The 59,946-nt window shown below is 39.5% G+C and overlaps 4 protein-coding genes across 6 annotated transcripts; 1 reads left to right on the top strand and 3 right to left on the bottom strand.

Moving 5' to 3' along the window:
- The first annotated feature begins 5,875 nt into the window (after window positions 1–5,875).
- LOC121944646 (purpurin-like) lies at window positions 5,876–7,956 on the top strand. The gene is made up of 6 exons (XM_088077096.1): window positions 5,876–6,010; window positions 6,133–6,247; window positions 6,614–6,750; window positions 6,859–6,971; window positions 7,057–7,269; window positions 7,594–7,956. The coding sequence occupies exons 2-6, from the start codon at window positions 6,134–6,136 to the stop codon at window positions 7,602–7,604; spliced, it is 588 nt and encodes a 195-aa protein (XP_087933222.1). The 5' UTR covers window positions 5,876–6,010; window position 6,133; the 3' UTR covers window positions 7,605–7,956.
- idua (alpha-L-iduronidase) lies at window positions 7,489–14,808 on the bottom strand. The gene is made up of 14 exons (XM_042488507.2): window positions 14,465–14,808; window positions 13,952–14,092; window positions 13,750–13,832; window positions 13,255–13,362; window positions 12,711–12,806; window positions 12,047–12,249; window positions 11,427–11,606; window positions 10,810–11,026; window positions 10,387–10,596; window positions 10,153–10,274; window positions 9,428–9,553; window positions 9,106–9,182; window positions 8,766–8,866; window positions 7,489–8,648 (listed from the first exon to the last, which is right to left on the bottom strand). The coding sequence occupies exons 1-14, from the start codon at window positions 14,599–14,601 to the stop codon at window positions 8,548–8,550; spliced, it is 1,902 nt and encodes a 633-aa protein (XP_042344441.2). The 5' UTR covers window positions 14,602–14,808; the 3' UTR covers window positions 7,489–8,547.
- Window positions 14,809–15,942: 1,134 nt separating this feature from the next.
- Window positions 15,943–32,443, bottom strand: LOC121944643 (poly [ADP-ribose] polymerase tankyrase-1-like). Of its 2 annotated transcripts, XM_042488505.2 has the most exons (28): window positions 31,954–32,443; window positions 30,968–31,192; window positions 30,611–30,706; window positions 30,014–30,050; window positions 29,643–29,718; window positions 27,592–27,612; window positions 25,836–25,930; window positions 25,685–25,751; window positions 25,041–25,227; window positions 24,734–24,855; window positions 24,369–24,460; window positions 24,030–24,108; window positions 23,755–23,926; window positions 23,429–23,508; window positions 22,935–23,080; window positions 22,366–22,531; window positions 21,985–22,204; window positions 21,594–21,703; window positions 21,175–21,363; window positions 20,646–20,892; window positions 20,417–20,499; window positions 19,974–20,094; window positions 19,654–19,751; window positions 19,267–19,341; window positions 18,975–19,080; window positions 18,615–18,801; window positions 17,711–17,867; window positions 15,943–17,276 (listed from the first exon to the last, which is right to left on the bottom strand). In XM_042488505.2, exons 1-28 carry the CDS (start codon window positions 32,402–32,404, stop codon window positions 17,190–17,192), a joined length of 3,792 nt encoding a protein of 1,263 aa, XP_042344439.1. In that variant the 5' UTR covers window positions 32,405–32,443; the 3' UTR covers window positions 15,943–17,189. The 2 variants fall into 2 exon arrangements, with proteins under 2 accessions (XP_042344439.1, XP_042344440.1); XM_042488506.2 differs by lacking the exon at window positions 27,592–27,612.
- Window positions 32,444–32,983: 540 nt separating this feature from the next.
- On the bottom strand, window positions 32,984–51,529 carry piwil2 (piwi-like RNA-mediated gene silencing 2). Of its 2 annotated transcripts, none has more exons than XM_042488142.2 (24): window positions 51,381–51,529; window positions 49,508–49,975; window positions 49,309–49,405; window positions 47,373–47,475; window positions 46,711–46,889; window positions 46,457–46,547; window positions 45,801–45,911; window positions 45,330–45,447; window positions 44,931–45,055; window positions 44,470–44,550; window positions 44,266–44,379; window positions 43,469–43,657; window positions 42,364–42,448; window positions 41,839–41,931; window positions 41,040–41,180; window positions 40,183–40,296; window positions 39,681–39,869; window positions 38,710–38,811; window positions 38,418–38,534; window positions 38,054–38,142; window positions 37,561–37,666; window positions 35,983–36,236; window positions 35,397–35,504; window positions 32,984–33,765 (listed from the first exon to the last, which is right to left on the bottom strand). In XM_042488142.2, the coding sequence occupies exons 2-24, from the start codon at window positions 49,931–49,933 to the stop codon at window positions 33,609–33,611; spliced, it is 3,189 nt and encodes a 1,062-aa protein (XP_042344076.2). In that variant the 5' UTR covers window positions 49,934–49,975; window positions 51,381–51,529; the 3' UTR covers window positions 32,984–33,608. The 2 variants fall into 2 exon arrangements, with proteins under 2 accessions (XP_042344076.2, XP_087933223.1); XM_088077097.1 differs by lacking the exon at window positions 51,381–51,529 and adding an exon at window positions 51,009–51,351.
- Between the last annotated feature and the right edge of the window lie 8,417 nt (window positions 51,530–59,946).

Below are 59,946 nucleotides of genomic sequence, written 5' to 3' on the forward strand. Positions count from 1 at the left end.
TTATTTATTTTTCATATTATACGACAAATTACCTTAACAATCGTATTTCAGGTTCATTGATATATGGAGCATGCTAACCTGCTAACTGTTGGCTAGGAAGCACGTTAGCACACCGCTAACGTTAGCTGTAGTTTTGCAGTGTTACTTCAACTTGTAACATTAGTCGGTCAACCCAAGCCCAAAGTGAACAGTTGTATTTGTGCCGCATTATTGCTGTGTATTAACAGTGCATTTGTTGAATGTTATTGTGTGGTACATTGTGTACTGACAGGATAGCACCCTTGACATTGTTAGCTAGCAGCTAGTGTCGCACCAAGTTTCCATTGAATCGACGTAGCTTGTGTTGTTATAAATAGAAATGCCCTTGATGTAATCGACATTCATCCAAAAGGAGGTGTTTTAAAAGTAATATCGCATTCGTTGTGTTGACGAAAAGCAAGTTAACTTAAGAAGTATTTATTCAGCTGTAACTCGTGTTTTAGATTGAGTTTTGCGTCCTGTATGTCGCCCACTGCTGTTCATTTTCGGTGGTGACGGGACTGTAAACATCAGATGGACAGGGTGTAAATGTATATATTTTTGTTAAACTGTTCATGCCAATTATGGGTCCTAAACACTCGTCAACGTTCAGTTCAGCTCTTTTATACGCGTAGTGTGTGACGATGACCAAGGTCTTAGTGAATACATGCAACAGTTGCACAAAGTTCACTGGGTTTCTCAACATAGTGGGAAGCACTGTTAAGTTTGAATGTCTGTAACTTCTAGAGCAAAGGCTGCTGGGTATCCTGTTTTAGTCATTGCTAGTGATGGAGAACTTTGAAGTCTAAGTGGCATGATGTCTTTAAGACAAAAATGACAAATGCTGTTATCGTTTGCCATCTGAATGATTGAGAATTTGCGTCGACTTTGCAAGCAATGACATTAGGACTGCCATTGATTTGCTTTGCTTTCTCCTTTACAGACGGCAAGGTATTCAGCTCTGATTGCTGGCATCATCTATGGCAAAAAGAGATATGGTGAGCTTTTTAAAATTAGTAATCATGTGCATTTCACTGGACTAGTGCAGTGAAATTAATCCACTGCAATATAGTAAATATAATTGATATGAAATACAGTACATGTAAGACAGTATTGTGGCCTACATGGAGATAAAATTCTACACTGTAATCATTATGTTTAAAATCTGATTCTCTTACCTAAAAAGCAAACATGCAATGTCATGAACTTGACAAATTAGATTACAAAAAACACCAGTTGCTGGATTAATGGTCATAGAAGTGCTGACAGATTGCAGATCTCCATTCAGTCTTATTTCTAGAGGACGTGACACTTGTTTGCATTTTGGACTTACATCAGGGTTCCCACACATTGTAATGAACCACATTTCAAAACTTCTCCATTACTTTTTAAGGACCCATAAGAACATTTAATGAATATTCATGAGGTATAACAAAAAGAACTGTACGGCATACGTTACTGTGTTCAGTTTAGGACTAGATGAGACAATCCCTTGTTGCACAGTTTGTTGTTTGTTAATTATTGTACAAATTTTAAACAGCAACCTTTTCTATCTCTAATAGTTGGTTATGTTTGTTACACTATGTGGAAGGTTATTCACAGAGGAGCACTGCAACAATTTCATCACAACAAAATTCCATGACTGTTTAAGGTCTGGAAAATTAAAATGGGAAACACCATGACTATTTCAGGTTTTCAATGACTGTAGGAACCTTGTCATATAAGTCAGGTCCCATTATTGCATGGTGCATCTTAACAAGCTGTACATTTTTCCTATAATGAATGCAAAAAACCCTTTAATTTTCTTAGATTACCTGAAGCCTATTGCAGCTGAGGAGAGGAGGATTGAGGAGGAGGAGAAAAAGATTCGCGAGGAACAGGAGCGCATCGCCAAGGAGCTAAGAGAAGGTAAACTAATCACCCTCAATCTCGTGTCAAAACCTTTGATCTGCAGTTTACACGTGCTTACACCTGTTGCTCTACAGTTTACAGGGAGTGGACGCAGTAATTGCAACACCAGTGTACATTAATGAACGGTATTTGCAGTGTAAAATCCTAAATGTACTAATCCCACTTCTTTTACTGTCTCCCTACAGCAAGCGAAGACACCATTTTGAAATAAAGCTGGTGTGCTGTGTGAGGATGTCCATGTGCAATTCCCAACCTCTCCCACCTTTTTTCCTGAAGTAACAACAGCAAAGTCGGGTCCAACCAGTCAGACACACCACGCTATGGACGTATTCACTGTTACCTTGTATAATAAAACACCTCTGGACTGCCAGATACAGTGATTTCAGGTTATGATAAGAAATAAGGCTCTTTAAGTCAGCATTGTAATACTGCAAATGCAGCAGCACTCATTATGTTGTAAAGCTCATGTTTGTAATGAAACAATGTAATAAATACAGAAGTACATGATCCCTGTGGTCTTTGTTTACCAGCATGTGACTTTGGTTAGAATTATTGTTCTCCTGCAGACACTGTTATAGATCAGTTATGATCCAGTGTTTTAATCAAATAACAGTTTGTAATCGAGTATTTGTTCACATTAGCCATCACATTCAAGGGACAACAGACTCCAACATCAAAAATACATATTTTTCCTCTGTAGTGCTATTTATCAGTCTAGATAGTATGGCGTTGTTGGAGATGTCTGCCCTCTCTCCAATATAATGGATGTTTGGGGCATCTGTCTGTTGAATTGCATACGTTTTTAATGTGTTGCTGTTAAACCATAACCCAACACCTTTTTGATAACTGGATTCCATTTAAAATATTTTGATTTTGACCTTTAATTACGTGCATACATGCAGGGTTCATTGTGTTGATCTTATTAAAAGACATAGGTGCATAAGTGTCATATGAATGATTTTCAAAGAAAGCTGATCAGTTAACGTCTCTCATGGAAACAGCATCGGCTTAATAATGTCCTCACCCTGTGGAGTTCCTACTGTAAGCCTATGCCATAAACAATGAGGTAGTTAATACTAGGTTTTCTAAGATGCATATCTAATTAGGGTAAAACAATTACAGATGTGTTACTTAGCAAAGAAATGATCGGTTTTAGAGTTATATGGACTGGTCGACATGGGTCATGCACTTAAAATATAGTAGAAATGAATCTGCCTTACTTGATTGTAGAATATATATGGTCTACAAAATGTTGGAAAACAGCTTAACTGCTTAGAATAATTTCCTTAAGCCAAAGGTTATGTCAGCACATTATTTTGTCTGAGAAATAGTCCAAAATTCCAAAACACTCAGCTTATCATAAAAACAGAAAAGCAGCACATTTCTCCTATTTGAAAAGCTGGAACCAGATCGATTTTGGTTTTCAGTTGTAAGCGTGTCACAAACTCATTGATATGAGTGATTTCCACTTCTGAATAGTGAGATGCACTTTTGGAGTCTGTTGAAAATCGGACTTTACAGAATTCTCGGTTAAATTAAACATAATGACATAATTGTGAAATCCAAGTATTTTCTCTGTAGTGCAGATTTTGTGGGAATTTGATCACTGTTAAACCCCTCTCTGAGAGTCACCTGCTGCTGTCCAGCCGACAGTCAGCTCACATGGCTTCAGTCCAGACGTGTTGACCCGGAGCTCACCTTCGGTTAAGCAAGTGTGTGCCTACATGTGTCCAAGTTCATTTAAACCTATCTTTTGTTTTCAGATCAGAGTTGCAGAGTTAATGCTGTCTACGTGTGTCAGGCTGATATTTTTAAAAGTGCTGATCAGCCCAGGTTGTCACAGCACTGAGGTCTTACCTAATATACTCAGGACAGGGTATTATTAGAACAATAACAATACCAGGGTCGGCTAAAAATAGAAATGGACATACTGGCATGCCAGGTGGCTTTACTTAGCTCTCACCTACTGCAGTTAACTAAAATATCTCCTCAGGACTGGTGAGGATAGCATGACTAGGGTCACAGTGGTCTGCTTTATACATCATTCTTTTTTTCTTGCTCATTTCTTAAAGTAAACAAAAGAAATTCAGAAAAAAAACTAAAGATGAAAATAATGAGAAAAAAATTTCTATGATTAAAACAGGAATCAAAATTTAAAAAGATGTAAAGACTGATACTAAACAAACTAAAATATAAAATAAAAGGGGACAAACTAAAAACAAAAGCAAGTTAAATAGGCTTTAACACTTAGAGAAAACATGATGATATATTGTGAGCAACAACACAAATTAGGTTTATAAATGAAAAAAATAAATAAATTCATGGATGACTTTTTACACTCTGTCTTCAAGTGGGGCATTTTTACCATAGGCGGATTCTGACACAATGGGCCCGTGGGCCCAAACACATATAAGGCCCCCTTACCCCTCTTGGGCAGGAATGACATGCTGTTGGTTCTCCCCACAGAACTGAAGGGACCATATTGTATCTCGAGTCCTATAGAAAGACACTCTCTTAACCTGGGGCTCTGTTTTAACATGAAGCCCTTTGACAAGAAATGCAAAGTTAATAACCTTAACTTAACAGAGGCGCTGGCTTAGGGGCCCCTGAGCCCAGAAAGCCAATTCAGCAATACATCCATAGTTTTTAAACTTTGGCCTCAGGATGCAAATTCACTGGCACATAACTGAAGTAAACTTCCTGGGACTCACCTCAGCTGTTTCCTATACGCAGTACAGTAAGTACATTTTCTCCAGTAGGAGTAGGTCTACTTTTACTTTACTTGAGTACTTTGATATCATGCCCCTTTCTACTACTCCACTACACTTGAAGAAAATGTTTTTTTTACTACACTATTAAGTGATAACTTCAGATACTTCACAAATTAAGACAGAAAAGCTCACAAACCATATGAAAATAAACAAGTGAAATGATTAGTCTTTTTTATGCAAAAAACATTTTATGATTCCAACTTCTCAAACATGAGGATTTGCTGCTTTTCATGTTAATTATTTCCTTTTTTTTAATTAAATGTATTTAATTTATATATTACTATATTTAATTTTTACTTACATACTTTACTTAACTAATGTTTACTAGTAACAGAGTACTTTAACAGTGCAGTATTAGTACTTTTACTAAAGCAAAGGATCTGAATACTTCCTCCATGACTGCCAAAATGAAACATTTTACCCCACTGTACAGGATGAAGCTCTGGTAGCATTTACAGACAAAAGTAACAAGCAGGTTACTTAACCGAGCAACAGATGGGAACAGCTGAGCCTCTGCTGACATAACATGACAGAGCGTCATTACTCAATGCTATTCTCCAGACTTTTATCATCTTAAATGCTACTGTTTCTTCATTTGCGATGCTAGTAAATGTGAAAATTTTCATTGTCCCTTCCCCTTTACATCCCTAAACTTTATGTATCTTTTTCTGTTTTATATAAAATATTTTGTCTACAGTAATAATCAAGAAAACCCTACATATTTAAAGTCCATTTACAGTCAGTCTTTCAAAGCCATCTGTGAATATACAGAGGTATAAAAACAGAACTATAAGAACTTTACAGGGTATTGATGAACTTTACAGTTGGTCTTGGGAATAGTATCCCAGTCTAGAGATTTGGGCTGATTTTATCACTGTATTACAATACTTTCTCAGTAGGTATGACTCAAAACATCTCATATTTGCACTTGGAGGTCTTCATGACACCTTAGTGCCTCAAATACAGTCATGTGCTCATGTAAACATGCCATGGACGTGTGACTTGAAGCTCAGGCCAACTCTTTGCCCCCAGCAACTGCCGTTATGTATCCCATTATAGAGCCCTGCAAACAATTACATAAAGCCCACACACTGCTGAATGCGATGGTTCATCAGCTTACAGCGGGGGATTTTGTTAACTGGATTAGCAGTAGATTTAAACTCTGCATTTAGGTTCAAGAAGTGAAAATAATCAGTGAGCCTGTCTGTGCATCAGATATATAAAGGCTCACACGCCGTCTTCTCACCACAGCTCAGACAAGCCAACAGCTCTGCACTGAAAACTTCCTCCAGCTTCATTCTACACTTCAGGTAAGAGGATGCTGTGTTGTGGGGACTAACTGATGTTTTTGCAAACTAAATATGGAGTAGCAAGAGTGACTTTTTGTCCTTTAAATGACAAATTAACACACGCTACACTTTATTTTGCTTAGAATGGACTTCCAAATGTTTGCCCTGGTGATGTTGTTCCTGGCCTGTGTGGAGCAGGGCCTGGCCTCCTGCGTGGTCGACAGCTTCACAGTCAAAGAAGACTTTGACCCCAAAAGAGTGAGTACAGAAATGTGTCTAAGTGTTCAGTTTAGTTCCAGTGCAAGTTACGGCATAATAATGGCTCTATGTAAGTTCAGAACAGCTAGCTACAAGCTAGAAAACAGATTCAGAGACAGGAATAATGATCGTAATCCTCCAAATAAACCAGCACATCGTCCGCGTACAGTAAAATATATGGTAACATGTTGTGTACTATAATCAGCGTTATAAGGAGTTGAGCAATTTGTTAATTATCTTATATCTCTGATTGTAGTACAAATCAAAAAAAAACATTTGACATTCAGTTTATGTGCATAACCATATTCTACTCATGAAATATCTATTAAAAGAATTTCTATATTCATCTGATTTTTTCGCCGACAGTATGAAGGAAAGTGGTACGCTCTGCAGAAGAAAGATCCCGAGGGTTTGTTCCTGCAGGACAACATCTCTGCTGAGTACACTATTGGGGACGATGGTGCCATGGTTGCCTCCTCTCGGGGCAGAGTCACTCTCTTCGGGTGGGTATTTGTTATTTTTTGGTGCGAGTCTCTGTGTGATATGTTTAAATGAAAATTTTCCATTCTATCTTGCAAAAGTGACATTTTTTTTCTCTACTTCACATCCAGGTTCTGGGTTGTGTGCGCTGACATGGCTGCTCAGTACTCTGTGCCCGACCCCGGCACCCCTGGCAAGATGTTCATGAACTACCAGGGCCTGGCCAGCTACCTGTCCAGCGGCGGTAAGCTTCCTCGGTTGTATACACACATTTTCTCGACCTCTCTCTCACACAGTTGAGACTTATCTCTTGCTCTCTGCTCTTCCAGGTGACAACTACTGGGTCATTGACACAGACTATGACAACTACGCCCTCACCTATGCCTGCCGCACCCTGAAGGACGACGGAAGCTGCGAGGACGGATACTCCCTGGTCTTCTCCCGCAACCCCCGTGGCCTCCCCCCTGCCATCCAGAGAATTGTTCGCCAAAAACAGGAGGAAATCTGCATGGCCGGAGAGTTCCAGCCTGTGCTGCAGTCTGGTTCGTACTCAGTCTTTCATATTCAGTTTCATAGACAAACAGTGACTATGTACTTTGACTTGCATTTAAAGGATTTAGATTATAGACGCCAAAAATGCCACATTTTTAACATCATTATAGCGCTTCACTGCACTTTTTCATGTAGATTCAACTCTTAGAAATACAAAAAAAGTCTCAGTTACATAAGTTACTTATCAGTCACTAATCAGTCATAAGTCATTAATTTTTAAGTAATTTTACTTTGTATATTCAGATTAAATGTTTCAAGCTCAGTGTTACATTTTAACATCTAACAGTTGACCCCCTTCTCTCTGTTCTGAACAGGAGCCTGCTAAACTGCTTATAAGCTGAAGCTTTTTGAGGAGCCCTTCATTATACTGGATTGATCATCATCCTGCCAAAAACGAAGACAGAGCTCCGCTCAAAGTCACAAATATGAGAATAATAATGTCATGCTTATGATCTGCCATGTCATAGGAAAGAATTCTCAGATAAATCCAATTCAGCTCCCCATAGAAAAAAAAAAAAACAATGCCAAAATGAAAATATAATTCCAAATCAAATTCACTGAAAACTTCCAGTTGAGTGAATTCTGAAATAACCAACTACACAGTATTGTCACACTGATGGGTAACATCTGCGCTGGGTAATCATTCTGTATTGGTGACAATAAATTTTGTAAAGAAACTTGCTGTTGTCCTTGTTTTTGTAAAAATGTCCGTGTGAGCAACTGAGTTTGCTGGTCCAACTTTTACTTACACAAACATGTAAAACACAATCATTTAAAAATCTGAGACATCTAGAGTATAAAAAAATAGAGTTTAACACATAAAAAACAAAGATTATTCATGTATCCATTATAATTGTTGGTCTGGTTGTAACTGTTTCTGTAACGGTGCGATCAGTTATTTGTTAATCTCATTGCAATGTGGGATTTTGTATTTTACTTCTCCTTTTATACAAATAACAACAGATAATATGCAACTGCATAGCAAGTATCAAATCAAATCTTAGTTAAACACTGTTTAAAAGGCTGTCCTTGGGGATGTATGACAGAGCTGGCCTGTTCATGTGTAAGTTTATTAAATAATAAGTCTGGTAATATTTTCTTGTTTCTCTGTGTAACCAAACTTAGTGCTGTCCAGCATGATTGAACCAACTGCATATTAATCCACTGCTAAAAATAGTCATTGACAAATGTGCTAGTTACTTCTGTTTGAGTCATTTTGTCTTAAAACTACAGCGCTACAGGAAATACTGATCCTTTTAATAATTACACTATATATCCTCTGAGTACCTCTCTGGCAGCGAGTACGGGCCAGGCCTTCCCCAGTAATCCACAGCTCGGACTCTGTACAGACCGCCGACCCGCTGGTCCACTACAGAACACAACATAGTATTTGGTATTATTTCTATGGCTGGATGTCACTATGCAAAAATATTTTTGTTCATTGCCACCATAACAGTCCTTAAATGAATTAACCGGGAATTCTTACCTGGTGAATAAACATGGGAGGTAAAAATGGTGTCTTGAGTATTAATTCTGCTGAACTCTTTGCCATCTGCGGAGAACTCCACTTCAAATGTCATAATGCATCTGCGTGAACAAAGAAATTCAAACACATGAATGAGTAGTTTCTTTTTTTTGGTCCACGCACATTAAATATTCACTGCATTTACACATAGTCATACAGAGATTAAACCTGTTGAACTGTTGCACTCAATATAAGGAGTTCCACATAAGACACATTTTCACATGAATAAATCTGTACCTTCTTTCACATCTTTACGGTTTCTCCCAGTGACTAATGTAAAAATAAAAATATAACTACTTACTTGGAATCAATACAGTGGTCTGACCAGATAATCAGGACTTGGCCTTTGGTGATCCTGATGAAGCGTAATCCATTTACCTAATCAGAAGTGAAATACAGTTCAGAGTTCATCTCTTTTGAAATATGCAGCTCAGTCCCATTCAGAACTTTTTTTTATCAAGTCCATCAATCCCTTTCCCACTTTGCAAAGTTCAGTGGAGAAAATCTGCCTTATTACCACAGATGGCACTAGCACAATGTAAGATTCAACTGATACACTGCTGGAGATACTGTGAGGTGCCACAGTCATTTTGATTTAAAAATGTTGTGATGTTGGTACTGACCTGGTCTGGCTCTGCTTTGGGTTGGGCACAAATGTGGATGAGGAGGACAGACGGCACAGACAGTTTGGCATTTAAAGTCAGATTTTCCGCTGCAGGAACTTCCCAGGGCCCATCGACATGAGGGTCCTGACACAATGACACATCATCAGTGGGTCAAACCACTTTACGGACACAGAAAAGCCCAAAGTGATCAGATGAATCAGCTCTGCCTTAATGTCAGCAAATTGAACATATTAATTAAAGGTGCACTGAACAAGATTGTCATCCATGAATACACCTCGTCTCAATATATTGTGCAGGTAAGATGTACTGGGTCTGATATTATCGTAGATGGATACCAAGAAATCCAAGACGTCAAGCACACCTCACTTTCGATCTAATGCCAAATTACTGCTACTGTGGAAGTTTTTTTTTTTTTTGTTTAAGGATAGATCTTCAGGAACTCTATGATTCATCTGACAAATAACAGTCCAGACTGATTTTAATTGATTTCTGGTTTGAAAAAATGCTCACAGGCAAAGGGCCAATCACAATAATTCTGAGCAGACTGATTAATTCAGAGTGGCAAGAGAAATTACTTTCACACACACATATAGAGAAAAGCTTAACATACAGCATATTTTAAAATTACTATGCACAACTTTTGGAAAAAATTCATGCAGTATATTGAAAAAACCCCCATAAATATCATGATTTTAATTGTTAAATGTTGTTTTGATGTTTACCTGCGCACTCCTGAGGCGTCTGAACTGCTCTGCTGTGGGGTAGTCAGGGCGGCCCATGCTCTGCCACAGCTGGTATGGGTTGGTTACATTGTTGTCAATGTAATATGCAACATACACAAGACCTGGATGACAAACACACGGATAATGAGTAGGATGAAGTAAAGCACTGGTGATATTTTTCTGAAAATAATCTTTAAATCTAAAACAAGACTTCAGTTTTTTTTTTAAACCTACCCTTCTTCGTAGCCAGTCCCTTCAGTGAGATGGTGACATCATCAGTGTTCATGGAGGTGCTGTTGTCGTCACTGTTGTAGACCAGCACCGCGGCCTGCCAGCTGTCTGAACCTCCAGGTATTACAGGCTCGTGGCTGCTGGCAAGAACTCCTACAGTGCTGCTGTTGGTTCCTGCTGTGTCCAGAACCTGAGCCAGGACCTGGGTCTCTCCTGAAAGTGGAATCACATACAAGAAAGGCAACAGGGCCATTAAATTAGGACTAGGACAGATAAAACGGCAACATCCTGGAGACCGGAGCTGTGCAAGGCTGATTCTGAAAACGCAAACATATGAATGAATTTCATCATAACTAGAACATATATTCCCCCTGAGACGTATAAAACCCCAGAGGTTCACTTGTTGTAGAGTAAAGAGATTGTCACCTAGCAGCGCCAGCAGGCCCATGACCGTGAGGACAGGCTTCCTGATCAGCTGCACGTGAGGGGGCTGGGTGTTGTTGACCTGGAAGCGGGCGGTCAGCGTGCGCTGGGTGAAGGGGTGTGGGTGGTAGCTGAGGAAGGCATTGTCGTTGCTGAGGAGGGTGTAGTTGATGGTGCTGTTGGAGTCTGCCAGCAGCAGATCCTGGTGCTGGTTTATCACCTGTAGAAGGGAGTAAGACACAAGATAGGTGTAGCGTAATTTAACTTTTAGAATGAAGAGCTAAACCTGCCTGGCTGTGGTGCGCAGTTCCCCATCCAACCAGTGACTACAATTATATTTTATAATTCCTTCCTTTAGCTCACATGCCCCTATTACAATTACAAAACTGAACGCCCTGAATACCAACTGCAAGGGTTAACAGAACAGGCTAATATTATAACACTATGTTTATTATACAACATAGTAATGATTATTACATACCATTTCTGTCAAAAGATTCACCTAAATACTTCAGAATGGGCCTTTTATTACAAATGTTGATCTTCATCATCACATGTTCAAATATGATTTAACTCTCTAGGTGTTTTTCATGCTGCTCTCCTTCATCCCTTCCCCTCACCTTTGCCACCATTGCAGCGTAGGTCACATCAGCCCTCCACTCCTGAGGCCTGGACCAGCCCACCAGTGGGTCAGCCTCATCGTTGTAAACAGGGAGGCTGCGGAATTGGGGGAAATGCTCCTGGATCTCCCCCATTGTCTGGATCTCCTGCTGCAGGATGGGCAAGGAGTAGCCTCCTCCCTGAGGGACAGAAAGAGAAAGTCAGCTTCCACAAAACTGATTCTCAGTGTATCACTTTTACAGTAATTTAACTCTGTGAAACCTGGGCAAGTTGGCCTAATCTTTTTTTAAAAAATGGGAAGAAGAATAATTAGAAATATACAGTAATAATAAATCAAAAATCTCTGGATTTCTTGCCAAGTTGCCCATGTTTTTTTTAATGAAATCAAACCAATTTGCTCAGGCCTCAAATGTTTAAATACTTGTGAAAGGTGTCTGAATGCAGAAAAAGAAAAGTGATGTTGATCCAGCTGTCACAGGGTTAGGATGACGGATGCAATGATAAATATTGTTTTAAAAAACTCAATATTCATGTACAATATTCATTAACATCACTATTCTTGTGTTTCTTCTTGAAAATTATTTATTATTATTTGTTCTGTGAGTCTAGAAAAGCCCACCTTCTTGTGCAGGGCGATGTAGTCGAGCCTGACCCCCGTCTCTCCAGTGAAGTAGTTGGTGCCGTTGTAGCAGTGCTGCAGCATGGCCCAGCAGTACGGGGAGTGCGGGGGAGAATGGCACGAGTCTCCTGGACCTCCGAACCTCAGGTAACGGCTGGCAGCACGCAGACCCTCCGAACACGCATCATAGTAGTTTAAAAACCCTAAAGAAGGGTTTATTATTCCTCATGATCAAAAACAGTATTCTCTGGCAACATTAAATCTATGAAATGTGAGGATTTTAATGACAAAATAGTCTCCAAAAGATTGAATTCATAATTTTTAAGGTGACAAAATCCATTCAAAGAGCTGTTAGACCATTAATGTATACTGAAACTCTCCACTGAACCTAGACTATTACTGCTTTAATGAATATATGAACATATATCTATTCAAGTATAAAATATATATTTGATAGATTTTATTCAATGTCACTATCAGCCTATTGAGCCAAAATTTCTATAATCAAATGACACACTCTTGGAGTAAGGAGAAGTAATATTAAAAGTAATATATAACAAAAACGATGACAAACAAATTACAATTTCCTAATCAATGGCTTCGTAAAAGGCACCAATTTCCACTATAAAATCAAAATATCATGCATAATGCATTATGGCTTTACCTTGAATTGACATGGTGACATTATCAAAGTCATGGTTGTTGGGCTCATTCCACGTTTCAAAGTTCCACTGAGAGACACTTCCCAAGCCATACTTGTCTGTAATTAAACAAAACATGACAGAAATCACATTATTTAAGAGCAGGATCAAAAAGTACAGGTTAAGTTTGTCTTTGTCTTCTTATTCTAAAAGGTTATGTAGAATTACACATGAAATATTTGGACATAAACTAATGAATGTTTCTGTGAGGACATTACACTTCCTGAATGGTTCTGATATGATTTAAATACTTGTGTAAAAACAAAGCTGAAACTATCCAAAAAAGTATTAAATTTAATTGTGAAATACAATAAAAAATCTTGCCTTCATTTTTCAGAGCAACACATTAGCTGCACAACTGGCAAAATTCATTATTCTATTTCACCTAAAAAAAGTGATTCTCAATAGCAACTCATGGTCTTTTTCGAATTCAGGTTTTTATTGCCCATGATTTCATGATATGGCGTGCAAACAACAATGCAATAGTAACAAAACAATAGCACTCACCGATGTACCTCTTGGCTATGAGATAAACCAGATTTCTCCACTTGACCACTTGTGATTTGTCCTCAAAGTCAGTGAAATAGTTATTGACACTGCCCATCAGTTCAAAACCTGTAAACCAGATATGTAGAAATCCATTAGAGTTCGCATATTCACAGACACATGTCACACGTGCAACGGAGACCAGCAAACTCACATCTCAGAGGTTTTTTAATGTACCTTTATCGGTAGATTTGAACAGGCTACTGACAGAACTCTACTTTGGATTCTTGCTTAAAGCCTTTGGGACAACAGTGTTTCAATAATATGGACTTAACTATGTAACAGTTATATAACAGCTACTGAAAAATGAATGTCATCTTGTAAGCACCAATCTGGAAATATGGAGATCAGATGAAAACATGAAGACTAGTGGGGTTCATTTGGAAAGAAGATTACTTAAAATATGCATCACAAATATGATGTCATGTTTTCTTGCCAGGGGTTGTGGTACAATACCTGGTCGCAGTCCGTTAATCCTCAGGAGGTCTATTAGCTGATCCAGTTTGGTAAAGTTGTACTGGGGTTCTCCTTCAATATCCCTACAATAACAGGACCAGACAGCATTAATTAGTCATAAGGAACACTCATAAACCAGCAATTTAAGATGATAATGTCCGTCATTGTCAAACAAGACAAGTTTTCTTGCAAGTTTACTTACTGTGCGGTGATCAGCTCCAACATCCAGTGTATCCGGACCTGCTGGATCCCTCCATGGGGGACTGATCCCACATAGGCCAGGTTCAGCTGCTGGTCGATGCTCAGGTCAAACCGGTGGGCCTGGGTGTGAGGGAGCGGGGGACTGAACACAGACAGGAGACAGCCTCCTCAAACAGGTACCGCTGACACAACAATGCATTTATAGATTGACAATATTTTATATATCAGCATGTACATAAAGTTAGTACTTAAGTCTAGTCAGACCTCAGACTGAGACTTGTCATTTATTGCCTCTTGAGAAATATCCACTTAAAAAGAAAAAGTCTCTTAAATAAACTTCCTCAGTGTAACATTGTTCAATACATTTATTTAATAGCAGAGGTCTTCGGTATGAAAATAAGCTCACATTCACGTCTCCATTTCAATAAACTTTCAACTTTCTCCCCGCCTGCTGTTCACCACTGTGTTTCTTGCTGGAGTAACTCTGAAGAAGACCAATTTTTATTTCACTCACCAAAAACCAGTGCTTCTCCAGAAGTGTTTAAGATCTCCAACTGGTCTTCCCAAATCGACTGTGATAACATATGAAGTCGCTGAAATTTCGGTAATGTTTAGAAGTAACGCAAAGACAGAAAAGGTTTTCCAGCGCATGTCTGCGACTGCGCATGGCAACTTTGTGTCGCGCGAGCTGAAGGTACTTTAAAAACGACGTGAGGTTAGTAACGAGGGGTCAGCTTAACCCCGACATGCCCTACACATTGTTTGTGAATAAAAATGTAAAATTGTGAATGTAAAATACGACCAAACAAACGTATTTCCTCTCCTGTGGCGAGTTCTTGTCGCAGTCAGCTGAGCATGATGACGTCGAACGGGTGCGACGTTGCTGTTGTAGTCTTTTATGGAAATTTGTTTTATGAAATAAAGCATATTAAAAGCATGTTCAAATCGCAAAAACTTCTTAACAATCCATTGCCATGTACACAAAAGAGAAGCACTATATTATAATTAGAGATAGGTGTGTATAATTAAATATCATTTCAGTTTAATAAAAACGTTTAATTTAAAACTGGTCAGAATGGATTTCTTTTTTTTCTTTCTTTTTGGATTTAAAGTATGACCCATTTTTGGCACATATGCTACCCTGAATACTATTAACTTGATCAATAAGGCAAGAGTATAATTGATCTATATATTTTTGCATAATGAGGGAAACCCTATATTGTTTAGAACAAATTGTTTTAAGTAGTACTGATGCCAGAGGTGGGGTAAAGTCTTTGTATTTCAAGTCGCAAGTGAGTCAAGTTTTTGCACTCAAGTCCCAAGTCAAGACAGGTGAGTCCTGAGTCAATTCCCGAGTCAAGACTGACAAGTCCAGAGTCAAGACAAGCAAGTCTCAAGCCAAGACAGGCAAATCCCAAGCCAAAAATCAAGTTCCAAGCCCTAACCTTTGATTCCTAAACAAGTCAAAATGTTCTTCACCAAATGTAATGCTATTTTATCAAGACTAATGTATTACATTTATAAAAATCATGAATACTTTTCAAAATATGTATTTATTTGTTATTAACCACTGCGACTGGAAGTAATCATGAGAAAATAGTGCTTTAGTGCTTTCATAGAACATATAGCACCAGTACTACAACCGAATGAACTAAGTATGTTTCTGTCACATGTTACTTTTGTTTATTCTCCTGCAACTTGACTGGATGCTGTCAGATTAGTTCAAACAAAGTGGATCTGGGGAATTAAGAGTCCACTTGTTGGCATTAAATAGCATTAATGTTAGTTGATTCAGGATATGAAGGGAAAGGAATTAATTCCTGGCGCACTTTTTAAGAAGCATACTTCTTTATGGGCTTGAGGGAAGGTACCAAGTACTTTCAAGTGAAAAGGCTTAAGTCCAAGTGAAATCATGAGACATTAGTGTTAAAGACCAGGTTGAGTTGCAAGTCTTTTGATTTTGACACTATTTTAAAATAAACAAACACAAGGAGCTGTTAATGGGACATTTATTAAAAAAAAAAAGTTGGGAGAATCAAGAAGGCATGAAAGGAAAATTCATGTCATTTACAGTTGAACTCTAACATACTGTTAAACAGCAACAGTTATACACAACCATTTACACAACCTGTACAAATATTTTTTTCCCGAAAAATTCGCAATTTAAATTCAAAATAACTTAAATAGGCTTCTATGTAAAAGTGCAAATCCTTACGCGTGGGATGTCTGTGAGTAAGACCATGGCGACAGAAGGGGTGCTGTGTTGAGTTCGTTGGCTATCGGGTGTTAACTTGTAAGGCATCACAAGCACATTTCAGCGTTTACTGACTCTACTGTCTTGAAGCACAGTCATATACATAATGCTTTTAATATACAACATCCACGCTTTTAGTTTATGATTGTGTAATTATGATGCCTTACGTTGCATTTGAGCTTTGTTACCGTGCACGTCTTCTCTCATACAAATTGATATTGTAAATGACAATAAAATAGTCTCAACTTCTGTGATTTGACAGAGAGCCCTTTCTCTATCAAGCTTGTCTGGCCCTGAATAAAACCACTAAAAACATTTCAGTTCAGTGTTTGTAGTGTCATTGGGGTGAAAATCTGCAGAGTCAGCATTACAGCATAGCAACAACACACTGCTACCTGTTTGGTAGTGTTCTAAGTTAGCATTAAAATCACAGTTACCAGAGGCCATTCTATACAGGATGAACCCAGATGCGGTGGGGCAGTAGTAGTCCACAGGTTTCAGGCTCTGACAGTGAGACAGTGAGTATGTGTGTGTGTGTGTGTGTGTGTGTGTGTGTGTGTGTGTGTGTGACAGTGTGTTAAGAAGCGAGAGGTTGGTGATTCTGCACAGTCACAAGGCATGAGACAACAAAGAGTGGCAAACTGTTAATGCTGATAATTTTAAGTCTCTACAGGCATCCTCCTGATTGGTGAGGAGGTAAAGAACTAACCCACGCACGCTATTGGGCCGTACATGCTTCTGTGTTAACATGCAGCCAATGCAAAAAAAAAAATTAAAAAAAAAATTGTGTCATCAACACGGGTGGGAGAGTATTATACAGCATATCTGCTCATGAAGCACTGGTCACCATGGGTTCTACTGGACAGGAGACTGGAAATGTGTTCCGTAAATAAAAGGTGTTTAGGCATTTGCAATACAAAGGAGAAAATAACGAGCATCGAGTCCTTGTGTGCGTGTGTGTGTGTGTGTGTGTGACCTAAAGTAACTACGACTTCTGCTCAGCTCCTGCAGCAGACTGGGCCGCACTCTCCGGTTTAAGGATCTGGTAGGTGATGAGGTACTCTGGGTACGCCTGAAGGAATAATATAGCAGGACATCAGCCGACATAATACAGCAGGTCTTTATTGTGTTTTTTACTTATGTTATATAAGAAATACTGTTCAATGAGCGGGTGATTACTGCGAAATAAACCTTTCACAATAATGACCCACTCGCTGTACATTATTCCATTTATTATATTGCTACTTACTAAAGAAATAATGTGACACAAAATACTGATTTAAAAGTGATTTCATTGATCAAAAAATTGTTTTATTGGTTCCGCGAAGCATCTATGATAAGAATTGTGTCCATAGTATTGGTTTGTTGTTCATAGCAGCAATGTTTTTATCAGAAATAACTGATTGTAGAATGCTGTAATTGTCCAATCAGAATCAAATACTCAACAAAGTCGTGCAATAAAGGATAAAGGGTATACAGGAAGAAATTGGTGGTTTGCATTTTTACCTGCTCTCCTCTGTAGATGACGTACTCAGCGTAGGCCAGACCGTTAACGCTGGGCCGCCCGATCACTGAGTGGTGTCCTGGAGGGGCGTGGGCCATCTTCATGGCACTGAACTGTAGGAAGGACTTCCCCAGGGTCACTCGGCAGAACAGCATCTGCCTGAGGGTGCAGGCAAGAGGAGATGGGTCAGACACAAGTGTCTCACAATACTGCATATGAAACCTTCACTTTGATGAGGAACACATGGGTACAAATGCCTTGATTTACTGGCTGCACATCAGTATAGTGCCTCGGTGACTGCCATCAGCCTATTAGAAAATAAGATATTGCGCAGGCTAAAAAGCAGGGCTTCAGACTGCATCCTGTTGTGATCTGAAGCAGTAAAATCACAATCGACGTGTTGGGGATGCTCTCTACGGTTTCCCTAATAATACTGTATATATGAAAAAATAATCTGTACAATTTAGCAGGAGGAGGGCCAGTTAATGTCAGCTCTAAGCAGCCAGTGTCATCAACTAACTGCTGATGAAAGGTTGCATTGAGTCACATTATGATGCTTTCAAGCTCTCTTTGGTAAAAATGAGTACTGGGGGAAGGGAAATTATCATAATGTCTTCAAATGTCGTATAGTAAAATGGAATCTTTGATTTAAATAAATGCCAATAATTAAATTTGTGTTCATTATAAGATACTGCAGTGAAGGGATGAATGATTTTGAAATAGCTCAAAAAGTGTAGAAAGTGTATATTTCTTTGTTTCCCTGGCACACAAGGGGAAATAAACGACAACAAAAATAAAATAAACAACAACATCCAAAAAAAAACAAGCAAACAAAAAAAAACATTGTTGTGGTCTGAAACTGCAGTTAAACTTTGACAGTCTTGGTTCCTGTCAAGTCAGAGTTACCTGTGGCACAGGTAGCAGGATCGGTCTTTGTGCGTTGGGCAGCCTGTGCCTCCACCGATGCCATAGACGTACTGATTGCTCTTTGAGGAGTTCTCTGCAAAGTAGATACCTGCTCCAAACATCCCTCCTATGTAAGCGTGGCGCTCATCGAAGCCTTTGTGGATGATGGCGTTGATGAACGGGGAACCTGAAGTAAGATGTGCCAACAGTGACAGATATAATAACATAATTACAAGTATGTGTCTGACAAATAAGAAACTTGAGTTAGGGAAAGTCTTTAAATAACTAAACTCAAAATAGACAAACAATGCCGGATGCTGACACAAAGCAAACAGATGGTGTGACAGTGGGTGTGGTTACCATGAAACAACATCCTCTCATTGTGATGGTTGTGGTTCTCATCTGCGATCTCCTTCTGCCTGTGGGTGTAACGTTCCCTCAGCTTCTTATTTACCACCTTCTGAATCTGTGGGGCAAAACATGACATGTATCAAACACGATGTTGGGCGTCAAAAAATAAATCTTGACTCATCCGTCGGGTCAGGTGGTGTTATCAGTTTTCCTTAATATCAAAGAAATAGTCCCTTCAACGTCTGTTCAGTGTTGCGTGGGTTATTAAAACAGAGAGTACAGAGAGATTCCTGGTTCAGACCTTGATGATGTTGTATCTGCTGAACACACCACCAGCGTTGCCTCCGTCTCTGTGCTCTCTGATGGTGCTCTGCAACTGAGGGGACACACAACAAAAACACCAGGATTTTATAAACAGGAAAACTATTACTTACCACCAGCAAAAGCTGCTGTTGCTTCTCAATTTATTAACCAAACATTCTTACTTGTGCAGATGATGTGTAAAGCACCACGACTGAATATAAACATTTTGTAAGGTAGGAGATGCAAAATGTTGTGCCCAATCAGAGCGAAAAATCCTTTGCATAGATATTTAATACCTGTTTAAACTATAAAACTGTGACTGTTACTAGAGATATTGACCACGGCTGTTAAAACACACCAAAAACAGAAAGTGAAGTGGACTCACCTCCTCCTCCACAGACTGGTACTCCTTGTCGTCTGGAGCGAGGTCTATCAGGATGGTGCCCTGGTTGGCACAGTGGAATGTCAGGTAGGGGTTGCCACCTGAAAAACGACAACAAAGTTAATCAACGACTATCTAGTGTTTAACAGTAAAACATCTTTCCTCTGGAGCGTCACGCTAATTCTGACTTTGCTTTTTAGTTTGAAAATGTCTCTCTTTGATGAAAACTTGTAATGCAGTTCAAGAACAAACTGTTACAGACAGCACAGTACGCTATCATTTTTTAGGCGATTGTTAACAAAAACACAAAGACGCCTCCTTACCTTGCTGGCCGCCCAGCAGCCTCTCAACTCCCTTGATGAGCTTGTGTCGGTGACCATAGGCATTAATTCCAATCTCCTTCAGCTCCTCGTGACCCATGTCAGCCAGCACATCCAAAGTGATCTGGAAAGAGGAGATAATATAGCAAACCACTAAAATCAACTCACTATTGTGTTGTTGGTGTGTTGGCTCCAACTACCAGCCATTTTCACAAATAACCAGAGTTGAACAGATCTCTTCTGTGATATTAACACAACTCAACACTACATAGAAATGCATCTCAGTGTCTGCCAGTCAGTTGAATGTTTGTCTGGGAACTAAATTAGATTTTTAAAAAAACAACTACTTAACTGTTTTTCTAGACCCTGGGATTGCCTGAAATCAAATACTGGTACTACTACTGCATGAGTGTTTGGATGTATTAAACATTTTTAAAATAGCTGACCTGCTCTCTCTCAAAGATGTCCCTCAGGTGCTCCAGACCCAGGCTCTTCATGAATTGACTTATGTTCATGTCCAGCATGGCCACTGTGGAAAATAGGGCGTTAAGAGTTTAATGAAAAATCATCCACCAATGACAAACAAGGTTCGTGCACATTTTCCTCGTAAAAATCCCAAAAAGTTTCCATATCCATATTCTTCTGGGTAAACTGACCACTATTTAGTAAACTTACTCTCCCCTTCCTTGCGGTCACTGCCTGTGGCTCCGTCTGCCACTCCGGAGGACCCGGAGGCAGCAGCGCCGGCCAGCTCAGTGAGCGGTCCGGCCAGGTTGTCTATGCTGCTGGCGGCCGACAGACAAGATGGTGTGGAGGCGGGGGAAATGACCGAAGCGCTGACCACTGTGGCCTGCGGCTTAAAGCAGCTAGGCAGGGCGTCTGGTGGCATGGCATCCATCAGCAGGGCCCGGATATCATCAGCCTGCAGCGATGGCAAAGAAGAACTAGTTGAAAGGAGCCTGATTTAAAGTAATTCACTGTACATTCTCGTTTCTATCATTCCAGTCAAGTGATCAGTTTGGGGCCCTAAATGAACAAAAACAAGTAGCAGTATGATGCTCAATGTAACTTGAGAGCTACAAAGTGAAACATTTTTCTATTTTACAATGTATTTTAACAAACAAAATTTGCACACATATGAACTAAGTTTACAGTGGCTGCTCCCAAGCTGTCAATGTGTGTCTGTTTTGACAGAAGCTGTTACCGTGGCCAGATCCAGAGCTGTTTGGCCCTCTTGGTTCTTCATTGTGGGATCGGCTCCATGAGCGAGCAGCAGCGCACAGAGCTGCGTGCGACCCTTCTGGGCCGCCTCATGAAGTGGTGTGAAAGCCCATTTGTCCGTAGCATTCACACAGGTATTGTACTTGATCAGCAGAGCTGCGATATCCACATGCTAAAAAGGAAGAGAGGTGACAGAGGGTAAGACCGTCTCTTTCTCTGAACTACACAACTGAGACATAAATGAATGGAAACAGCAAAGTAACAGTTACTGAGCTTACGGCAAGACTACCATAACAAATATGATTTTCTTTAAAAATGTAGTTGGTTTCCTGTACCTTTAAGCTTTTGCAATGCACAGAATCTGAGTTTGATTAGTAATGTGTTCATGTTGTTGAGACTGACCCCATAAGAAGCAGCATTATGAAGAGGGATAAGGCCTCCTTTGTCCTGGGCATTGACATCAGCTCCATGCTCCAGCAGATACTCTGCCACCTCAAGGTTGTTGTACCCAGCTGAGGAAACAGAACAGTAATTAGAGCGTGAAAATGCTTTTTTTTTTTTTTTTACATTCTGCTTAACTACAGCATCTAAACTCCTCTTTTTGAAACAAAGACAGTTCAGCAGATAGAAAGAAAAAAAAACAAAAAACAAAAGCACATACAGCCTGTGAGGCAATGTTGAAAGCTTTTCCCTTTCTAACATTTCAGGAGAGAACTAGACAAAGATCAAAAAATTGTTCACATCAGGTGTGTGTTAGTAGCAGTAACATGTCACAGCAGCTCGTGTTGATTACCTGCGAGGTGGAGTGGTGTGGAGTTGCGCCCCTGTGTGTCTCTGCAGTTGATGTTCTCTGGGGAACAGAGTTTCTGGACTCGGGCCAGGCAGCCTTTCTTGGCAGCGTCCAGCAGGGCGGCATCACCCCTCAGCAGGTCCTGGATGTCTGTGTCTCCGTCTTTCACCATGTCCAGCGGCATGTTACCGTCACGGTTCTTCTTGGATGGGTCGGCTCCGTGCTGAACAAAGTAGTTTGTTATTACACTATTTTATGTATATGTTTAATAAATGAGACTGTGTGGCTTCACAGTAAAATTCTGTATTTTCCACTCATGATGATCATCAAGATAATAACACAGGACACCAATTCATGTAAGTAATGCATGTGACAGATCCTCACTTTAAGCAGCAGTTTGCAGATCTCATATTTGCCTTTGGCTGCGGCCTCGTGAAGCGGGGTGAATTTCCACAGGTCGGCCACATTGACTGAAGCTCCGTGTCTGACCAGCAGCTCAGCCACTTCATAGTGACCGTAGGAGCACGCGTTGTGGAGGGGAACCAGACCGCTGCAGGAGTGAGAAACACAAGTTAAAACCCTCCAGAAGCACGATGTGTTACCTAGTTAAAACTTTCTTCTTATGCGTGCTAAAACATAAAAAATAAGAATCAAATAGAAATTATCACTGACATTCACTATTTGACTTTCTACTTACTGTTTATCTTCCTGCTTACTGTTTGGCTCTCTACTGTTATATTCCCTTTGGGGTGTCTTGCTTCTACCTTGCTTTTTTTTGTCAAAGCACTTTGTAAACTCAGTTTTTAAAAGTTGCTGTATAAATAGTTATTATTGCATGGCTATAGAAGAAAAACATTCTTAGTATCTCAAAGAATCAAACATTTTTAATTAATTAATTCATTGAATTTTTTATATAACCCACAGATGGTTAAAATGGCAGCAAGAGAACTCACCCCTTGTCTTTGGCATGGACATCGGCTCCATGGTGTAACAGGTATTCAACGACAGCCACTCGATTGTAACCAGCTGCAAAGTGGAGAGGAGTGGAGTGGCGGCCCTCCAAGTCCCGGCAGTTTACATTCTGTGGAGTGCAAAGTTGCTGCCAAACAAAAAGACAACAAGATAATTAGCAAATCACTGAGTGGTGTAATAACAGGTTTACAAAACAATTAAAATGGTGCCTTCACAGTTAGCTGTAAGCCACTGCTAGATCTGCCAGTGTGTTTGAAATGTCAGTGCTAAAATTCTTCAGGAAAACAAAAAACTGCCCCAGTCACAGTGTAAGATGATGATTTTATCATAATAATGCATCATTATGTAGTAATGTTTGCTGCTGCCAAATCGGCAACTGAAAAGAAGTCTCCAACTATAAATAAAAACAGGTGCCGTGTCTAAAAACCAAACAATGCTGCTGGTACAAAAACTCCCATGGAAATAGTGAACTTACTTGCACTGTGTCCAGATCCCCCGCTTTGGCTGCCTCCAGAAATCTGTAGTCCACGTCAGAATTACGTGTGGGAACATTTTCTGGAATGAAAAAAGGAAAAAAAAAAATCAAATGAAATCCTGTCACCTAGGTTTAAACCTGGCAGATCTGAAGACAGTTATAAAAGAGCCTTGAGCACTGAAATTCCCACAAGATTTGTAGACTTCTGCCTCATCTTGGGCAAGGACATGAAGTGCTGTCGGAGTGGATTTTCAGTCTCTAACTTTAAAAGATCAAACCAAAAAAGCAGACAATGTTAAACAGTGAGTGGCGGTGGGTGTGATTACCATTAAGAATCTGTTGCACGGCCTCGTTGCCCATCTGAGCAGCGGTGAAACCCTGCAGAGACACGATGGAGGGGTCGGCCCCGTAGCTCAGGAGCAGCTTGCAGGTCTGGATGTGACCAGCCAGCGCAGCTCTGTGAAGAGCTGTCTGACCCAGTGTGTCCACAGCGTTAACCTGCAGTCAGAGGAGGGGACGTTTCAGCAGCATATACTTTTAAATCCTTTCAAATATAATTTTATAATTGACAGAACGGAATCTAAAAACTAAACAAACAGACCTTTGCTCCATGTTTCTGCAGCACCTCCAGGATATCGTTGTGAGCTCTCTCAGCAGCAACGTGCAACGGTGTCATGAAGCTGAAAGTCACAAGACAGAAAGTTATCTTTTTTTTTTAATTTTATGATCAATTTTTATTAGCTAGTTATCACCTTTTTGATACCATTGCTTCAACATGCAGTAAACTTTCTCTTTTGATGCCATTTTTCTCTTTTTTAATGTTTTTCTATGTGGAAGACCTTAACTTAGCTATGCCTCCAAGTTAAATGAGTTGATAATCACTGTAATTGTCTAGTTTAAAATATTTCTTACATGTAAAAACTAAATGTTGCAGACTTACTCTTTGTTCTTCTCGTTGATGTTGGCACCTTTACGCAGCAACAGCTCAGTCACCTGCTTCCTCTTGGGGTGGGGGGAAGCCACAGCACAGTGCTAAAATACACAACATTAGAATAATGCACTTGAATTTTGACCAGCCAGCCCAGGACAAAAGTTAAGAGAAAATGCCACATCGCTACATCTGTGGCCAATCACATACAACTAACGGGCTGTACATCATAAGTCATTGGAGTATTGCTAGCAGGATCACTTTTAATTTCCAAGGTGAATTTTTGTCAAGATGAGCAGTGATTTTAATTTCCACACTGCACTCAAATGTAAACATGATGTTGAGCCCTGAAACGAGTAGTGAGGCTTGATTCTGACCAGAGCGGTCTCGTTGGTCTGAGGATGTTTGAAACTGATGATCTCCAGAGCCAGCGTCTTCTTCACTTTGGCCATGTCTGCCTCCCGGGCAGCCTGCAGCAGCGAATGACCTTTGAACTCATCTATACATGGGAGAGAAAACGGAGGAAAAGGAAAATTACTTTTTTGAGCAGCCAACAGCTAATGCTTATGTATTGAGCCTATAATGTATATTGTGTGAGTGAAAGATTTTCACTTATTTTCCATTCATCATTGTGCGCATACATGTCTATGTGTATGCTGTGTGACTGACTGTGAAAGAACTCACAGGTGAGTCTTTCTTTAAGCTCTGGAGTGGGGGCCATGTCCACAGCGCTCTTGCTGTGGCAGTTCAGCAGGGTGGGGTCGGCCCCGTGGCTCAGCAGCAAGGAACACACTTCCACTCTGTTCTTGGACGCTGCCTCGTGGAGAGGAGTGAACTGCCACAAGTCCATGGCGTTCACACAGGCTCCGTGCTGCAGAGAACAGCACAGAATGTGTTCAGAAGGTTAACTTCCCAGATTTCAGTATGTCACATTATTAAAACATTGAAAATTCTGATTTGAGTGGTTTGTTTTCATGCCTTGCTCCTAATTAGTTTCTAATTCTAATTCCTATTGAAAGTGGTCAATGTTAAATTTTTTGTTCCAGCAAACTGACAGAGCAGAATTTTCACAATACAGTATATTACAAAGCAGCCAACAAGTTCGAAGAGAAAGTTTGATGAAAAAAAAGCAAGTTCCTGTCAGAATCTTCTCTTACAAATAACACACACTTGCATAAATGCACAGGGATGAAGGTGGTTTTACTCTGAAAATCTCATCGTCTAAAGGTACTCTTTATATTCAACTGTGTATGAATGCATATTTATGCTGCCACATGTCCAATAGTATCTTGACAAGTTTGAGAGAGAAACCTTTTTATGGGTCTTACTTTCAGCAGAAGCTCGGTGACCTCAAAGTGGCCGTAGGAGCAGGCGTTGTGAAGGGGAACCAGGCCACTGCAAGGAAAACACATTCACTAAATTATGACTCAATGGCAAATTAAGTGTTTGAGTGTTTTTTTATATGAAAAAGCGCCTCACCCTTTGTCCTTGGCGTGAACATCGGCTCCATGCTGGAGCAGGAGCTGGACAATGCGGACCCGGTTGTAGCCAGCAGCCAGGTGGAGGGGCGTCGACTGTAAGAGAAGACAGCTTGTTAGCACACGTGGATCGTCGTCATGTTCAGTGTGTGTGCTGCCTTCGATGGCCACAGAGCAAGCGGCTGATTAGGGCCAGAAGCATTGTGCTACGGCAGGCTATGCTCGGTGAGTTGCAGATGAATGGTAGATATGATGATGCAAGGTCAATGAAGTTTGAGGGCAAATCCAGCGACAAAAGTTCATTTGCTGTCGATACTGTCTGACCTGAGTGAGTGACAACAAGCAACTTAAACCTCATTACTCATTTACATCGACTGCCATTTGACAATGTCAGCAAAATAAAAATATACTTCCGTCTTGGGAGTTTAAAATTAAGTTTTATGGAGTTAGATGACAAGAAAGAATTGCGATTGTTAGACTACAAAAATTCAAAATGGCTGCGCAGGAATTACAGTTGGGTGACGACAGCTTGTTCCTGGATTTGATAAGTCATCCTCTTTTTCTTTTATTAGGAATATAGGGCAATCAGGTAGTCATTTAGACAAACAGAAAACAAAATGTGGCAAATATTACTTATTTAAATGTCCACCATTGAGTTTTGGTTTATAAATATTCAATTATTTTTAAGTGCTGTTTCTTTCTATAGCTGAAATTGTGGTAAATACAATAAGAGGATTCCATACTGGATCCAGGTTTGATGAAACACTATCGAACCCCAACTGTAACAGGATGCAAGGAAGCTACAAAAAGCAGGCTGAGTGTTTGAGAGAGCATCTCTGCAAGCTATTAGAGGATCAAATCAAATGGCTTTTTTTTCAGCCGAGGAAAAATAAACGTTAGTGTAAGCAAAGCTTCAAGTCAAGCTAAGGTGGCATTTGTTCTCTACTCAAACGTCTAGCTCAGGTCAAGCTTACAATCAAAAAGAAGGGATATGTCACTCATTTCATTTTCCATGCAGTGATATTAATACAAATCTGAAAAGGCCAACTGTTAGATCTCAAGCCACGGTGATCAAATCAGATGGACTAGAGAGTCGAATCATGGAGGCATCGTTCAGTGTGGGATGACACGAGCAATCAAAAGCAATCCAAAGTCATTACCATGGAGGGTAGCATAGCACTAGAATGACAGGTGAGAAATGTAGTCCATTCATTACTGCATACCAACTGTTCCAACAGGGAACGTGATGAAGACAAAAATTTCACAGACACGTACTCAGGATTCGCTTGACAAAATGCAGAAGGGGCAGGCCTTCAGGCATGCATGAGTGATCATCAAAAATAAATTAACATGAGTAAAAACAAAAGCCAAAATCAGATACTGACTGAAGAGCAAGTGATTGAAAGTTGGAATAGTGTGGGTGAGTGTGCAAGGAGAGGACAGACGCTGAAGAAAGCAGGCAGTGGACATTGTGAGCTCCTCTCCAAATCCAAAAAAAGATGAGTCATCACCATGACACCAACCCAACTCGCTCACTTCCTCAATCACATGCCACACACACACACAAACGCGCGCACACGCACAGAGGAGCATCAGGGTAAGGATACATGAGTGACCCGTCACACCCAGGTCCATGATGTGCAATTAACAAGTGACAGCCAGCTTATTGGTCAAATAAAAACAATGGATTAAAAAGAAATAAAAAAAGAAATCACAACAGTGCATCAATCAAGTGGCCGTTATCAAGGTCAACTTACCAGCATTTTTTGGGATGTTGACTGATCGACAAATGTTGCCAGAGTCACACGGAAAACAAAACGAAACAAAAATTACAAAATGACAGTATTTTTCTTTCTTTTCACAGAAATTCTTTTCTTCCTGCTCAAGTCAGTGAAACACAAGCCCTGGTTATAAATCACCGTTTGATTCATCAAACATGGTTCGAGATAAAATGTGACACCAGGGCAGAGAGGACAATTGGCTGAAGGGAGAGTGTGACGACTTCTCCTTGGTTTTACCCATGTCTTTGTGAATAGTCAAGCACTGGTTAATGGTGTCCGCTGGTTAAATCTAAGAACAAATCTAAACTGGCATACTGGCACGGATCATGCAAACTTTGCAAAGCAGGGGGATAAGGACTAATACTTAAACTGCTGTGGAAGAAGATATGGTTAGGAATGAATGCAATGGACAAGTGCTGGTATACTGTTAGTGACATGGTGCTGGTTATAACCATTATTGTAAGTTATAATGTTTTTGGTAAAAGTAAAGATTTTTACAAAAAATTTTGTTTTTGCAAGATATGACAAGAAATGTGTCAGTAATATCTGGGAAAAGTAATGCATGATGGACAAAAGCAGCGAGAATATGTACATCAATGCCTAACATGACATGAGAAAAAAAATGCAAAAACAATCCTAAACCTACATTAGCAATGCTGACATACAAAAATTAATGCATTCCATAAAGTGTGTCCTTGTACTGCTATCCTTCTAGTCCACTTCCAAACAAAGAGGAAAAAAAATAAAATAAAAAACACAAAATGAATGCCTTAAATACCGCATCATTATTGAATCAATGTTTACAATAACATGGACTGGGTTCAAAGGAGAGAAACTAGAAATGACACAGAAATAAACCTACATCAGGGTTTCTCACACATTCACTGAAGTGGGGTGGCCCACCACAGTTAAAACACCTGCCACCACATAATGATATTATATTTTTGTAGGTAGATCATTCTTCGTTAGGAGCGCTATTGTAATAAATACACTGTTTGGTTATGCACTGCACCACAGTTTCGGAGCACAGAGCGGACTCTGGGCACACACGGAGCAGCAGAATGCCAGGTGCAGGGAAAAATTAGACTTAACCATTCACTCTGCTGGGTTTACAAGTTTGCTTCCAATTGCCTCTGCAGCAGCTGCTCCTCTCATCCATCTACATAAAAACAGACTGACAGATCAATTATCTATCCCACAACTCAAACTCCCCAAACTGTGGCTGAAGAAAAAAAAAGGGCTCATAATGAGCTCTGCTTGCGCTATGTTCACGGACCCCCCAGTCATCAGCTCCTGCCACACTCAAATTCTGTGGGAAACACTGCTACACAGATTTCATTATCCTAACTAGTTTTGCTCCAGCTTCTGGCATGGAACAGTCATTATGGGGAAGGAGAGACAATATTGCTGTCAAGACAAAATTTTTTTTAAAAAATTAAACACATATTTGTATATAAAAGGAGTGCTTTGCCCACTTAAGCTCTACAAAAAGAATACAAAATCAACTAGCCGAAGTAACGGGATCCAAATGTTGTTGTTGTTGTTTTTTTACGGTGAAGAAACAATTTATATGTGACAACACACACCCACACACACACACACACACACAAAAAAAAAAAAAACCTTAACTGAAAACTTGAAAGCCGAAACCTAGAAGATAAATGAGTTTGGTAAAGTTAAAGTTCGTTATAACAGAAGCAAATGGATTTCAAGGATGCGTTGATGAGTCACACATGCATAATTAGAGAAAGAGAAGCATCAACAACACGCCTGTCAAAGGCACGGAGGTCCCTGTTAACACCCAATGACCTAAATCCCCTTTACATCTGCACCACACCAGCTAATCAAGCCATAATCAAACGGTTAATTTCCTCACACATAATGTGACTCAGAAACCTTCTCATTTTTTGTCAACATCTTCTAAAATACAGAATAACGTTTTTGCAACCTTGCACAACGTTGTATCAAAGGTGTAACTGCAGATATCTGGCTGGTGTGATATGGTGCAGTACTAGTGGCTCTTTTACCTTGCGGCCGTCGCTGGCATGGCAGTTGACATTCAGCGGAGTCAGCAGTGCCATCAATTTTTCTTCATTTCCACTCCTGTAATTACATGGTTGAAAAGACTTGTGTCATTAAGTATTTCCCATGAAAATCACCATTCCCTGTGCTTGAAATGGAGATTACATAATTGAAAAGTAATACCACAGGCATTTAAAGATGATGACACAGCAACACTGGATGAAACTAAGTAGTACTTTTTGAGCTGGTCAGATTTAAGAGTTTTCCATCACGTGTAATCTGCAGGTGCATACTCTGATGAGCAGAAATCTATGCAGCTGTTTGAACCTGGCAAATGGAAAATATATGTTCAATGACCAGTCAGACTGATACTCACCTTGCTGCTTCCAGAAGTTCATCCTTCTTGTATTCACCTGGATGAAAATAAACACTCTGATTAGCGCTAGGCATGCAAAACACTTTCCAGGAAATGTGACATCTGATCTATTACTGCCTATGTTTGTTTTGTAAATGGATGCATTCTGAGGTTTATGGAAGAGGACTACCAACCTAAGTTGAACAGTTTTAACACTTAGTTTTGTTGTAATAGTAGGGTTGTCAAAAGAGAAGATGCAAAAAAAAAATGCTGACAATAAATCACCTTGCTGCAGCTGCATGCCTCTGCTCCACCAAGACATCCAAAAAAACAAAGAAAACCACAAGCAAAGGGCCAAGTAGTGGTCATGCTTATCCTTCAATGTTTATCGCAAAATACCTGGTTTGGTCATGGCAAACTGATGCAAATATAACACTATGTGTACCTTGTCTTGTGGGAATGCAGTCTATCTGACCATTACATTTTGACTACTGGTTCCATTCCGTGATGGTTATCTGCCAGCTGCAACTTTATGAATTCATATGCTGTTCGCTATAAAAGTGAGGGTTAAGTGTCTAGAGTGTACATGTGAGAGATAATCAGCTGGGAGGGACTGACCAGTAAGAACAGCCTTGGCTGAAGGGTCCGCAAGGTCCAAAGCAGATTTTCCATCAGTGTTGCGGATGTTTGGATCAGCTCCATGTTGGAGTAACACTGAATGAGAGAGTTGCAGATATAGACAAACTTATAATTTTCTCCTTAAATCATTCAATTTTGTGTCACACAGTACACTCATCATAATTAAAAACAGCTAAGATGTTGGCAGGGAACACAAACCTGACAAGCTTTTCAGAAACCAAGGCTACATTGCAACTAATTACACATAAGACTATAACAGTCTAATTAAAAAAAACAAAACACCAAACAAACATCCAGGTTTGCGTGTGCTTAAACATAAAGGACAGGGATCCTTACCAATACAAACATCGATCTTCCCCTTGATGGCAGCCTCATGTAACGGAGTGTAGTTCCAGTTATCTCTGGCATTGGGGTCTGCACCCTGACACAAGAGGAGGCTGACAACCTCTGCGTGGCCAAAGGAGCAGGCATTATGCAGGGGGATAAGTCCTCCATCATCCCTGGCATGAACATTGGCCCCTGTCTGCAAGAGGTGCTCCACCACATCTTTTCTGCCAAAACCTGAAAGATGTTTAAAAATGCATTTCAATAGAGCATCTCCTCTATATTTGGTTACATCAACATCAATATAGATAACCACCAACCACAATTAACATAACAGCATTAATTACATAGATTTATATTACAGAATGAGGTTGCAAATCATAAGCCTTTTCCTTACTTGGTTGCTGGTAAAATAGAAGATTTGTTTTTCAACTATACCAAATGTGAATTTTCCTAAATCTTATTTCACAACAAGTTGCATATACTTTGACAGCATTGCATAACCTGATTGATTAAATTTCACGTTAATTAATTCCTAACGACCGTTTAATTGATGGCCTCTTAATTGTTATTATCTCTAGCACAGAATGTATGCTAAATATAACGGCACATATCTTACCAACACTTGCGTTGTTTTGTATTTTTTAACAACACAAAATAAAGTTACCTTTTAAGTTAAAGCCTGACTAAATTAGAGGTCGTTTTATGTTGCCTCGCTTGATGTTATGAGGGATTAGCTAAGTTTGAGAAATGTCAACAGTCTGTTTGATAATAATACTGCGTTAGACGGCGTCACATTAGCTGACTAGCACCACTGATGCTGTTAATTCACATAATAAACTTACGTGTATGTTATCATAAGAGCAAACCACAAAAACTAAAGTTAACAAAACGCACGTCAACCAAAACACAACATTAGCTAGCTAGCCGTCTCAGCGTGATACAGCTAGCGATGCAAAACATAACGCTGCTGTTTCGTTAGCTTAGCTCATCGTTACCCGCAGCGAAGTGAAGCGGTGTTGATTTTCGACCAGCCATGTCCTTCGCGTTTACATTCACCGAATCGACAAGTCTCTTTACTCGGGATACATCTCCGTTACGACAGGCCTCGAACAACTCCCTGAACGCCCCGCCGATGCCGCTGCTACCGTCGGTGGGGCTGGCGGCTCCGGAGCCGGGGCTGGAGACGCTGCTGCTGCCGCCGCCAGAGGTTGTCGTGGTGAAGCTTGCGCTGCTCGTTAGGACCGGGGCGGGCAGGTCCGGGGAGGCCAGAGCCATCTCGATCCCTCCGCTGCACTCCCTCTCATTCTCCGGGGGTCCGACGGCCGAGGTCAGCAGAGCCATCGGCGGAGAGGCCGGAGGGGCGCCCGAAATAGAGCTGTTCCTCGGCGGAGACTGTAATGTACTCTGCTGTTGTTGCTGCTGCGAGGAGCGACGAGACACCGCCATTACAGCAGCTCGCAGGCGACAATAAAAACTGCTCCTCCTTTCCGGTGAAAGTGGTCGGGCTTCCTGTCAGCTGTTTACTCTCAGAGGAGGCTGGCTGTGGAGGAGAAAACCCCGATATCCCATATATTTTATTTATAAGACCATTTGGCGCCCAGAAATAAATTATAACTAATTTATGTAATTTAAATATTCACATATTCATGCCAATTGTCTATTACTATATTTCTTGCATTTATATTTTACACACTTACATACTCAGCATACTAAAACAAGTGCTAATTGTTTAGTCTTATATTTAGATTTTTACATTTCTATTTTTATTTATAATGCTTGTACTTCTGCTTAGGATAATTTTCATCAGACTGCAACACCCCCCCCCCCCCAAGGTTAACACTGTTAGGTCTGTCAGCACTGTTGCTGTTAACACTTTTACCGCAGCGACTGCAGCCAGCCACAAACACGTCAGATCAGCCAACAACAAATACCAAGTCTTAAATTTGAAAATGCCATTTACTTCGGCCAAATGACTAGATTACACTGCACCACTATGATTTTAAAGTGTCTGAGGAAGAGAAAGAGACTCAAGTTATATTTAAAGTCTTACCAATTACTAAAGCTTTATTTATACCATGCACATTTAAGTATTATGGACATACAAAGCTGAATACTTAAAGATGAATTCTAGGATCTAACTTGTAAACATGTTTAAAGCTGTTTTGTAAAGAACAGAGTTGTAAAAAAAATAACTATCAGTCACAGTGGAAGGGCCTGAACATAGGCAAAACTGATCGCAACTATGCCACAGGAACAGTGGCTGAAAAAAATACTAAAATACTCAAGTCAAACTTTGGGCCAATATTCACTTAAAACTTAACTGTTTTCCTTCTCCTTATTAGTCTTGAAATTAAAATATATGAATGTGCAACACAATTTTTTGCTGTAATGCAATACGGTGTAAACCCTGCGAAAAAGGGTTAGCTTTAATCAAGGTGTGAGGTAGGGCAGCCTTCTCAGAAACAATTAAAGGCTTGATCCATATGGTGATCCTGGGTGAAAATCTACAGTATACTCTAGAGACATTTTAATAATGAATCCCTCATTAATTTCAATGAGTTGTTCGTCATTTGGGTGTTTCAGTTCTTTTTCCTCACAGCTGGTTTTGCTGTGACGAGAGCAGTTTGCTTATGGTTGTAACTGGTCCAGGTCAGAGGAAGAAGAGCCTGTCTGATAGCTGGATGGCCGGCTCTGAGTGCAGGTACTGGCCAGACAGGAAAGCCAGTTTGTGGGCATACTTGCATGGTGCTGGAACGCGAATGGTGCCCGGCCAGTTCCAGTACAAATGGCACATCTTGAAAGTCAGCCTGGTGTGGGAACAAAGCAACACTGCTAAATGTGTTCTGAAACTGATTAAATATTAACATTTAAAGCCTCTCTTTTCTTTAGGCCTGAAGATGAAATACCTAAAATGTATGAAAAAACTTATTCTTTACACTTTTATTCCAGGTTGTATTTTTTTGACGTTCAAAATAATCGGATCCCTTTTTTTAGTCGCTGTTAATGTGGGTCATGAATGGCTTGTACTAGGGCTGTCGCTTTTTTTGCGTATGTCTTTCACAGTTCAGCACATTGTCTATGGTAACAGCTACCACTGATGTGCGAGGTTAAATTTATCTGGCATGCTGCCAATGCTTTCTGCAACATAGACAGCTGTGTGTCTATGTTTTTCCACGTGGTGTCATGCAGTTTAAATCTACCTTTTGAGATTATGGTGTGACTTGGACTTTTATATAATGGCTCCTGTTCTTTGTGAGATCCTGAAACGACTTCCAAAACAATACCAATAGGCCACACGAGCTTCTGGCGAGGGGCCTACTAAAGCTAAGTATGCAGAACAGTCGGCAGTCAGACGAGGTTGTACACTTGCAGTTGCTCCGCTCGTCTGTGACGCCTGCACCGCCTTAGGTGCCAAGCTAAAGTTAGCAGGTAAATCTGCAGATTTGTCACCGTCGTAGAGTAAAACAGACATGCCTAACTTAATATCCCTTATTTTAACATTTCTGACTGTTTTAATGCCTGCATAAATGTCTAAGTCTGATGTTTATATGTTTGACATTGTTTGTCCTTTGACATTTACTAATCTGATTCTTATAAGAATCATTGCCTGCCTCACTGACTACCATGTTACTAAATTACTTAGTTGCACATTACACACATGAACAACATTTTGTCCTACAACGGGTGTAGAGTCCACACTGTGTATGTGCCATGACAAAGTGAAGCACATTTCTTTACAAATAGCTATGCTAAAGATACAACACTCTATATTTTAAATAACCAAGAGCAGCAGCAAACATGTTGCAATGTCTTAATAAAATGTTAGAAAATATATAAAACATGTTTAGTTTGGCACAAAAATCTCAGATTTATATTGATCAGCTGTGAGGTGGGCACTGGTGGACAAAGTGAGGTCCATATGTTAAATGCCTTACCGAAAACTAGTCCGACATCATTAAAATGCTCAATGAAGCTTACATTCTTCTGAATAGTAAAACTTTGTCAAATTACAATACATAAACAGTCCAGCTGATCTAAACTAATACCAGACATTGACTAAATTAATATGATCTCTGCGCATTATTGTCACCAATGCCAATAGTATTTGTTTGTTGTGTTTTATTATGCTTTATTTTGGGGTTTTTTTTTTTGACTGTTGTGTGCTAAAATGTATATATGGTCTGTTAAGACTGCAAAACTGAATTGCCCTTTGGGACAAATAAAGTTGTCTGAATCTGAATAGTTTTCCTTGAAGCATGTCAATTAAATGTCAAAAATACTGTCAAAGTGAAAGAACACTAAAAACAAAAACAAAAAAAAATACCAGCTGGTTAAAAAAGTATCATTCAGATAGCATATACAGAATTAAACAGATATTTTACATGTGTACCAATAATGAGTATGATGTTTAGTGGAAAAGAAAACTGGTTACTCATACCTTTGCAAATGGTCAGGTGGGAGGTTTGCCGTGTTGTACAGAGAGATGTAGTGTGTAGGAAGTCCACAGCCCTGTCGAATGTGATGTGCCATCAGATAGAAGTCCACCCTGAATGAAAAGAACCCCAAAAACTTTGGTGTTAGAAACTTTAAATAGCCAACAGCGTGTACACTGGCTCTTTGATGGTGTTCTCTTCAAAGTGAACATATTTACTCCTGCTGCCAGGAGATGATGTTGCAGCTTTTTTGATGTAGGCAGGTGAAATAAATAAATAAAAAGCAGCACCCCTCTTCCACTACCCCATTAGGCTGCTCATACACTTCACCTCTCCAATCTTCTTCGTGTAAGAAGGATCTTTTCATGATTTCTCTCTCTGTATTACATTCAGAGTGCACACACTGAACCGCAGTTAGACTGGATCCATCTCACACCGCCATGTTCAGATGGTCGTGTCGTTTCTTGGTTGTTGATGGGGTTCAAAAATAAAAACAATGTTTTTTAAAACTAAATTGCTATCGTAAAAGCCTATTCAAGCAGAGAGCAAGAACGAATCAACAAACACGGGGTCATTACGCCAAAGACTGACCAGTCACTCTGGGTGAGGGTGTGATCCAGAACTGTCCCGGGAGGAGGTGTGCCAAAGCTCTGCGCTGCACAGGCGTAGAGGGTGGTGCTGATGCGCTTTTGGACCACAATGAAGACCAGCTTGGGCTCATAGCTGGGGAACGTCTCAAAACATTTGATCAACTGTGGGATCTCGTACTGCTCCACCATCTTCAACTGGCTGTCTGACACACCATCCCGATACACCACAATCTTCTCTGGCAAGTTGTGGTTCACCTGCACAAAACAACATGCACAAGAGTTATGGTGTAGGTGATGGAATGAAAATATTCAAGTTGAAAAGTAGTACTGCAATGGACTCTGTGTTTATAAATGTGGCATTACATTTTTTTTTATTAGCTACATAACATCTAGATACAGATCAGAATGGAGCAATACTCTGAGGAAGTTCATATTCTCAATACACTGACTCTGATCAGACGGTGTTTATTTGGTACCTTAGTTTTGATTTTGCTTCCGTAAGGCCGACAGTCATTAAACAGTAACTAAATGGTTAATTTTCAAGAATTTAAGAAAAACAGACAAAAAACGAAAATCAAAACGGTCTTTCCCTTAGTCTGATGCTCCATTCATGAGTTCAGTCCATTGAGAGGTGGTGAAATTTTAATGTTTTCTGTTGTAAATGTCTTATATTATACAGGTATTTTCTGTTGTCTTTGCAGACAGGAAGCCGCATTCACATGTGCTAACATTTCCTGCTGCCCAGCCTTGGGTCTCCGTGGTTCGTTGACTGCTCTGCAGAGCGCACCAACCAATTTTATCAATTCTCTAAAGTGATACAGTAAAAATGCTTTATTATGAGTCTGTAGTCGGACTTGCCCTTAATTGAAATCAATCAGTTATTATGCAAGTTATTCTTCTGCAACCCCAAATCAAATAATTGAGTAATTTCCCTCACAATTTAATGGGATTTCTTAATTTGTGAGAGACCCATGGAACATATAAATGTATACTTCCTGTGAATATAATCCAATTAATCTTATTTTCATATATATCTTTTGTACACACTCTGCGTAACACCATATTTTGAAAAGAGGACATAGTTGCGCGTATTCTGGATGGTTTCAAAGCATTTACCACAAAGGTCAGAATACAGTTGGCTGATGGCTAACTTGACTGAAATCTTTTTCTCGGCCAGCTACTGTGCTTCTGAGGAAGTCTTGAGGCAGCATCTGCATCTCCTCAGCAGCCATGTTGATCTTGTTCACATCTTTCACAAGAATTTAAATATTTTTTGAATGCTTTGGTTTTTGTTTAACACGGTACAGTTACTGGAAATCTGTTATGTCACTAAACTGTATTCTACAACTGAAGTAAATAATATGTTGTCTTTGAGAGATAAACAGGATTCAGAAATGTAATACTTAAACTGAACATATTTGACATTATTTCAAATGTTGGGTTTATTTCTTAATATCTATACGTTGATAAAAAAAAAAAAGAATCAAATCAACAGCTCCTCACTAGTTAGGCAGAGACCCCCCTAAAATAATAGTGGGGGAAACACAGCATTCTTGTAACACATGTTGGTAGCATCTACCTCATAGTACTTCTGCAGTGCAGCCAGTAAGCAAACTCTGAAGCCATCGATCAGTTCTTCAGTGGGCGTCTGGAAAGTCACTCTGGAGTACCAGCGGGTCAGTGAGCTGAGGAAGGTAAAGAAAAAAGGCAAATGCATTTCCATCCCAATATTACAATCATTAGCACAAGTGATTGTTGCTAAAGGAAAAAGTGAAATACACGGTTAATCTCTAACACAAACATTTTTAGCACTGATCTGCAGATATAATGTGTGGCTTTGGGGAATTTTCTAAAAGACTTTCTGCTTATACAACCTTAAAATCTGCTGGTCTCATCATACAAAGTGACTCTGAGGCCTGTGTTTGGTAATAATGTGAAACTTGTACTGCAGGTAGTAGTTAAAACAGACTCTCACACAGTGCTTTATGCTCTACAAACAGTAAAGGAAATCTTTAGGAACAACTACTAAGACAATATTAAATTAAAAAAACAGTACGGGGGAATAAGTTTACCTGTTCACACTTGCGACAAAGCCCATGACTGACTGATGTGCCTTGCTGGTGTCATGGTGGACGTCAACTCCAACCACCATCAAGTTTTTCTGTAAGATTGAGAAAGGGGACAATTTTTCCATTAACTTGCGTAAATTTATACACCAATAAACCACATCAACAACATCTGTGTAATCCTGTTCTGATGGCACTGTGGTATAAATGTTTCCTTCCAATATGATTCTCAAGGGCAGTATAATGCCTATAATTGACAGAATCCAACACACTGTTGCTCAGATAAATCTTAATTATATTGTTTTCCCCAAACCATTTAGCCCACACAGATAAGGCGTTCTCTTCCTGCTCTTTAAGACATGACACTCACCAGAGGGACGTTGACAGTCCACAGTTCTCCGCCCAACTTGCTGTTCATCTGCAGCAGTATTTTTTGCGCAACACTCTTCAGTTTCTGCGGCTGGGATATTGTCCGGACATTGATGGCCTGTTGTACAAAAAGTGACAAAAAAAAAAAAGAGAGACAGATCTTTAGTTTAAACAGGAAAAAAATATTTTCCCAAGAAGAAAGAATACAGTATGTTGAACAGTTTCAATTGGTGCCCTCTTTTCCCTTCATTCTTGATCAGCTATGGACAACCACATGGACAAGCAGTGCAAACCTGGGATGGGATGGGACTTTTAACACAGCAGAGCTTCTTGATGGCACTGTAGAGATCGTCTCTGTTGCCGACCATGATGCACACTACCAGTTGCAAATTGGGCTGAAAACAGAAAGGAAAAGGAGAGTTACACGGTCAGGATGTGTTCACTGGTACCAGACATCATTTTAACATTGTCAATTAAAAAGCTTGTGCAGCTGTTTAAACATCTTTAACTCTTTGGCAGTTAAGTAGATGCAGTTTGAAGTTGATGGGCTAAAATATGCAAAATCATTCAGGGCTTTCCAGTTGATGGTTGCTAATGTTGTCCAAGGCATCCAGACTGGAACCAGGTCAGTCATTTTGCAGTCGTGTTTCTGCAGCAACCATTGTTAGAGAGTTAAAAATAGAGTTTTGAAATGCCATAAACAAGACAAATACTGTTATTTAGTTGCAGCAAAAGCTATTTAGTCACAACGTATTTAAACCACAGAAACATACTGGCTGTTTTGTATTATAAATTAAGTTTGTCTAACATCCCAATTGCAGAGTACCTTTATTATATCAGATAGCACAACCTTTTTTTTTGTTTTGGAGGGCACAGCCTCTATACACCAGACGCCCGCTCTATCCACTGAGCCACCAGGCGGCCCATAGCCGACATTTAAACGGCAATAAAAAACTTCAGATTTAAGCTGAAAATAAGCAAAATTAAGAAGCAGTCTGTGAAACAGAGTGTCAGAGTCAAAGGAGGAAAAAGATGACATGATATGATTTTTCAATTCACCATCAGTTTGTCAAAAGCATAACATAACAAACGTTCAATGTGGACACATCCTGTGTGGTACACAGTGGGACAAGCTTGGAGGATGCAGGGAAAGGCAGACGAATGATATACATATATATCTATCTGTCTGCCTACAGAAATAAATGAATCTTGAGATAGATTGATAATTTTAAGTATTGTTAAGATGCTAATCATTATGTCGTACCTCACTGGTGAGCTGAGAGTGGATGCTCTTGACATAAGTCTCGGTGCGATCGTCCCTCAGCTCCACACGAATGGGTCGCTCCAGTCGCATCCCAATGGGCACGGCCACCTTGTTAAAGGTGGAAACAAGCTCCTCTGCCTGCTCTGCACAGCGGCGGGGGAAGAAGATGGCCCAGATCTTCATTGGGATCTAAGAGTGAGATGGGAGAGTTGGTGAAACCACATTTGCTGGGACAAAGACAAAATAATATACTGTATGCTTGAGAGGATGGATAGGAACTTTTAGTATGAATATGAATTTTACCATCACTGAAGAGTTTGATTATTAGGCCTAAACTAGTCACTAGTAAATCAACTGTGGAAAATAGTCACAGACTGGACAATGTTGCTGCCTTACATCATCAGCTTTCAAGTTGAAAGGTTTTTTCTGATGTTGCATTACATCTAAATTATACCGATCAGAAGTCAGGAGGCAGCAGCAGAGATCTGCCTCCAGCACTCACAGAGCTGATCGAAGGATCCCTGCAAACCTCTCTGGACCAGGACACATCAGCACTGGTGGTAAAGGATGACGACTGCAGACAGATGGTCTCCACCGGCAGAGTTCTACCTTTAGTCTGCAAGAAATGAAGACAATATCCCAAATACTGTCAAATGTGTGGTAACAAGAACAAAAATAACCAAGAAACACATTAGCTTAAAAAGCAGACAACAAATCATATTAAGACTAGATTCTAAGGTTTTCTTTCACACCTGCTTCAACACAGTACTATAAGTGTATTATATATTCACTGTTTAAGTAAACAAAATAATCATAGTTTTTACCAAGAAAGAAAAAATGACAAAACAATGGTAGAGAAATGCATATCTAGGGTAATTTTAGTACCATAAAATGTTTCAATTAAAAATGTATGCAGTTATAACTTGGTAAAGTAACAACAGTAGAGCTTGCAGGGTTAAACTGTCTCGAACGAGCTCTGTGAATTGTGTTTTGATTTATCTCCGTTGAAAACGATATATGCGAAACAGGGTCAAAGTTCAGGACGCAGTGTTATGAATAAGTAATATGTCCCGTTTGTGTGTATACTGCATGCAACAGTACATACTATGTAAGGGCAGCTGTAGTACAATAAAAGTAAAAAGAATCAGTATGTGTTATGGAGCACATCCTGGTTCTAGAAAGGGACACGCACATTTTTGCATCGGCCACTGTAAATTTCCTACATGCTTAGCACTCAGGAGACGTTTTGGTTGTTTGCAATCTGCAACCTGACTGCTAGACGCCACTAAATTCTAGATACTGGACCTTTCACTATAGAAAGTTAAAATAAACCTTTCAGTGTTAACAGCGGAGCCTCACCACCAGGATATCTGACTCAATGGCCAGTCCCCATCGGCTGAGCTCCTTCAGACTCTCCGGGTTGGTGCTGATGTTCTTCAGAAGTTGTTTTATTGAGTGGGTGTGCTGCTCAGCGCTCACATTGATGTGCATGGTCAGATCCTGCAACACATGAAAGACATTGTTACAGAGTCGTTTTCCACAAGTTCTTTATGACCTACTTTCAATTCAAATATTTTCAGACCTGTACTAAGATGACATATTATTGTGCCACACTTTCTAAACCATTTACACTTTGCATTCTTCTATTTCTGACCTCCTACAGTTTAAAACTATTGATATGCCAAATTTGAATGGGACATTTGAACTTATGCTTATGATCTGCCAATTATGAGTCAATTACACTCAACTACTATTTTGCTGGAACAACTCTTTTTTCACATTTTTAAATTTGTTTTAGACAACAGCTGAGGCTATAAATAAACACGGCAGCTTTTAAGTGTTTGAACTTACAGACTAATGTAGCAGTTTTGGTGAGACACTGCACGTCCAGCCCTAAAGATAGAATCTGAGAGGTTTTGCAGTTTAAACCAATACTGTCAAAACTGGAGTAACCTTGTCATGTGACTCTAATTGAGCTATCATAACAGACCTACTTTGCCCACATTCAGCACAATAAAATATAGTAACTGTAAAATAAAAAATAATAAAGCATTATATATTGTCATTCATAACATAAGGACAAGGCATTTAAAGATGCATTGTGAGCTTTAGAGCAGTCTCTGAGAGGACGAATATTGTGTTAACACATCAAATTTACCTTCATAGCTCTGAAGTCCTTCCTCATTTTCTCTGGGATTCCTGTCATAAAGGAAAGCTCTGGTACTAAAAGGATCTCTCCAGTAATAATTTGCTGCAAAAAAGAAAATAAAACTTAAAACCATCATCACAGTTGACTGCTAACATATTTGGATAAAATATCTTTCTGTCATTATGTTTCTGTTGGACTAATGGAGCAATCTACACTATCCATTTGTATGTGGAACAAGTAGTACTGATGCTTCAGATGGATGTTCTCACATGGGATAGTATGGCACAGCTTTAATTAAAATACCCGATTCAGTTATTGTAAAGAAATTCTTTCTATTTTGTTTAAGTCCTGATGTGAAATATGTGAAAATTTTAAAACTTATTTTGGCCACAAGGTGGCATTCTGATGCAAGGAGTGAGGTCATGGCAGCTGGGTGGTGTGTTGTAAAAAGATTTACAGTTATGTCGAAGAAAAAAATTAGAATTGACTTTGAGCATTTATTTTAATATAACTGATGCTTAACAGTGCGTTTACCTTTCCTCCTGGCTTGGCCCTCTCCTTTGGCCGATGCATGAGCAGAGGTTGGTCCATCTCTTTGATTGTAATCCCATAGTTCTTGCTGTTAAAATGTGCAAGGCCATGCAATGCAATTGTAACAAATGAGTGCTCATAGTTCAATAGGTATTTCTCTGCTACAAAGATGATTTTTTCATAAACCTGGACTCTCTGTGCAGTAGTAAGATGCAAATACTTTTCTGAAATTGGTGCTACATGACTAGGGTTGGGTACTGAAACCCAGTGTAAGACCAGTACCTACTGGATCGAATCTTAACGCAGATTTCAGTGCCTAATTTCAGTGCCAATTGTGTGAGTAGCGAGACAGAGAGCAAGCGATTGAGAACATTAGAGCGTGCGTGCGTGTGTGTGTGTGTGTGCCGGTCTCACTGCAGTGACAGTCTCAGCTGCTCATAAATGATAGAGAAATGTCTGTCTGCTGAGTCTCCCCTGAGTGAATGAGTTGATTACAGATCCCAAATCAAGGGAAATCGAATTTATGAAGTATCGTTTTAGCACCAGTATTGGCAAAAAAAACAAACAACCAATACCTAACCCCGCACATGACCAGAGAAAACTGAGAAAAAGGGTTGTGTCATTCGCTTTTGGTCAAGATTTAGAACACTTTTAACTACCAGAATGCACTGCGCCGCAGACCAATTAACGCTCACGCTGCTGAGTGATCCAGCTCGTCTGTTTCTCCTACGTAAAGATATATGAGAGCCTCTTGGTAACAAACAATCTCAAATAACAGTTAAACGATAAATTAAAATATGTTTATGAAAACATTTGAGATGAGAAATAGGCAAAGCAGCAACAGAATCTTGGTTCATATTTTATCAGCACGAAGCCATTTGATCTCAGCCTCCGTTTTTATAATGCGGGGAACAGTATGGTGCACACTTCCTGTTCACAAACTCATCTAAAACAGGGCACTAAAAATGTTGAAAATGACATTTTGGTCAAGAAATAGGCATTACAGTTACAGAATTTGTTTAGTTTATATTTGATCAGTGTAACCTAGTTATACAGTTTTGTCTGAGTTTGAGAGACATAGAGACAGGCGGGGATGAGGCAGCCTCACCTGTAGTATTCCACAAAAGTGGTTTGCGTGCCATCCATCAAAGTGAAGGTGTCCTTTGGGGACTTGTTCCACTCGATGCCATCGATGCGGTAGGTGCGGTTGTTGTAGCGGGTGATGACGATGCTGCCGATGAGCTCTTTGGTGCATTCGTCCTGGAAGTTCTGTTTGCTCTGATGGTACAGCATGTTCCTGGCAGACAGCAGGGGGCAAAGGTCATAGTTTTCCCATTTTCAATTTCAGCAGAAAGGTCATGTGCCTTGTTTTGGCCTATATCGATTAAACAGAAGTGCGTAGCTAGGGCAATATTGTTTCAGTTCATAAATAATCTATAGGTGGAATAGGCCTGTTGCATTTGACAAACGACCTCACCTCTTGATCCAACCACACTCCCAGAGAGTAAGCTTATAGTGGCTGCTTCTATTTACAGCTCTGTCTCCAAGGACAGACACACTAAGAACATCTTATCTTATAACCTGCTATTCAAATATATATGACTCTATCTCAGAATATGACATTTACTGTATATAACTGTGTGGTTTGGTCATGGCATATTCAGTGTTTAAACTTGTATGAGCATGTCTACAGAGGACATGCCAGAGAAATAGGATAAAGCTGCACTTTTGATTTTATCATACAAGAAAAAGTGATTCCCTCCCTCGAGCACTTACCACAGGAGTATTTCAACACATTCTGGAAATAAAAGTGCAAGGCCCCAAATTCCTTTAAATAAAAAAATCTTTCATTTGACTTATAAAGGTGAATTTATCTGTTAGTGTTGGCTTGATGTCTGAACTCACATGACATCCAGCACAGAGTCATTCCGCAGGACTTTGTGAGTCACATCCACATTCAGGTACAGGCCTCCGTCTGTGCGCTTGATACTGGTTGAGTAACCTGGCCACACTTGCAGTCTACAAAAACAGACAGGATAATGAATTGACTAGAGTCGTCACATTAGCTGGTGTCTGCCCTCTGATGTCAACATAAAACTGTGTACTGACCGATGTTTTCCAAGAATGACTGCGCTTTCTGGATCGTAATGATTTCGACCCACTATCTTCAGCCCGATGATTTTCATGACCCTTAAAACAAAACAAACAAAAAAAAAAACCAACTACTGACTATCCTAATAGTAACATATGATGGCAGAATAATTTGAAAAATAATTATGGTTTCTTAAGTTATTTCATTGAAGGGATTTTAAAAAAATATAGGAAAAAATGTTTTATCTTCCGTAACAGGCTGGCTTTGTGCCAAACAGATCAGGTTGCTGATTTAAGCTACTTTTTAATTTACCAGAATGTGTCATAATGACAAATGCTAGTTAAGCCAGTTTACACTAAAATAAACACGTTTGAGCACACACACCTGACCAGACCAGCAAAACTCTAAATCAGCCCAACTTTACTGAAGTGTTCAATCTCTGCCCAAACACTGTAGGAGCCTTTTTTAAAAAACATACCTCCTGAGCACGACATTGTAGAATGGGATGCATAGATCCGAGTTGGGTGGCAAAATCTTCGTCATCTGGATTTTGATTTGTATTTCCTCATTATCGGTTCGTCTCAAACTCTTGAGAACAACCACCTGCATGTCATCAAAATATTAAAGACAAGAAAGAAAGGAATCCGGTGTTATGTTCAGCAATGTGACAAGATTTACATTGTATAGGTCTGCACATTAAAATACTCAATACATTTAAACTGACAAACACTTTTTAAAATTAGTTTGAGACCTTTGTTGGAACTTGGTCTTCACAGTATGTCTATATACACAATTTAAATAAAGACAACAAACTGAAGACATTAAGACATCTTTGTCAGTTAGCCACACCCCTAATACAGTTAACTGCAATACTTACGTCTTTTAGCTTGACAGGCAGGAAGAGTATGGAGCCATCAAAAGCTACGACTTCCCCTGTGGCCGAGCGGTGATCTTTCATCATGCCAAAGCGCATTGCCATTGATTCAACATTTGGACTGAAAGATAATACTGAAAACACTCATGACTTCTAACAATACATACAGCACTTTCCAATCGCCAGTTTCATCTGAACACATTGAACAAAGAGCTGCTTAGGAACAGTCTTGCATTAAACAGGTCTACTCTGGGATCGTATAAACAGTCCTCTACACTATCCTCAGTGTGGATTTAGCTTTGGTTGAGTCCATTGTTTTTGTTCACATTGTGATTCAAAAATAAATTAGCTATCCAAAGATGAACAAGCTTTTGTTTCACTTGAAATGTTGACTAAATCTTCATATCATTGTTTTCTTGATTTCCGTTTTTGAAAAAGGTTGCTAAATTAAGAAACACAAATTAGTGTACTTACGTGAATGTAACATGGTACTGATACACAGCTTCATTCTTGCAATGAATGGGGATGTAGTTTGAGCAAATATTTATAGGAGCTCCTTTTGTTCCAGCTTTATTTAGTGGCTCACTGACCAGATGAGAATATACATGCAAAAAAAGATCATTTCAGCACAACTCTCAATCACAGTTGGTATCTTTGTGGTTCTGAGTTTTATCATCTGTGTCTTTAAAGTGAATAGTGGCCCTGAGACACCAAGCCGATCTCAAAGAACTAGCGCTGATAAAGGCTGACTGATCAAACGCATTATGTCGCCTTGCATCTTTAAAATGTTACACACCACAAGACAACAGTCAAAGTCCTCCCGACAGCCAACATGTACATACTGTACGCTCTGTGCATCTACTTAATCAATAAAGTCTGCATCATATGCTCAAAATAAATGTAATATTTCTATTTGTTTTGTACTGCCATCCTCAGTCATGGTATGGAAGAAGAGGCGGATGAGTGCTATAATAGCCTCCCACAATGCATGCGTTAAGCTTCAGATATGCTAGACTCACAGCCAGTTGGTGAGGGGGGATCGTTTGCTACTGAAACATAATGTCAGCTGGAGGTCAGCTTGGTGTGTAAAGGCTCTTAGAAGAAAATACAAAGTAGAAAAGTTTACTTACCGGACTGTCTCCATTTGCAGCTCTTTTTTCTCTGGTGCAACAGCAGGAAGCTCCAGCGCCTCCTTAGTGGTGGGCACCAGCTGCACGGTTCCTTCACATTATTTGCATTTTAAAATCTTTTTCTTCCTATCATTTCAACTTAATAAAGTGACATTAGTGAAAGCCTAAAATCTACTTTAACATGGCTGGAGGTAACATTTTATCCTTTGCAATCTATCATGAATGATTGGGAACACTTTTCAAAGTTTCCCTACCTGTGTGGGAAGTCTGAGTGTGTAGGGCTGCCTGTTGCTCAGGGGCTGGAGACACAGAATGGACACGACCTGGAGAAATAGGAAGAGGTAGTGCGCGTCCTCTGCCTCCTCCAAGGTGAGGCATTGCTGTTCTTACAAGTCCCGTCATCGTCTGAGGGGGCAAACCTCGGCTATGGAAACTGGAATAGGTCAAATTCCACAGTAGCCAGGGTTAAATATCTGTTTTTCAATATAGACAATAGCCGCAAAATTTCATATCAGTGATCTTTTTAAAGGTATGGAAGGGTATGACCAACAAGAAACCTGTGGTGTCCTCAAATGGGCAGTTAAAAATAAACTCACAATTAACCATAGTGAGAACATGTGTGTATCTTAATATCTGCTCTAACATTTACAAAAATAAAAGTGCCCACAAACGACTGCACCACTCCAGTTAGACAAACAGATCCAGATTCCGGTATATTAGGCGCACTGAACTAAACCCAACCAGATAAAACAGTGCTTCAATAAATCCATCCTTCATAGAGTTTACAATATTGATTCAACTTCATGGTCGTTTTGGAGGATGTAGTTTAGTTGTATTGCACTTTACCAGTGGGTGTTTCTAATATTCTGTGTATGTTAGTCAGTACAATGGACCTTATCACTCCTCTGCCGCCTACCTGCTGCCTCTGCCCATCACCTCCTCAGGTAGGCCCATGCTTTCTGGCCTTCTGAAGACACCTTTCAGCTTCAGATCACCAGAATCTCCAGCTGCTCCTCTTCCTACAACAAAATGCAACAAGTCAGTACTAGGGATGAGGATCTAAACCCCGTTCTATTGCGGACGCGGTTCCACTTTTTACAAAACCTGAAAATCAATTATGCTTGAGCTTAACGACACTGCTATCGAGTCCCGTGGGTCCTGTTGAGGCACACCATTTAAATCCGTTCACTGGTCAGCATACATAGATTTTAAGTCAAATTAAACCTAAATGCATTACCTTTTGACTGTCTTTGCTTAAAAAGAAGAAAAACCCCTTCAGCTCTGTCAGCTGCTGCTGCACAGCTGGCACAATCTTCATCATCACCACTTCACCACTAAAAGCAGCAGCAGTGGTAAGAACACCCAAACTCCTGACAGTTAAAAATAGTAATCAAATGTTGAAATGCGAGTTGAAATCAGCAGGATAAGAGCAAGTTAGCAAAATAAATTTGGTTGTTTCATTGTGATGTGTTCAAGATGTGCTTAGTAAAATGACTTTTGGGCAAAGGTAAATAAAAACTTCATGATGTGTTCAAATGTAACATCAAGAAAAAAAAAATCAGTTTTTGGTGAGAAACTTGAATAATACAGTTCTTTGGGTGAGAAATATGTTTCCCAGCAAGATAATCATCTTTTAATACATAATTAAAATTACTGATGCCAAGATTTTTCAAATTAAATATTTAAATTAAAATACAATAATTTCTTTCTTATATTTAATAAATTACATTCAATCTCAAAGAAATTTGAATCAAATGAATTTAAGCATTAAATTGATACTTTTTCAAAAATTCTACACCAGTCACATCCTGGTTTCTCCGTACCACAAGAGGGTGCCAAAGCTTTATGCATTAGTGATGAACTAAGAATTAATTACTCCATAATTATTCTTAAACATCATATCACACAAAAGACACTGTCTGTGAATGACACACTACCTTTATCTGGCAGTGGTAGGTGTAACACTGCTGTGTTTCAGAACAGCACGCCTGATGTTTTTATGTGAAAAAACACCTGACATCATTATAATTAAACATTATTAATGCACTGTGGCGATTACTGATCGTGGGTCCTGCTGGTCATGACAAAGCAACATTCTGAGTAAGTTGTTAGAATTTGCAGAAACACTGTGCAATAATCCAGTTTACATCTTCTCTTCCCGTCTCATCTCCGTCTCTCTAACGCGACAAGCTGCTGTCTCATTAGTGCTGCCACGCTCAAGGCTTTCTGATTCGGCTTTTGACCACCGTGATCTGTTAAGGTCCAACATATTTACGTCTCTCCGGTCATAATGTCCTGTTAAAATATTTCCCTTTGCAAATACGTTTGCCTAACACTGTGTCATTACAGAAAGCAAGAGTGTCCACAGTGAATCTGTTAACTATGCACCTCTGTAACATCATGTAAACAAACTACACGGGTTATCAGCTGTGGGCTCAAGATCATGGACTTTAGGTGTAACCACTTAAAAAATGGGGTGAGTGCATGCTGTCTTTCGGTCATTTGTACTGTTAAAACAGAAAACAAATGTCTTAAAAGTGTGATATTTACTGGAAATAACATAATATAGCTAACAGCAAGTAGGTTATAACCAGAAACTTTCAGCTCAGTTTGTTTTTTTTTGGTTGTTCGGATTTGAGTCATTGATTAATGCATGTGTAGGGGTCGGGCTGGTCGAGTTGGCTCCCTTAGTGGACCGAGTTGGGCCAGGTTTTAAAAAACCCTGACCCTGGCGCATTACTAGTGGCTACCAATAACTATCAATGAACCAATAATTAATAATAATTAATTAATTAATAATTGATCCCCGCCCTGTCTATATTTCCCCCCAAAAATCCAAGGTTAATACAGACCCAGTGGCGGTGCTCCTCTTCCCCATGAGGGCTCGATGCCCATTCCTCTAAACATTGAGACCAGTGTAGATCCTTGATCATGAGTAGTCATGTCAGCCTGTAAGCAGACAACAAACCTTAGCATCTGTTTATAGAGCATTATCATTCAGAGAGTTAAAACACGCCAACTGTATATGCATGTAGACAGTTTTGTTACAACCTTTTTGGCTGTCAAAACAGAGGTCTCCTCTGTTTGGTCTCGCGTTGTCGTTTCACGTAGAGGCATCTGTTTGTGTTTTGGCTCCAGACTCGGCAGAATTGCACCTCTTGCTACTCCAACCTTTGGTTCAGCCGCTGGGAAAAGCATTCCTCTCGCTCGGCCAACTCCTCCATGATCAGGCTGCATCAGCAGCCCTCTAGCTCGTCCAGCCACAGGTTCAGCAATGTGTAGAGTTACTCCTGGTCCTTGTGGGGTATCGCCAGGAGTGAGGAGACCCCTGGCTCGTCCTATAGTGGGCCCTTCTGTAGAGAGCTGCAGTCCTCTACCACGTCCTACAGCCGGCTCCTGAGGCTGTAGTCCTGCTCCGCGTCCCAGCCAGGGAACGCCCGTCATACCACTGAGGTCAGGAGGCTTCTTTGGGTCCATTTGGTCAACTTTATATTACCAGTTGACACAACAATGGGTTAACTGCAGAGAAACATCCATAGTATAAAAATTAGCAGTAAGTCTCATTGATAGCACACTATCAAGAGGAAATTATACACACAAAAATTTAATGACGAAAAAAGGGTCAATGCAATGTGCATTTTCTATTCTGACAAAAAGATGCCAAGTACAGGGGAGGTCTGCCTGTAAAGTCAGTGGTAAGGTGCAGAAATGCATTAACTCTTTAGAAACCTCAGCTAATCGGATTGATTTCTTTCAAGAACATGGGAGGAAGGCAATTTAACAAGTCTCGCAAATTTGCAACAATTACTAAAAAGTTAAAAGAAAATGATCTGAAAACAATAATAATAAAAAAATATCTGAAGTAAAATGCTAGAAAATGAAAAAATATGTATTACACATCCTGTAAAATATTTTGAATATATAATTCACAGATATAGTTTCTGGACGTTTCCCCTTTCTTTTCTGGATGAATATTTTTGAATATTTCTCCCTCTCTCTCTCATTTTTTAAATGATAACTTTCAGGATGTTTTCTTGTCACTTTTAACTCATTTCTTGCATTTTGCTCATTTCCTTTTCCCATGTTTTTGAAGAGAATTAAACCTTTTTGCTCAGATTTCAAAGGTTTAAATACTAAAAGGCTTCTAAATGCAACACAAGAAAATGTGATGCCCCTCCAGGGTTCAAGGGTTAAAATACATCTGTCAAAACCATTGACTATGTAAAAACAGTATATAAACTATAGACTTTATATACAGTCTATGGTCAAAACTAATACCGCCCTTGGTGTTGGTTAGAGATACAAAATTTAAGGCCACATAATAAAATACAAATATAATGTATTTACTTCAACACAAGGCTGCAGTTTTGTTCAACTCATATTTTTCTTTATAGCTCGACGCAGTTAAATTTACTGAAAGACACACTGACAAATTAACTTATCACATGAATCATTTTTATGTAAACTATGCTAACAAAAGAACTCTGCGGGAAAAAATAATAAAGACACAGTGCTGATGAGCCCACAAGGAAAATAAGCTAGCTAATGTTACCCTCAAGTGCATCTGTGCCAGCTTTGTATTACCGGGTTGTCTGACTTCAAAGTACGCTAACGAGAATTAGCCAGACTTAAGGGCGCCTTGCTTCACCATTTCGACATGTTCTTCACAAAGTACTGTTACTGTTACATTTACTATATGGTACACGGTCAGCTAAGGTCAACAGCAGCTATTAGCTAACGCTAAGCTAATTGCAAAAAACCGAACACGTGTTGCGGATAATTACACAGCAGAGCCTCAACCACAGGAGATTAAAAACAACCGAAATACGCCCAAAAAACCTCGACGTCCTTGACAAACACTACTACAATGTTAGTTATCATTATTACAGTATGAGAAGCTGAAATACACGAACACATCTCTCACCTTAAGACAAACTGTCAAGTCCAGCATTAAACTAATCTATCCGATAGATTCAGCGGATTGATAGACGCCATTCCTCCCTAAATCCTTATTGGATAATCAGTGGATTTTGCCGCAGAGCATTGGTTTATTGAGCTGTCAATCTTTTACTGTTAATTTAAATCAAACTCGAGCAGCATACTGCTGTGTTGCTCTCTGGCGGTTAACGTGGGCACCGCAGGTGTAAAAGGTAACGCCTGACCAATTTAATGTACTGTAATAGTAGCGTCAATGTGCAATGCAGCATCAGTTTATTAATGTCTGTAACCTGCATTACCTGCGCTTAACTTTTAATGCAGACTCCTGAGGTGCAGCAGTTTAATCAGGCTCCCATGGAATAGCCTAATTTAATAATGGTTTAATGATTAAATCTTAATATTACCCAAGTAATGCAGTCAAGAAAAGTCATGTGCAAAACCAGATGAGAGATTATAATACTCAGGTGAAGCAGAATGCTTTTTAATTAAATTGACTAGACCCGCTAGATGTAATTTACAACATTAAAACTGTATTTTGTCCTTTTTGTATTCCTTAACTCTTTGAAACCCAGAGAGCTATCAGTTTTCTTGTGTAGTATTAAGGTGCCTTTCAAATGCAATTAAAGCATTGAAATCTGAGCAAATTTGTTTCTTTTTCTTTTGAAAACAGGGTCAAAAATACAATGAGCAACTTGGCAAGAGATGTCCTACAAACTGCAAGAAAATAAAATTAGTCTTGAGAGAGAGAGAGCAATTATTAAAGAATGATAATTTAAGAAAATCTATATGTTTATTTATTCATTTGTTGTTTTTTGTTTGTTTTTCTTTTTTCTTTTTAATTTTAATTACATTTAAGTAATTTTAAGTTTGTTGAGGTTTCAAATTTTTTCTGCTCCATGATTCAGCATGGCATGTTTCATATTCCTCCAGTTCATACATATTTGAACCTGGGAGATAAACAGCTTTGTGTTGGTGGCTTACTGCAGCCAATTAAGTCACTGGGGCAGAAGCATCTTTGTGCAGCTTGCAGATGGTGAGTAATATGTTTGACTGTATTACCATATGGTTGCATTAAATCTAATGCACTGCTATTTTATGGTTATTCACAAAGCAGTTACCATCACAAATTGAGCCAATTATGCCCCTGATCTATGAGATAAAACAGTCACCACAGGAAAAGTGATTGGTAGAAACTGTGGCTGTTTGTAGACTTTTTCCAATGAGGGCTTTGACTCTGACCTTCACATGATCAATGACATACGTATTTAAGATGCTTAAGACAAAGCTAAAAAAATATAGCTTTGTGAATAAACTATGTGATAACAGGTGGTCTCTGTTATCATTGGGGAAATTACCCAAAATTCTGTGTTTTACAGCCATGTATGGTGTTCAAGAGTAATTAGTAAAAATGGCAAGTCTTGCAAACTTTGCTTTCAATCATTGTCTCGCTTCACAACTATGCACATTCATTTTGGACACAAGCAAAGCACAACTAAAGTGATGATAATCATGTTGAAAATATGCTTCACCACCTACTCAGGGTCAGCTGCTGACATGTGCATAGAATTGTGTCTCATAGTTATATCAAAACATATTTTCTAATAAGAGCTAGAAAGGAAGTGGGGCTAACATTCTTTAAAGTCCAAAAGCCCAGAGCTTTGGTTTTCAGGTCACCGGTCAGGCATATTGGCAATTAGCCTTAGACTCCTTTGAAATAATCACAAAAATGCTCCCAGAGGTGTTGAGGTGAGGTCTTTGTGCTGGCACCTGGTCTCTGCAAGAATAGATTAATCACTGGACCACAAAGTAACCATTCCTTTTGTACTTTTATAATGACTACTGTTTTTTTGTGAGGAGTTACTTAAAAAAATAAAGGTAAAACAGTTAACATATATATATACAGTTATTTTTGTGACTAATGAAAATGCCCTTTTCTGGGCCTGATGGGGCTTTTAAAGGAATTTAGTTTAAAAGGTTGTGATGCCATCTATTGACATTTACAGGCAACTGCCACAGATATGAAAATCACATTGATCTTCGAATCTAAATGTTATATATCAAATCAGTGGTGGATAAAGTACCTGAAAGCCATACTTGAGTAGAAGAAAAGATATCTTACCAGAAAATGTCTTTACTAGAAGTTAAAGTCACCAATTAGGATATTATTTGAGTAAAAGTCTAAAAGTATCTGATATTTACTGTTCTTAAGTATAAAAAGCAATTGTATTATATTAAACATACTTAAGCACTGAGAGTAAAAGCACAAGTAAGTGCTGTTAATAATAATAATTATGTACACCACCTCAAAAATGGATCCTACATTACACTTAAAGAGAGAAAGTTATTTTAAGGACTTAAAGAACAACATGTATCTATTTTAATTTCCTCCCATTCCTTCATTTGTTCGTCCATCCCTTCCTCTCAGTTTTGTAGTAAATAACTGAAATGCTTAGGGAAAATGTACTTTAATACTTTTTTTTAAAGAAAATGTAGTGGCGTAAAAGTAAAAGTTGACAGACATGAAAACCCATGTAAAGTGCTGGTACTTCTGAAAAATACTTAAGAACCTTATCAAAGTATCATTACTTTGATAAATTACACTGTAGTATATGACACAGTATATGCAGTATCTTGTATATTGACTCACTGTATATGGTGTTGGATACACGCCTCAGTAAAATGTAAAACAGTAGCTAACAGCTTGTCAGAGAGGTTTTATTTAATTCTAATTAGAGCAAGCCTTGTTTTAGATCTGTCGGGGCTAATCAGCAATCAGTAATTATTTACCTGTTGAGAATAAACCCAGAGGAACTTGACTTGTTTGTGACCTTGTATCTAGACTCCTTGCAGCTGAAATAATCTAAAAAAGGAAGGGCTTACAGGTCATTGTATTTTTTTCTCAAAAACTATCAGTGATGTTTTTTGGTTTAAAGCGCTTTGCTGATTTAGTGCAGCAGCTCAGCGTCCAGCAGCAGAGATGTGTGGCAGTTTGTAGGTGTGATGCAAATCAGGTGTTCCCGAAAAAATGGGTAATAGTTTATATTCATTGTTTAATTCAGTATAACTGTGAGCCCAGCGGGAGTGAAAGGTTTCATTTTCTCCATGGTTATCTCCTCAACTGTAGCTGGTTACTAACTATAGAATTCTGGCCTCAATCATATATAACAACCAATACAATACCCCTCCTCCCCCATCCCCACTGTACTGTCCAACAATCAAACAGAATCAACTGCACAAAAAATTATAAGCACATATAAATAAATTAAATGTGACAAAATTGTAGGTGAAACATTAAATGAATTATATTAAAATTAAGTGCAATATATATTTAAACAATAATAAATAATTAATAATTAAGTAAAAAATTTAATTGAGATTATTACCATAAATTAATAAATAAATAAATACAAATAAAAAGATTTTAAAAAACTAAACTATACATAAAATGGGTTCAGTACTACAATACTGCATTTTTTATTGTTTATTTAACAGGGAAAATAAACAATAAATTTCTCCAAATAGCTTAAAGCTCATTTTCATCTGTGATCCCTGGATGGAGGCTGCTGTTGCTGCCAGTGGCCTCAAGAGTCAACACTGACAGAGGAACTTTTATTGTGTAAAAAAAGTTAACTATTATTGTGAACTTGTAGATGAAACTGTCAACCTTCAATGTCATAGTAGAGTCGTTTCCATTAAAGCTTTAGATAAATCCATAACTTTAAGGTGTTTTGATGTCTGTCCAGTGAACTCATTGGCGGTTATGTGAGGAGCAACATGCGACTGGCTTTGACTCGAGCTAAGAATGAACACCAGGGTACGACTCTGCTGCTGTGATTCTCCTTCAGCTACTTTTTGGAAATGAATCACAGTGGAAGCTGCTAAACACAGCTGATAGTAAAGTCTGTGTTAAGAGATGAAAAGCCACGAAACATTTATTGATATAAAAATTAAAGGTCTTGGGTTGCCATGGCTATGACTTTGCAAATGGGATTTTAACATTTTTTTAATCCACATAAATATGTATTAATGTTTTTGCTAATGCATTTTTTAGGAGTTAGAATTTTTTTTCTCCACAAAATGACATGACCTCCCTTTATCTTGTAACAATGTGTATTTCGAACAGGGAGTTTTAATGTCTCAGACAAATACTCATTTAAAATGTGTTTTTCTGAAAAAAATTCCAATCACACACAAGCTGTGAGCGGGCTTTTTTCTGTTTTAGACATCACTCTCACTCTCATATTTCACACTTTCAATCAATTAAATTCAACACTTTGGCTGCACTGATGAAAATTAGCTTTATTTTGAAGTGTGACCTTGTTGCGAACATTTACGGCTAAACCAAATAGTATATAGTTTTAGCTAAGTTGTGATAAATTTATTGATACTGATAATTTACTGAAATAATTTACCTTTGACTCTGAGTAAATATAGGCCAGTGCATTGAGATAATGTATTACTGAGCTAAAAAGGATTTTAAGACCACATGAGAAACCTCTTGGCTTCGCTAGTAGCCTAAGCTAGTATTAATAGCTTGTTTGAAAGCTAGAATAATCAAACACGTATGAGTAATACGACTGATTAGAATATTGCTCATCCACCTTATCAGTGAGGACGAGACCATCTAACACCATCTTCGACACCAGCTAAAATCAACTAAAACCAGCAACCCGCATAAGCTGGTTTTTAGCTGTTTTTTTTCAGCAGGGTGTCTATGGTTATTCCCAGTGGCTAATCTAAGTGGCTAAGCACCAACAGCGGTTCTTTTCAAAAGTAATTTGCCTTCAATTTAGAAAATCCTGTTCGGATGTGTTAGTGTGTATTTATGAGTTATAAGAAATAATAAATAACCTTTTACAAAGAACAGGTGTTTTACTGTAATCTAGCTCAGGCCTTGTTTTTTTAAACATAGCTGTCAGAGATGGCAGCGGTATGATCACATAATGCCGTCTGAGACACTACAGGTGTGGTGTTACCAATGTTTTATTTCTGAATCACCTTAGAGAAGAGGAACAGCATAGCCTACTGTTAAATAGCCTACCATTAACATTTAAAAACACAGGTTCCAGCGTTGTGTCGATAAAGGTTTTATATTCAACAGGAAAAACATTTCAATAAAACACTACGTCAGTGTAGGAAATTAGGCCCATAAGTCACGCAGTATGGGTGCTAGGAATAAGGTGGATAGGTAAGGTAAGGTGACGTAAGCTTATATTGACATTTGCAAGAAAACACTGGTTTTATTCATTGTTTCTGATTTGGAAGTAATTGTTTCTTTGAGTTCAGCACAAACACCGTCCATGTTGTTCACTGGGGATGTCTGTGGCCAGGCACTTGAGAAACAAATGTGTTTTTCTGCTCCTCTCTTACATTCTGTTGTCATGATGAAATTAGCTGTTTGTTGCCTAGCTCCTGCTCCGTGCCTGATTGTGTCACTTTATTAAGGTCATGTTCACAAATCCTCAATTTGCTGCCAAGAAAACGAGGTAAACAATGCTTATCTCCCCCCTGGCCTGTGAGGAGAGACAATCTCCACCTGCCTGCCTTCTGCTGCAATCTACATCTAAAGAACAGACATTTAACTTCAGCTGACTGACTGATAACATTATGCCAGTTCATGTCAGAGGCATAGACATTGTCAACAGCATTACCTGTCCTGTCTAATACAGCATATTTGGATAAGATCTGAAGGGTTGCTTTTTGCAGTGTGCTTTGACATTTACACTCTAGAAAATGATTGGCATGTTGGTCTAATTACAGGTCAGAAGGTAAAACGTGATGGCAGCTTGCATCATTCCCATGAAAGGACATGTTTACTCAATGTTTTTGGTTTCATTACTGTCCAATTAGAAGGCTTGTGAGCAAACGTCACATGGATATACATGGGGCTTGTTTATTGGACAGAGTCTCTGTAACCTGAAAGCCAGACAGGCCACGGGGGATTTGGGCTGCAAGGGAGATCAAAACAAGTTTTGCATTTGGGGTCACTTCCTGCAATTGATTCAAACGACGCTTTCACTTCTGACAAACCACACCACGGTTTTAATAAAGGAGCACACAGATCTGAGTTTTCAGCTGTCTCAGCATGAGAACCTGGCCGCACCAAAGTCCCAATGTCTACTAATTAAAGATGTGCCGTGCAGGACTTCTCTGCAGAGACTCTGCCGTCTGCCTGTATTTTCTTATTTTCTAAGTTTTGGGCATTTATGGGCATGTACGCCCACAGCACTCAGGAGAGGCTGAGCCATAAAAAGGTAGAAACCAGGTGCCAGACTGTAAACAGCAGGTATCCACAGTACTCAGAAATAAGCAAATATAACGAGGTAAATTGCCAAACGACAGTGAATCCGCTTTAACTCTCACTTTTGCTGTTGTGTGTTTTCACCATAAACTGTACAAATAATGGACATAGTGCTAAGACGTCACCCATTGGTTTGTGGACTTCTTTGAAGCCTGACATTTTGGCTGTTGCCATCGTGTGTTTTTGGAGCCAAAAGTGACCATAGTTGGATGAGAGGAAGAAGCTGTGAAGTGGATGTGATTTATAGACTGTAACGACCGCTCGAAGACAGCCTGTCACTCAAGTGGCCCAGCCCTTATTTATGTGTAACTTTCAGCCTTGATGAAATTTACATAGGTGGGTTATAAAAAAACACCCCTTGTACAACTGTCTGTAATCTTGAAATTAGTTATAGAGACCAAAACTGTTTCTTGTACCAGGCTGTAAACATGTTTATTTCTGATGCGAAGTTGGGCATTTTAACATGAGGGTCTATGGGGATTTACTCTGTTTTGGAGCCAACCTCAAGTGGCCATTCAACTAACTGCAGTTTTTGGCACTCGGCTTGATTTTTCAGCCTCAGAGGTCAACCAATTCTGACTACCAACTCATCACATGGTGACACCCGGTCAGTGACCTTCTGTGTAGGAGTGTGAACGCGCATGGACGTGTCAGATGATAACGTGGCCAAATGAAACCAGTCGCGTGCACCTGAAATGCTGAAGTACAACGTCACGTAATAATGCTGCCGATAACACTGTAATATACAGAGTGTGAGTGTGCTTATAGGGTAAGCGGTGGGGAGGTAGATGGGTCCAACAAACAACTGACTTGCATGCAGGAGTCTGGAGTTCGCGTCCCTAGTGTGTGTGTGTTTTCTCCACCTTACAGTGTGCCTCTTTTGACTGACTCTAACCCACTGTGACTTTGGTGCCTAATCCCAACCATCGTGACAGTCCACGCTGTTGTTTGAACATAGGGACCATGCTGCTTCATCCCCTATACATGCATTTGTTGACATCATCGCAGTGGCATCTCGGAGCTTAAACAGCTTACGCACAATACCTAAAACATCATAGGTTAACGCAGAAGGTCACTGACTGAGAGTTCAGATTGAGAATGATTTGCGGAGGTTGCCGCTTGGCTTTCACGAACAGTTACTCAAAGTCCTGCATACTATAACTTAAAATGCTCAAGAGTCAGAGTCCATACATACTTGATGCCTGGAAGTACCACACAATTATCAATGCTCACATTGGATTGCTGAACAGATCTACTAAACACTGGCCAAGGGGCCCAAAGGGTCAGGGGGCCTGTGAGCGAGAATCTCTGTTTGAAGTTAAGTGTGTGTGTTAGAGATGCAAAACTTTCACAAAGAACCACTAAACTAACAAAGAGAGATAATAAAAGGGATGATGAAGAGATGCAAACAACTACACAGACACAAGCAACCAAAAAGAGATGCAGAGTGACCACAAAAAAACACAAATAAAAGGACATAGAAAACAGACACTAAGGGACACAAAATGAACACTGATGAAAAAAAAGACATCATAAAAAGCCAAACAACCACAAAGAGATACAAAATGTACACATAGAGACAAAAAAACAACCACAGAGAAATGCAAAATGACCATGGCTGTATGGTTGCGTCCTCAAAGATGAAACATTAACCTCAGTTTGATTTGAATTTCTCATCATGTTCTCTCCTAACCAACGCTCCTCATTGCTCCCAAAGCATGTGTAATCCATACCTGTTTAACCCCTCTCATTACAAGATCCCCAGAGGAGCTGAAAGAGACACTGACATGTTGACAGGTTGTTTTGCATAAGCCCTGAGAACTTGCCTCAGAGGCTTTCCACCCTGGAAACACGACCCGTCTCCTCTGACTTCTGCGCATCGGTAATATCCTTAGCGTCAATAAGCCAAATTTCCTTGACAGCAGGAGGTTTGGCGGAACCTGCCAATGGTCAGTGGCGCTAATTTCATGTGACAATCATTACTGACCTGTCTGTCAAACTGAGGAGCAGGTAATGGTGACTAAAAGGCCGTAACTGTGGTGGCTTGCGTCTAAGGTGGGGGAGGAGCGGTGATGACAGACTATGAGGGAAATGTGGGAAATGGCACTGGCCCCTCCAGAGCCAGAGGGGACAAACACACCACAGCTGTTGCGGCCTGGACGATGATGCAAGCAGCCAAAGTCCTGGGAAGCTTTCCCATATGTCCACACTGTCTTCCAGCATCATCAGCAGTGCTGGACTTTCTCTTTTG

The sequence above is a fragment of the Plectropomus leopardus genome, chromosome 4 (genome assembly GCF_026936395.1).
Source record: "Plectropomus leopardus strain MGB_pleo_1.0 chromosome 4, ASM2693639v1, whole genome shotgun sequence".
Lineage (NCBI taxonomy): Eukaryota > Metazoa > Chordata > Actinopteri > Perciformes > Serranidae > Plectropomus > Plectropomus leopardus.

Excerpts from the sequence above, each read along its gene's own strand:
- idua (XM_042488507.2), bottom strand. The coding sequence starts at position 14,601 with ATGCGCTGGAAAACCTTTTCTGTCTTTGCGTTACTTCTAAACATTACC. Across the intron at positions 13,363-13,749 it reads GATTAACGGACTGCGACCAG|GTTTTGAACTGATGGGCAGT; the intron begins GTATTGTACCAC and ends TCTGGTTTACAG. Across the intron at positions 10,597-10,809 it reads GGGCCTGCTGGCGCTGCTAG|GAGAGACCCAGGTCCTGGCT; the intron begins GTGACAATCTCT and ends TTCCACTTTCAG.
- LOC121944646 (XM_088077096.1), top strand. The coding sequence starts at position 6,134 with ATGGACTTCCAAATGTTTGCCCTGGTGATGTTGTTCCTGGCCTGTGTG. Across the intron at positions 6,248-6,613 it reads AAGACTTTGACCCCAAAAGA|TATGAAGGAAAGTGGTACGC; the intron begins GTGAGTACAGAA and ends TTTCGCCGACAG. Across the intron at positions 6,751-6,858 it reads GGCAGAGTCACTCTCTTCGG|GTTCTGGGTTGTGTGCGCTG; the intron begins GTGGGTATTTGT and ends CTTCACATCCAG.
- LOC121944643 (XM_042488505.2), bottom strand. The coding sequence starts at position 32,404 with ATGGCGGTGTCTCGTCGCTCCTCGCAGCAGCAACAACAGCAGAGTACA. Across the intron at positions 23,081-23,428 it reads GGGATCTGGACACAGTGCAA|CAACTTTGCACTCCACAGAA; the intron begins GTAAGTTCACTA and ends TTTGTTTGGCAG. Across the intron at positions 21,364-21,593 it reads ATAATGCTGCTTCTTATGGG|CATGTGGATATCGCAGCTCT; the intron begins GTCAGTCTCAAC and ends CTTCCTTTTTAG.
- piwil2 (XM_042488142.2), bottom strand. The coding sequence starts at position 49,933 with ATGGACCCAAAGAAGCCTCCTGACCTCAGTGGTATGACGGGCGTTCCC. Across the intron at positions 47,476-49,308 it reads AAGAGGAGCACCGCCACTGG|GAAGAGGAGCAGCTGGAGAT; the intron begins GTCTGTATTAAC and ends ATTTTGTTGTAG. Across the intron at positions 45,912-46,456 it reads CTGCAAATGGAGACAGTCCG|TGAGCCACTAAATAAAGCTG; the intron begins GTAAGTAAACTT and ends TCATCTGGTCAG.